Genomic DNA, 71,490 nt, shown 5'->3' on the forward strand with positions numbered 1-71,490 from the left:
CGCTGGGTGCTGCCTCCTGCCCCTGGGTCTCCGCAGGGTGACTTGGGCCCCCTCCCAGCATGGCAGCCAGCTTCCAAGAGGGGGTGGAAACGGCCTCGCTTTCCGTGGCCTGGCCTCGAGAGTCACAGAGCATCCCTTCCCCGGTTGTCACCAATCCGCCCAGATTCAGAGGGAGGAAACACAGACCCTCCTACTCGCTGGAAAGAGCCTCCAAGTCACCTTATGAGAGGAGCATGTGGAGATATCATCGCAGCCAGTTTTGGAAAGTACCATCTGCCGCACTCCTCCACGAAGCCTCACCCTCCTCCACAGCCAGATGACTGCGCCTTCTCGGGGCTCCCGGGAGACCCGGCGCTCGTCTCTGTAGGACACCCACCACACACCGACAAGATCCTCCTCATAGGTCAGCTTCTCCCCCCTGGCCGGCTCCTGCCCCCACCTGCAAGCTGCTGCCTGGCAGGACAGACAGGTAAGCAACACAGTCCTCATCAGGGAGTGACTACATGAAAAAAATGACATCTTCTTGGTCTTTTTTTCTAATTGCCCGATTTCGAGCAGGTTGTTCAACAGCTTTGATTGGCAGTTTCCTCGTTTGTCAAGGGCGATGACAATGTCCAAATCACAGGTTTGGTGAAGCATCAGTGCCACGACCTATGGAAAGGCAGGTGGAACAGAGCATGGATTCATTGGGTGTGGTCTGAACTGCAGGAGATGGGACGGGGGGCAGTGGAGGAAGAGGTTCAAAGTGCTAGATGAACATGAAAGAGGCACCCTCCCCACCCCGTGGGACCTCCTGGGAAAGATAACTGGCCATGTAGCTTGGCCAGAAGGAAGAACGAATGGAAGCTCTTCAGACAAGAATCACTTAGAGCAGAAGCTACTTTATTTGAGATCTGAATATGCTTCCCATAATTAGTTCTCCATGTAGCTCAATAAACTCTCCTATAAGCCTATAATTCATTATAAATAAATATTACCATGGAGATGCAATGATTATAATAATTTTAGACTGTTTACTCTATATGGACGCTTTGTAACCATATGCACTCACCATTGTGTGATAGAGCCCTAAGCCTTCCAGTGAGCCAGGCTTCTAATGTTTGTATTCCGATTATTATGCTCATAAGCAAAATCATGCAGACCGAGTTGTAGAGCAATGTGGGATCTTGGGGACATCTGTGTCAACGGTCTAGATCACAGGTGCTCAGGATCGGTGAGGACAAACTTACCTTCATGATGACACCAAAGGTCATCTGCCTGCTCTCTCTCTTTTTTTTTTTTTTCTTTTATGAGTGTATGGTGAAGTTTTCTGGGGGACTCGTCAGCTCAGATGACATCGTCACCCTGACGGTTAAGGGCATGTGTGCTTGCATTTTCTCATGTTTTACTTTTCTCAGTTTTAACATCTAATATGGTAAATACTGATTGACACACGCAGAAGCTCTTTGGAGTTCTCGCCAATTTTAAGAGTGAAAACAGACTCGGACTATAAGGTTTGCAAATGTGACCTAAAATGTCCAGATATCATGTGCTCTCTCCCTAGAGGTGCAGGAGCAGACCAGGGGCTCGTTGGCTCTAGGATGCTGTGTGAGCTAGAGATACAGGGATAGAGAGAGATATAGATGAGGATGAGAACCGTGGAGACAGAGGCAGTGATAGAGAGACAGAGATGAGGCAGAGAGATCTGGGGGCTGTTACGGGGTCTGCCCTAGTTAACCCTTCCCATGCAATAAACCATTCTGACACTTACTTAATGGTTTAAAACAACTGCCTCAGATGATTGAAAATTGGGGCTGAAATCCCGAACAGCCATTTCCCCAAAGAAATGCCAAGAGACACATGAACACATGGTTAACATTGCTCATCATCAGGGAGATGCAAATCAAAACCACAACAATACCACTGCACACCTGTAAGAATGGCTAAAACCAACAAAATAAGAAACAAGTGCTGGCAGAGAAAAAGGAGCCCTCATGCACTGCTCGTGAGAATACACCCTGGAGCAGCTGCTCAGGAAAACGGTGTGGAGGGGCCTCAAAAAATTAAAAATAGAATTACTGGGTGATGGGCAACGAGGAGGGCACTGGATGGGAGGAGCCCTGGTTGTTATACTATATGTTGGCAAATTGAATTTAAGTTAAAAAATGTAAAATAAATAAAATAAATAAAAAATACTCTGACTATAAAAATAAATAGAATTACCATGTGATCCAGTAGTTCCACTACTAGGTATTTACTCAAAGAAAATGAAAACACTAATTCAAAAAGATAAATGCACCTTGATATTTATGGCATAATTATCAACAATAACCAAATTATGGAAAGACCCCAGGTATCCGTCAAGTGATTTATGGATAAAGAGGATGTGATATATATATATATCCCTGTATCTCTAGCTCTCATATATATATATGAGAATTTAATATATGAATATTATATATTTATTAGAATGTAATATATGAATATTATATATATACACATATATACTTGGTATATATATGAGAATTTAATATATAAATATTATATATTTATTAGAATTTAATATATGAATATTCTATATATACATATATGTGGTATATATATATGAGAATTTAAGATATGAATATTATATATTTATTAGAATTTAATATATGAATATTATATATACATACATATTTGAATACTATATTATATTAGAATATTACTCAGTAATAAAAAGAATGGAGTCTTGCCATTTACAACACGGATGGATCTAGAGGGTATAATGCTAACTGAAATAAATCAAAGACCAATACCATATGATTTCACACACGTGTAGTTATAAGAAAGAAAACAAATGAACAAATAGAAAAGACAAACAACACAAAACAAAAATCCCAGACTCTTCTATACAGAGAACAAATTGGTGGTTGCCAGAGGGGGAGGAGGGTAGGGGTTGGGTGAAAAAAATTTTTTTTTCTTAAAGAAAAATCCTCGATTGGCTCAGAGGCTTAGAACCATTTAGCCGGTTCTGGATTCTGAGGCTCAGTGGTTGGGCTGCTCAGCTGGGCGGCTTGGGTGGTGTCAGCTGGGCTGTCCTCCCGCAGGGGTCCAGGGGGACACACCTCGGCTCCCCTCCTCCAGCAGGCCAGCAAGTTTGCTCCCGCGGCCAGGGCAGGGTTCCAGGAGAGCAGAGGCCCTAGGGCTTGCAAGCCTTCGGAGCAGACCTTCGGTTGGCCCCCGCCAGCCACCAGTCCCGTCCACTGTCGCGGGCCGAGGATGTAGGTCCCACCTGGCACGGCGGGGCTGCAAAGTCACCAGGCAAAGAGCATCCCTGCCGAGCCGAGTGGGCCCATCTTTTCGAACTGTCCGCCACTAGGCTTCACTGCGAGCCACTGTCACACAGGCCCCTCTGCTGTTCACGCCGACCTCAACCCCGACCTCCCAAGAGGCGCCGACCGGCGATCCCCCTCACCGTGGGCGTTTTCTGCGCGGGCACTTGCTTGAGGCAAACATCAGATTTCATCCTCAGAACGTGAACTCTGTACTTCTCGTTACAGTGGTGCTACTTGTTAAGAAGCAGCTGTTTGGAATTATTTCCTATTTTTCTCGGAATCAAGGACAATTCAGGTTCCTTGGATTGCTCTCTGAAACGCGCATTGTGTTGAGAGAATATGAGCGTTCCCCAGCCTTGCGCTCTCGGACGCTCCCCATTCACACACTTGGCGGCACGGCCCGCAGAGCCACAGCGGCGTCAGGTTTGACTGGCTTTCGCCACTTTCAGATAATTGTCAATACACGAGTGCACCTGTAAAAATGGTTAGGGAAACGTAAAACCTGGGAGAAGGGGATGGTTCTTTTCTCCGTTCAAAAGTATGTCCAGGGCAGCCCCGGTGGTGCAGCGGTTTAGCGCTGCCTGCAGCCCGGGGAGTGATCCTGGAGACCCTGGATCGAGTCCCACGTCAGGCTCGCTGCCTGGAGCCTACTTCTCCCTCTGCCTGTGTCTCTGCCTCTCTCTCTCTCTCTGCATCTCTATGAATAAATAAAAAATCTTTTAAAAAAAAGTTTAAAAAAAACCCAAAAGTAACGTCCATCGAGCAGATGGCATTTGTCCTAAAGAGATGATGTAGACCCAAAGTGCCCTGGTGATTCTGTAAAAGGAGAATATAGAATCTTGAGGAAAGAAAAGAAAAGAATTTAATTGTCATTATTTCTGTGTATTCTTTTTCGAAATCGGAATGTTTGAGATGAAAATAAATGTTAGCGTCTGTAAAGGCAGCATATTGTTAGCTCTCATCAGACCACTTTCTCCAATTCCCGGATTTCTGAGCATCTGAACCTCAGAGCCATTCTGTGCCTTCATTCACCTCTGATAAGCACCCAAAGTGCCAGTGGCAGCAACCTGGATGCTAATTGCTGGAGTATTGTTACGAGAGTCCATAAAAATATCCTGGAAATGAACCACTTTTCAAACTCCCCACAGGATGTTAGTGCACAGAGATTATGAGCCCGTTCAAAAGGAGCATCATACCTGTGCCTTCCAGAAGGCTCTCCTGGACTCGTGAGTTATGCCGAGGTTAAGACTGATTAGCTGCATCAAGCTGTAAGTGAAATGAAATATGCCTTTGCATCTTCAGGAACCATCCGTTTGACTTACCACTTGTCCGATCCATGGCAGTGGGTGAATTTATCACACCAGCATGAAACCCAGCACTAGCTTGTTTCCCACGGCCTGACTTGTAATCAACAACCCACTCTTGGAGATTTTGGGCTGCCTCACCTGGTTATGCCAATAAATCTGAGTGAATGGCTGCTTGATTTGTTATTGATTTCCCCACGGACGAATCTGAGGCTGCATTTTCAGCGATAGGTCCTCAGGCCGGGGATGCGGTGCAAAGGAACCACTTTGCCAATATTGGGAGACCCGCGGGGTCGCTCTCTGTGACAGCGGCTCACTATCAGGGCTGACCGAATGTTGTTGGTGCGACTGACTGCCACGGAGGGAAGGACGGCGGGGACAGGGTGGGCAAGGGCAAGGTCATGCTTGACCATGACGTTAGGGCTCTCTGGAAAGACGGCATCCATAAAGCATTTTCTGTATTATGATTGTTCATTGATTTCGCTCAAAATTATCCCATTGCATACCAAAGACCCGTGAGTGAAAAATTCTAACATGTGAGCATTCCGTACCACGTGGACTGAGGGCTGGGAAAAACTGGAAGAGCCTCAGGGTGTTGAAAGGGTCGATTCAGTTTTTCTGGGATTCTGACCCTGAGAAATGCTCTGGTTGGACTTCTTAGACTGTTGTCAGGGAATATTAGTCTTTGGGTCCTGTCTGGAAATGGGTTGTGTTGTAAAATTGGAGGAGAACGAAACAGGTTTACCCGCTGTAACAGAGACTCACCCTCCCGCTAGCAGGTGCATGGGTGCAGCATCACCAGGCAAAGTGCATCTCTTCCTTTACAGGGGAAAACCAACCTGCAGATTCTCGCGGGCTTTGGTCTCCAAGCCCTTCCACGCCAAGTCATTGGTGTTTATTAGACTTGCACCGGCTTCCAACACATTTTTTTTCTGTCTCCTATATTTTTATTAAACAGATTCTCATGCCATTTCCTAGTGTCTACTTATAAAAGCAAATGTTCGTTGGGAGAACTTTGAAAATGTGAACTAAAGATTGAAGGATTGCTTTTTACACAATCCTTTGAGCAGGGAGATTTTGGAATTTTGTGCCTCGTTTCTGAGGTAGCCTTTGACTCCGTGTTCACAGGATCCACACAATGTGCTTCAGATTTCTGAGGTTCCTGAGCACGTGTGTGCTCCTCGTTGGTACCCACGTCTTGGGTCCGGGTCCTGCTTCTTCTGTCCAGACGTCCTTGTGGAAGACCCCCTTTATGGGTGATCTCCCCCAGTGCACTGTCAGAGCCCGCTAGGTCTTAAAAGGAAACATTCAGACATCTGGAGTTTGCCTATCTGCTATTTAATACCCAGGAGATATTCTGGGAACATGTATTTTAAAAATGCATTCATCAGGCATCAGGGTTTCAGACGTGAACTCCTGAGTTCTGGCAATGTGGAAGAAATACAATTTGGAAGCTCAGTTGCCCCCTTGGCACATGCTTACAAAGGGGGCCTGTAAACCTCAGAGCTACTGAGCTTTTATCAGCCAGCACGGGCTTCTAGAGCAACTGCTCTACAAATCTCTCTCTGCAAAGCAGCCTTGCCTGAAAGAAATTGCAGGAAGGAAGAGCCCTTGTAAACCTTAATTCACCTGGTGGCAATTTCCCTGATTTCCCTGTGTTATTAAAGAGTTCTCCAGCACATGCCCTTTGGAAGGAGCAAAGAGGTAGAGAAGCAGAAACATGCCTTTGCATATTAAAGGAACCCGAGGGAGCGAGGTCATTTTTGCAAATCACTTATTAGATGTTCCGTTTGTAAATAGTGAAGCCGGTCCAGTCTTTGGTTGTTCGAGGAGGCTGAAAACCCCCACACTTTTGAGATAAAACCTTGGAGTTTTATTTACTTATCTACTAGATGGTTTCTGCCAGCCGCAGAAAATATCACTCCCTATCCCTTGGGGTAGGATCCTCACGGTTCCCTTTGCCAGTCTTCTTTCTTTCACAGAAATAACCAAGCTCTGTCAAAAATGTGTTGAAAGTCAATATTAAAGGTGCTTTTAACATTTAAAGGAAAACTTTTAGTATCTGCTCCTCCTTTCACACGGACATAGTGGCAGAAAGAGCACGGTTTTGGGATGAAAACATATCTCGTGTTTAAAGCCAATGACTCTGTATCATCAGCAGGTGCTTCGAGAGCCCTGTGAGCAACTGGAGACTTGATTTTCTCCTTGGTTGGTTCTCTCATTGGAGAGGGCTGTAATTACGGTAGGTTACAGATGACAATGAGACCTGTCCTCCCAGCCAGTGACACAGATAGAAAGGGACGGGCTTTTCTGGAGCAGAAGATGCCCAAGCGACATAGCAGCCAAGTATATCTGTGGTGCATGTTGTCTGAGTTCGATTTGAACAGGCCAATGGTAGGAAGATATTTTTTTGGCGGCGGGGGGTGGGGGAGGTTTGGGGACATATGAACAAGATCGGTTGCGATTTGGACGAGATGAGGGAAGGATGCTTACTTTGTTAAGGCTAATAATGGCGTTGTGATAAGCAAATGCCTGTGTCTTTAAGGGATGTGCACAGAAGGATTGAAGTACAGACAAAATGTCATGCTGCCTGTAATTCATTTTTAAGATGCTTGAACAGAAAGCAGTTGAGCAAATATGGCTAAATAGTAATAATCGTTAAATCGAAGTGGTCTGCGGAGATTTATCATGCTATCCTCTCTTCTGTGGTGTTTGCTAAAATTTTCACCGTGAATGTTTACCAGGGCTCTGTCCCAAAGCCCCTAGTGCGGGCCTGGAACGTTGCAGGTGCTCTGGGCACGGCGGCCACCCACTCTCCCGCCAGTCGGTAGTTGTTTTTTCTCTCTCTTCTCCTTTCTTCAGGAAGGAGCGTGAACAGGGTAGGCACTGTTTGCATCCTCCAGGACTTAGCTTGTGAGCAGAAGGCAGGTGTTTGAGTCATAGTTCACAAAAAGGAATGAGGAACGATGTCCCAGGACTAAATTCCCTGTGGTTTTCCAAAAAGCAAAGTGTATGTGGGTCTTATCACCCAAGATTTAGATTCGAAGTCAGTCCAGGTTTTACTGAGTGCTCAGTGCACGCCAGGATGGAGGACAGAGTGACCCCCAAACCCCTGCTGTGGCCTGACTGCCCACCGTGGACTTGGACGGGTCACTTTGCAGGTCCCAGCCCAGGCTCAGATCCTGGGACTCACCGGCCAAAGGGTGAGCCCAAAGCCACCGAAGCCGGGAAGCACCTGGAGGGTGGGGTGAGTTTGCTGAGACCCCCCTGCTCCTGTGAGGGACCTGCCAGGCAGGCTGCAGAGATGGAGACGTGTGGTCCAGGCTGAAACAAGCCACTGCCGGCAGATACCGAGCTCCGATCCATGTTTGGGTTTCTAGGCAGGGCATTAACGCCAGGTAGTGGGTCCCGGAGGCTGTGAGCTCCGCTTCTTCCTATGAGTAACCCAAACATCTTCATAACACACATGGATTAAGGTTCTAAAGATAAAGAAACTCAGAATCAGAAAGATGAGACTATTACAGGTAAATAGGGCCTCTGGGAACCCTCCTTATTTGCCAAGGGATGACAAGTCCCAGGCCCAGACAGGTGAGCCACCTTTCTCATGGCTCCTGAGAAGCTCAGAGCCTTGGGGCAAGGGAGCAGGAAATCAGTGTGGGCATGACAACAGAGGGGCAGGTGCAGTGGGGTGGGGTTAGAATGTGGGGCTGGAAGAGCCTACAGAGGAGGTCACATGAGGTGTGGGGGGTCCTCCGGTGTGTGGTCCTCCCGGCTGGGGGGCAGGGCAGCCGGGCTGGGGCAGCAGCATTGTGGCAGAGGCTCAGGCCCTCACTGGGTGTGGGGGGATCCAGGACCCAGGGTGGCTGGAAGGTCATGAGCAGGTGGGATTGAAGTCTACCTGAGGGCAGGAGGCGGGCGGGGCCAGACCCAGCAAGGTGCCACGGGAAGCCTCTGGAAACTGGTAAGGAATGAAATGTGGGTGTGCACGTGTGTGAGAGTGCGCATATGTGTTCATGTGCGAGTGTGCATGTGTGTGAGTATATGCATTTGTGTACATGTGCATGTGTGCATGTGTGAACATGTGTGTGCATGTGTGAGAGTGTGTGCATATGTGTGAGTATGTGCATTTGTGTGCATGTGCGTGTGTGTGCACATGTGAGAACACGTGTGTGTGCATGTGAGAAAGTGTGTGCCCATGTGCCAGTGTGTGTGTGCCAACACCTAGTGCCCCTGGGGCCCCTCTCAGCTTAAAATTCTATGGTCTCTGTTTCTGTGAGTGCATTTGTCTGGTCCCTGGGCTCGGGGTCCCCAGGAGGCGCCTCAGTGTTGATGCATCTGCGTGTGCGTGTGCGTGTGCATGAATATGCAGAAATAATTATTACGTTTACCGAATGCTAGTTACGTGCCAGGTCAATGCTTCACGTGGCTTTTCTCATTTGAACCCCCAAAAGTATCCCTAAAATTATCACACACACCCCAGTTTACAAATGGGGAAACTGAGATTCACACACAGAGGGAAGCCCCTTCCAGGCTGTGCACAGTGAGTGGTGCAGCCGGGGGCCAGGCCGTTGGCAGTCCCCCCATCTCCTTACCGTGACTCCCGATTCGGGCCTTAAATCTTCAGGCATTAAAATATTTAAGTCCGCTGGACTCGGATCTGTGCTTCTTTTCCCTCCTGGAAGACTTTTTGAAGGGGCTTTGTCGTCACGTGGAGGGCAGCTCTCGGGTCAGCGGGGACACGAGGAGACCTGTCGCCTGTACCTGCTGCTCGACTCTGGGGGGAGGTGCCATCTGCGCCCCACGGGCGGGGAGGCCTCAGGTCAAGGGGGTCGCCCGGCCACCGGTGTAGGTGGGACGAAGGCCCCGACTGTGCTGTGTGAAGTTGCAGTTTCATTGCACATGTCCCTTGGGAAAGGCCAGTTTCCTCCTTCAGATCCTCCCCGAGGGGCCGGAAACCACAGCTTAGAGAGAGAAGGGGGGAGAGACCCTCAGAATCCCCAGGTGCTAAATCGCAGGTGACCTTGGTCCGCACCTGCCACGTCTCTTGACCAGGCCTCACCCCGGGGGGGGGGGGGCATCGCCCCAGTGGGTCTGCGGGAAGGAGAAGGAAGAACAAGACAGAACAAGACCCCCCATGACTGCTCAGGATTGAGGAACTGAGACTTCCTAGAAACAGAATTTTCTTCACGTATAAAAGAAGGTGAACACTGATATTTTAACACTTGGAGTCTCTGGCTGGAGCTGAAGACGGGAAGAGCCGGAGGGATTTCCAAGTCTCTCAGATCTCGAGCTTATAATAGCATTTTTATGATGAAAAATTTCAAACACACAGAAGAGTAAATAGTATCACGAACTGCCACCCAGAGGTCCCCAAACGATCCTCCCCCGTCCCACCCTCGCTTCGCCTCCCCCTGCGGTAGAGGAGGTGTGCCACGGACGCCACCACACGTCCTCCTTAAGGGCTTCCAAATCCAGGACACTTTTTATTTTTTTTTAAGATTTTATTTATTTATTCATGAGAGACACACAGAGAGGGGCAGAGACACAAGCAGAGGGAGAAGCAGGCTCCCTGCAGGGAGCTCGATGTGGGACTCCAGGGTCCCAGGACCCCGGGGTCACGCCCTGGGCCAAAGGCAGGCGCTAAACTGCCGAGCCCCCCAGGGATCCCTCCAGGACACTTTCTAAAGTAAGCGTAATTCCCTAGGGCAGCGTGGCTCTCCAGGGGACGGTGGGGGACAGTGGGGGACAGTGGGGCGATGGACAGAAGCACTGCCCCTGGGGCCCCACGGTGACCCCGCCATGTGGGAATTTGTGGCCTGAGTCCTGGGATTGCATTTAACACGCTTCCCTGGGAATCTGGTGCACCCTGTGGGTCAAGAACCGGGGAGCCCTTGCTCTGGGTCCCCGTGGGAGGGGCCCACAGCTCCAGGCCCCGTCCCTACAGCCGCAGAGGCCTGCGGCTCTAAGCTGCTTGTGAGCCTGAGGGATGGAGTTATGAGGTCCCAGGGGACCGTGTCCCGAGCATTTCCGGGACCTGGGGCTGCTCTCCCGGGAGGCAGGACCTCAGCTGGGCGGTGCCGTTGAAGCCGCGGGGCTGGCTCCGGGAGGAGCCGCGGGGGGCTGGGGATTCCGGGGGGCCGGGGGTTCCGGGGGGCCGGGGGAGGTGGTCTTGCCCTGGCGTCTCTCCCAGGAGCAGCCGAGCCCCCGCGTGGACGCTCACAGCGAAGGGGACAGGCTGTGGGTGCAAGAGCACCTGGCAGCAGCCACGGGGAGCACCCTGGGGCTCACTCGTCACCACGGATGAGGGAAGAGGCTGGAGTGAGGCGAGCGCTAGTCAGTGCCAGACGCGGAGCTCGGGTCCTACATGCTTTGTGTCATTTAATGCTCCCAACAGCCCTGTGGGGTAGCACGTTACAGTCCCGATTTCCAGAGGAAGAAGCCGGTGGTGAGGAAGCTCCGGTGACCTGCTCAGGGTGCCTGGCCCGGGGCGGGGAGGGGGCGCCCGTGTCCCATCTGTAACCATTAATGTGGGACGTCCGCCAGCGGGGCGCGGGGGGTAGGGGGGATTTTGAGCCTAAGATTATTTTTCTTTTCTAAAAATTGTACATCATGTGCGTGTCAGAGCCGCCGACTTCAGAAAGCGTGGCGTTAGCTTCTGCAGCACAAGGTAAAAAATTTAAATCAGATTAGGAAGCACGGTTGCTATGGTACCGGGAAAGTACACTTTCATGCAAAGCAATTTAATAGATGTGAAAATGTGTACCTTCTCACAGGAACACTATATTTTAGAGATAAAATCCTCCAGCAGGCAGTGGGCTGATAGACAGGCCTCTCCCGTCGGAGGCCCGGGCGTCGCCTGCCCTCCCTGCCTGCCTCCTGCCAGGGCGGCCCGGGGTCAATGGGATCGCCTTCCCGACGGGAGCCAAGCCACCCTGCCAGGCTGCATTATGTGCTTAGACTGGTGTCGCTCCAGCTCTCTGGGGCCCAAGGAACAGGCCGTGCAATCACGGAGGCTGGGCCCACCTGGGTTCTGGCACCCAGGCTGTGATGGGGACTTCCCCGCGTGCCCAGGGTCGGCTAGGCTCCCGCCGTCTGTGAAAACCCGACCGGGACACATAACCCGAGTCTCAGTTTCCTCATCCGTAAAGTGAGTCCAATGATTCATCTCCCTTCCCCCTACTTTTGTGCTGTGACTGACATATAACAGGGTGAGCGTTTCAGGTGTACGCGTGGTGGTGGGGACGCGCATGGATTTCAGGATGGTGCCGTGATGCGTTTAGTGAGGGCGTGTATCCATATGGCAGGGACCCCACAAGGTGTGGAAAGGGAGTAGCTACAGGTGGATGTATACACACGTGAGACTCCTTCATTTTGTAAAATACTGAACTAAAGAAAAGGTTAGACTATAATAGCTCAAGAACGTACACCTTAATCTTAGGCACTAGGAGCACTTAGGCGGTTCAGTGGTCGAGCATCTGCCTTCAGCTCAGGTCAGGACCCCGGGGTCCTGGGATCGAGTCCCACATCGGGCTCCCTGCATGGAGCCTCCTTCTCCCTCTGCCTGGGTCTCTCCCTCTCTATGTGTCTCTTGTGAATAAATAAAATCTTTAAAAAAAATCCTATATTAATAAAAGAATAATAGAAAAAAAATCTATCACCTCATACATAGTTATATCTTTTATTTTTAAAGATTTATTTATTTTAGAGAGAGACATACAGAGACAGAGAGAGAGAGAGAGAATTGTAAGCAGACTCCCTGCTGAGCGCCGAGCCAGACGGGGGCTCGATCTCACGACCCTGAGATCACGACCTGAGCCTGAGCCGAAACCAAGATGCTTAACTGACTGCACCACCCGGGCGGCCCACAGGTAACATCTTTTCTCCTTGAGATGAGAAGTTTTAGGATCTAATCTCTAAGCAACTTTCAAAAATACACAAGCCTGCCCTGTAAACTTCAGTCACCGTCTGGTGCATTAATCTACTTGTAAGAGGGTTGAAAGACAGTCCACTCCAGCCTGGGATCCTGGTGGGAAGGGCTCACTGAAGCTCAGAGGTCACCATTTCAGTGCCCTGAGCTTGGTGTCCGAGGATTGCAGGTGGCCACGCCTCCTGTCTACCGCCAGGACCTTCCTGCTTTGCCCCGTCTCTCCAGCTCTGTGGTTAATCCACAACACGCGGGACACCAGCCGCCCATCCACCAGCTGTGTCCTGTGCCTCGAACCTCCCTCCCCGGATGCCCACGTGCCTATCTCCCTCTCCTCCAGAATTTTGCTCAACTACCATCTTGGAAAGAGGCCTCCTTGCCTAGCCCCCGCCCACCCTGGACCCTCCGTGTACCTGTCCCTGCTCTTCATCTACCCCGTGCATCACCTTGCTTCCCAGGGATGCTGCTGACTGTGTCTATGGCTTCCTGTCTGTCCGTCTGAACAGAAGATGTGGGACTCAGAGGTCTTTGCTTTGACCACTGATGGATCTTAAGTACCTAGAACAAAGAGGTGCTTCAGAAGTGTTAGAACGGATGAAGTTAGCATTTTTCATGCACTGTCCTCTCCCATTGCCCGCATGTGATTCTTGCTGGAAATTGTGGTATGTGGGGAAACAATCCCGTTGGACACACGCTCATCCTCGCAGTGAGGCCCTCCGTGCCTGCCCCAGCCCGCCTGCCCGAGCTCCTGCCTGGGGCTTCCTACTGTCCTGTGCATCATGTATTCAACTTACTTGCTGGGTTTCTTGTGGGCGCCTCCTCTGAAACCATGAGTCCCAAGAGGACAGGACTTTCTATTAGGTTTGTTGACTTCTGTAATTCTGGTGCCTTGAACAGGGCCTAACACATGGTAGGGGCACAGGAAAGGTTTTGCTGAAGGCATGAGTGTCTGTGTGACGGGATGGGTCAGCCCTGGACCTGGTTCTCCAGGCAGCCTGACCACTGTGATCCAGGAAGCCTGAAGCTGGAGCTGGCTCCCCTACCTTAGACAAGGTATTACTTCTCCCTTAAAGCTCCAGAAGCCACATGAAGCTGCAAGATCACGTTTAAGGCTCTCACTGTGACCCCCGCTTCACACTCACTCATCCCCATGTACATTGGTGGGGGATACCTAATGCTTCTTGCGTTTGGAATATATATATTCTGCACGTGCCATTGCAAGATCACAGACAAGGATGATTTGGGGAATTTGCAGGGATGATCTAGGCCAAAGGGAGAGAATTAAAGGAGCAAAAAGTGTGTGTAGTGCCTAGGTCGCTAGACCATGGCTCCAGAGGGAGGCCCCCCTCTAGCCACGGATTTGGTCAGCCCCTCCTTGACTCCTGCTGCAGGGTCTTTGAATAAGTGTTCCCTCAGGGACTGTTCCTTCTTCTTTTGACCTTCCCAGGCCTTCTGATTCTTCAAATCTCAAATCAAATGCCATTTCCTCCAAGAAGTCTTCCCTAACCTCCTTGACTAGGTCAAGTCCCCATATCATGTCCTTAGGGCTCCATGTCCCTCTCCCTGGTATCTCTAGTCATAGTCATTGTGTCTTTTGCTTGTTACACTCATGTTTTTCTTCCCTGTCTAAGTTGTCTGCTGTGTGAGGGCAGAATTTGAGTCTGATGTTTCTTCACATTTTATCTCCATCTTTTTGCAGAATTGAACACATAGCAGGCACCTCTGACTATTTTTGGATGCATGAGTGGATGGACGGATGGTTGAAAGGATGGTTGGATGGTTGGATGGATGGATGGATGGATGGATGGGAAGGTTGGATGGATAGATGGTGGATTGATGGTTGGATGGATGGTTGGATGGAAGATTGGATGGATAGATGGATGGTTGGTTGAATGGATGGATGGATAGATGGCTAGTTGGCTGGCTGGTTGGAAGGATGATTGGATGGTTGGATGGATGGATGGATGGATGGATGGATGGATGGATGGTTGGATGGATGGATGGTTGGACGAATGGGTGGATAGATGGATGGAATTATAGAGGAAAAGCTGAATGTAAGGTGAGGACTGTATTAGTCATGGTTCTCTAGAGAAACAGAGCCAATAAGATCAATTGATCTACTATCTATCTATCTATCTATCTATCTATCTATCTATCTATCATCTATCTATCTATCTATCATCTATCTATCTATCTATCTATCTATCTATCTATCATCTAAGAGATTTATGGCAAGGAATTGGTTCACATGATTGTGGAAGCTGGGGAGTCCTGCAGGCCGCAAGCGGGAGCTCCCCTCTTCACCTCCTGCCCTGCCCGGGCCCTCTGTGGAAGGGATGGGGCCCACTCACACTGGGGAGGGCCATCTCCTCTCCTGAGTCCCCCAGTTCCAATTCTAATCTCTCTGGGAGCCATCCTCACCGACACCCAGTGCAATGTTCAATCTGGGCACCACGTAGCCAGTCAGATACCGAATGAGATCAACTGTCCAAGTGATGGATTGCAAAGTGCTCTGCCTGTCCGTGAGGTCCTGAGCGTGAATGATATCAGATGTGTTTATGCTGACCTGAGCGCTGACTGCCAGCATGGAGCATGCGTTAACTGTGGGCGCACGCACCCCGGGAGGTGGTGGATGGTGGCCTCTGTGGGGGACTCTGTCGTTTCTGCTCAGTCCTTGCCCCCCATGTGCCTTGCCCTCTAATCAGGCCACCGACGCCCCTCTGACCACAAGCTCCGGGGGCTCATGAGGGAGTCCAGCTTCGTCGGGTTCCCCCAGGGAGGGAGGCAACACCTGTTCTGGCTGGCGGACAGATTCGGAAGGGAACTGCAATGCGCTTTCCCCCGGGCTCCCTGTCCCTGCGGGAAGCGTCACGATCTGCCGAAAAAGACCTAACTAATGTGGGGCCGCTTTCCCTCTGCAAGTCGGGGGTAGCTAATTCTACATCCATTAGTGGGAGCCTGTGTGAGGGCGAGACTCGGTGAACTGGGTCACACCGGGTCAGCCGGCACCCGAGGTCCAGATGGCCCACCTCCCACGGGAAAGCGGCCCGTCCACAGCTTCCACAGCCCAGGACCCCGGCTCTGGGCCCAACGGCTTCCCTTACAGGTTGGATTCCATCAGGGCACCTGCCCCCGAGGCTCCCCCTCTCACAAAATAAACACACCTCTGAACGGGTCAGCCCTGAGTATGCTCTGCACAAGGGACGGGAGGATAATAAACAATAAGAGGGAACGTCCTTTGAGCGCCCGCTCTGTGCCAAACAACTGATATGTGTTACCCTTTTAATTTTTATCACAGCAATTCAGAGGGATGGTTTCTACTGCTTTTTCCATTTTATAGATAAGGAAATGGAGTTTCAGAGGGATGCTGCTCCTAGCCCAAGGTCACCCATCTCAGACATGTGATTGTGACATCCCTAGGGCTCCCAGATGGATACTATCAATCATGATGGGTTTTCAGGAGAATAAAGAGCTACCACCTAATGGGAGCTGCGGGCAGCCCTGAGCAGGCCTGTGATCGCGGGCGGAACATGGAGGAGAAAAGCAGAGGCGTGTGGGGGATGCAGCCCCGCTTCTCTGGGGCAGGGTGTGAGGTGGGAGGCGATGGTGTTTGGCCGGGTCAGTCCTCCCTCTGCTGTGCCCCTGCCAGGGCGCTGGCACCTTCTCTCTCAGCTCCCGTCTCTGTGACATCAGGCATCAGTTTGTGTGGTGACGGGCAGGGGCCGTCTGCTTGCACTGGTCACCATGCCCAGCACTCACAAAATGTGGGAAATACAGAGTATACATTTAGGGGATGGGGGACAGCTGGGTGGGGAGCAAGGGGGCGGGGGACTGGGTGCTGCATGAGCAGTGAGGACTCTGAGGGTCAGTGCGGCGTCGTCCCAGGACTCTGGGCCGGGGCTGCGACGTTTGGAAGAACAGCCTCGAATCCAGGATTCAAGATCAGGGTAGCTGGAGGTGGAGTGGAGGCGTTGGTGGTGGTTTCTGGCAAGGCTCCAAATCTTTCCAGCCCGTTTCACCCCACCCCACCCTCCTTACTCACCCAAACCCCAGTTCCCCTCATCTGCTTCCCAGCTCACCCTCCCTTCCTCCCTCAGGCCTGCCAGCCACCAACACTCTCATCCATCCAGCCTCGGCCCACACAGGCACCAGTGGGACGCGCGCGTTCCCCCGGCACCGTGCAGAGCCCGCGGGGGCCCGGGGAGTGTCGGCCGTCCACGATGCGCCCCCAGCAACACGCCAGCTCCTGTGGGAAGTGGGGAAAGCTGTGCCGAGGGAGCAGATGTTGGCAGAGGAGGTGCCCGCCCCCGTGCAGGGGCTCGGCTGTGTGACAGGGTGACCTTGAGCCTATAGCCCCTGATCCCAAGTTCCCGGCGCAAACCCGAGCTCCCCACTGGGTTTCGACATCTTCTTTCTGAAAGGGATCCTGAGAGCTGACCCAGGAATAACACAGCTCTGGCACAAAGAATGTTCCCGGAAGCATCCGTCAGCAGAAGGACAGACGGGACAAGTGGTGGTTCCCTCGGAGCCGAGTTCCTGGTTCCGCTTTAAGTGTCCTGCAATTAATCTCAGCGTGAAATTACAGTTTCTGATTGAATACGCATGTATTGTGCAGTGACGTTTGGTCTGTCCAATGTGGCACTTATTTTATACGGGTGCTTTCAATCAAGACGAGAAAATAGTCTAAGTGAAAAACTTATAAAATAAATGACTCTCTGGTAAAGCTAACATCTCCTGTTTGGCAGGAGTGAGACTACCAGCCTGTGGGCGTTGGAGTGTTTGCAGGATTCCGGTTGATAGAAAGGTCCATAGGCTTCTGTGTTTGCAGACCTCGGGGGTAGGAGCCCGAGGGGTGAGGCCTGCGGGCCGCGGGTCAGGACGCTGGGCCGTGAGCTGTGTGACTTTGGGCAGACTCTTCACCCTCCATGGCCTTGGGGTCTCCATCTGTACCACAGACATGGTAATGTGCTGGAGGATGACTGTGCAGATGAAGGCAGGGCTTGGAACCACGCGTGGCACACCAGCTTTTTTTCTTGTTGTTGCTGAAACATAAGAAGAGGCTTCTGGTTTACCTGGGACTGAAAACACATTGTTGTGAGTCTAAGAATTCAGAGTTTAGACTCAAGGAAAGCTTCTCGACTCAATGTCCCCGTTTGTCGGCTCTTCCCTTCTACTGTCCGGAGGTCAGCTCCATCAAGTGGATTTGGAATGTTAAATCTTAAGATCTAAGTATATTGGCTTTTTAAGAAGTGTTAATTTTGACACCAGATAGAGGTTGAGATTCAGTTACTTAGAATTAAAAAAAAAACAAAAACAAAACAAAAACAAAACAAAACAAAACAAAAACCAGAGAAAGCCAGGCGTTCTTTGGCAGAAGACAAAACAGCAGGGGAAACGGCTGCAAACAGAAACAGGGCTCTTTTCCACGAGTCATTCGGAACACAAGCTGGGTGTTAGCAGAGGGAGGAAATCATGCAAAGAGACAAGTGACAGCAGACAAAGGAGCTCCTGCTGGAGAAACCGAGGATGAACCTGGAGGCCAAGGAGCCACAGGCAGAGCCAGGTGAAGAGGGTGGCGAGGGATGAGTGCGGCGAGGGTTCCCTGAGACACACGTCACAGAGAGAGGCAGGAACCCGTCCATGACGAGCACACCAGGACCGTGAGCTCTCACTCAGAGGGTAAAGCCAAGCCCAGGGTGGACGCCCGCCTCCCCTGACCCGCTGGGCAGCTCGCTTCCATTACGGCTGTGGGTTTAGTGGAACTCCATGGAAGGCTCCAAAGGCTGAAGATGGAGGTGTGGACACAGTCCCCTGCTGTCCATACCTCCCCTCCCTGGAGTCGCTGGTCATCGTGATGGGCTCTGGCTCTGGGTGCTTGCCGTGGGGGCAGGTGCTGGGCGCTGAGGTGTGCTCATCCCCTGTTCTGTGCACAAGGAACCCCAACTGACAGATGAGGCTGCTGGGGTGCAGAGGGTGTAGAGGACTTGCTTGAGCTGAGACCTGCTTGAAAGCAGCTGAGCCAGGCCTCAGACCGAGAATGTCGGCTCAGAACTGTGCACACCGCGGGGACTGCTAGCAGGGAGACCCTGGCCCCATGCACACCACAGGGACTCTTAGTAGGAAGACCCGGCCCCGTGCACACCATGGGGACATCTAGCAGGGAGACCCCAGCCCCATGCACACCATGGGGACATCTAGCAGGGAGACCCGGCCCCGTGCACACCACAGGGACTCTTAGTAGGAAGACCCGGCCCCGTGCACACCATGGGGACATCTAGCAGGGAGACCCCAGCCCCATGCACACCATGGGGACATCTAGCAGAGAGACCCGGCCCCGTGCACACCACAGGGACTCTTAGTAGGAAGACCCGGCCCCGTGCACACCATGGGGACATCTAGCAGGGAGACCCCAGCCCCATGCACACCATGGGGACATCTAGCAGAGAGACCCGGCCCCGTGCACACCATGGAGACATCTAGCAGGGAGACCTGGCCCTGTGCACACTGCGGGGACTGCTAGCAGGGAGACCCTGGCCCCATGCATGCTACGGGGACATCTAGCAGGGAGACCCCAGCCGGTGTTTTTGTGACCCATTTGGCGACCCCAGTCTTTGGTTTCTGTTCCAGAGCAGCAGGAACCTGTCTACATGTGGCCGTGCTTACAGACTTACAACAAGCCCCACGGGAAACAACCCAAACAGCCGTCAGGGCTGAATGTGTGGACAAAATGTCTCGCATCCCTGCAAGGGAAGATGATTCTTTCATAAACAGGAATGAAGTTCCGATGCCCGGATGAGCTCAATCCAGTTACGGAAGGTGAGGGAGGCCACGCCAGGACCACGTGTGGTACGAGTCCGTAGTTTGGGATGTGCAGCGACGGCCCGTCTACAGAGACACGAGGCACAGTGGCGGCGGCCTGGAGGGGGCCCGGGGATCTTCTGGGGGCCGGGGACGCCAGACACTGATGTATGGTGACGCCCCACCCCCCCCGGTGGGGTCACTGGGGATCATGGAGACGCAGGCCTGAACCGGGTGTGATGGCAGGTGACGTGACGCTCCATCCCCCTGGGTGAGGCCCTGTTAGCGGCCCTGCAGGATCTCACTCCTCATTCCAAGCTGAGGTGTGGCGGCTACTGGCAGTTCACTGACGTTCCCGAGAAGGTTCCAGAAAATGAATAAAACATAGCATTCCTCTCATGTGGTGTTGTCTCTTGACATTTCCTGGGAGGCAGTGCGCCAGGCCCCACGCGACAAGGCAGGCTGACAGGCCGCCCCCGCCCGCCCCGCGCCCGCCCGTCCTCACCCCGACCGGCTCCGCGTCTCCAGCTGCAGGGAGTCGGCCCCACGGGCTGCCAGGTGAGGGGGAAGCGCGGGCGTCTGAGGTCGTGTTTTCTAGGTTGAACCTCAGCCTGTTTCGGAAGTGATGGAGGCGCGTCCCTGGTTTTCTGGCAGAGGCGGCTAAAGCCCACCTGATTGTCGCCAGCTGGGCAGGCGGCCACCTGGAAAGGCCGGGGGCACCGTCCAGTCACGCTTGGCCGGTGTGAGTCAGCAGCTGCCCCTGACCCCTGCCCCTGCCCCCCGGCCTGGGGGGGACGGGCCCCTCGGCCTCGGAGTGGGGGCGGAGGCTGATGCTCTGTGGGCTTGGCCCTGTCCCTCGTCGTGAGTGTCCAGACCGTGGGCAGCCACATCCCCTCTTCTCCGAGGCAGACGGCTGGCAGGTCCCTACGGGGACACCATGTGACTCAAAGCTGTGGGACAGCTGAGCTGGAGACCAGACAGGGCCCTTCCAGTGCTGCCTGGGTCGGAACCGCAGGCGTGTGTAGGCACCTACGACTGGCACGTCCACGCGGGGAAAGCAGCTCGGGCCACAGGATGCCCCACCGCACGCAGCTGTGTCCCACGGGTGGGCTCCATCCTCAGTCACACTCTCCCTGGGGTCACAGGCCTCAGTAACCGTGACGTCGGGCTGTGCAGAAACGTAGGGCGTCTCCTCTCTGAGCCGACGTCTGGTGGAAGTCTGGGGGCCCCTCTCTGAACCCGGGGGCTGCAGTGCTCCCGAGGGCCAGGCCCAGCAGAGGGGACTGCTCAGCCCCGGCCTGAATCACCAGAGGCCACGGGAGCGAGAAGCGCGGCTCCGGCTGGGACCTTCTGGAGAGAAAGTAGGAGGGACACCGGGTGGCGGTGAAATGCCACTAAGGCCACGTGCGGCCAATGTCCCCAGACGGGAGCTTCACATGGGGCGTGTGCATGGAGCACCCTATGGAGAAAGGTGGCCTTGGCTCCCCGGCACCGCGCACAGGGTCTTGGCAGGGCTCCCTTCGGCCCAGCGCGGGTCCCCGGCTGTCCTGGGCATTCGCTGTGGCCTGAGGGCCAGGACCTGTTGGTCGGGGAGAGGAGCTTCTGGAGGGGGGGGAAGCGTTTGTCCTCTGAAAGCAAAGCACCTGGGGTGAGCCGGGCATGTGTGGACCCGCCCGTGACGTGGGCATCAAGCCAGCAGTGGGCTCTCGTGACCCTGAAGGCATGTGACTGCACAACAGAGGCCGCGGCTGTATCCCTGGCCCTGGCCCCACACCGTCGCGCCCAGTCCTGGCTCTGCATCCCTCGTAGGGGCCGGACACCCCCCCCCTACCCTTCTCCCCGGGTCCTGCCACCTGAGCCACAACGCTTACGCCCAATTCGAGGCTGTTCTGAGTCCCAGCAGGTGTTCAGTGTGACCCGGAGTCCAACCAGTCCTGGGTGTGAGCACACGGAGGGGGGGTGCCCCACGGTCCGGGGACCCGGTGCCCGGCTTCAGCTGTCGGCTGGTGTCCCGCTGATGCTCTCTCCAGACGAAGGACGCCCCCGCCCCGAACAGACGGACCCACATTTCAATCACGACGCAGAAGGCAAATGGAAACTCAGGCTGAGGTGACACAAAGAACGGCAGGTGGGCCCAGGCTGGGAGCCTGAGCGCCCTGGTGAGGCTGAGCCCCGAGTCTGACCTGGAGGACGGACAGACTTCAGGGCGTCTCCTTCCACAAGAAACCGATGCGGAGAAGCGTCTTCGACAGCCAGCTCCTTACGTGCACGTGGGGGGGGGGGGGTGTTTCGACTTTGGTTTTGGTTTTTACTTTCAAAGGTCTGGTAACGCCGCGATGTGATTCCAGAGGGGGCCGCGGACTTTCGGAAACGTTTGGGAACCCAAACGCCTGTACTTCCAGCCCAAACAGCTGGTCTAGACTTCAGTTACCTTTTGAAAAGCTGCAAATCGGAGATGCGAACAATGACGCGCTGAAGGGCTTTTGCTCAGACGAGCCACCACGGGCCCTGGGGCCCTACACCCGCTTGGCACCTGCACCCTCGTTACGCATCATCATCGTCGTCGTGTTTTAAGAGCGGGCAGGGTCTGGGGCAGCGTCTGCGGCACGGCCCTGCTCGCTGAGCAAATCCGATTTAAAGCAGGGGGCGGGGGGGGGCGGCATCCCTTGCCGGGGGGCACTGCCATGTGCGAGCCGCAGTGTTCACGGAGGCCACGACCAGCGTTACATCTGGGGTCACAGAGGAGCAAGAAGACATTGTTCCTTGACTATGTATCCGCAAGGATTGGAAACGATGTCACGTCTCACCGAGAAGTCGCGAAATTTCCCGGAGCACCAGGCTACGAGCCAGGGGGAGGGGGCGGGTGGGAGATACAGGGACGAAGTGGGACGGGGCCGTGTGCCCCGGAGCTCTAGGTTTTGAGTGCGGAACAGGTCCGGGTGCAAGGGCCAGAAAAGCAAAGTCGACGGCAGCTTAGGCAGCATTTTGCTCCCTCATTTTGGGGGCCCATTCCATTCATCAAGGACCAGGTCCCCCAGCCCCCGAGGCCTGGGTCCGTCTGCAGGCAGTGGCCTTGCGTGCTGTGCTGCGGGATCACGGGATGGGCTCCCACGGCCCCGCTCCAGCCTAACTGGGAGCCAGCCACGCCCCCCCCCACGTTGTCTGTGGCTGCTTTCAGAGTGAGCGGTGGTGACAGAGGCCCGGTGGCGCCCAAAGATGGGAATATTCCCTTCCTGGCTCTTTACAGAACAAAGGTTGCCGACTTCCATTCTAGATGAGCCCGCGCTCACCCCTCCCTCCGACCTCACACCACGTTACCCTCAAGCTTAGCTGAGAGCTCAGTAACCCGCACAGAGACGCCAGCGTCTTGGAACGAGGTGTGCAGTTTTGGGCCGAGGGTGTTCGACCTGGGAGGAGCACTTTGCCTACTGGGGTAAAGGTGATCGCGCCGCGCTTTTGGCTCGGGAGGCAAGGCCACGGCTGTGCCATACGTATTTCAGGGAGCCTCCGTTTATGGCCTGTCTGCCAATTTGGATTTAGCTTAATAGCCGTGCATTGTGATGACCACTCGTGGGAAAAGTCGGGCCCCGAGTTGCGATTCCCGTAGTTTTTCCCCGGTGGAAATACTGAGCAATCGCAGGCAACACCTTGATGGAGAGGACACGGTGCCCTGAACAGGAATCCATGCAGACTATCTTTCTTGCTCCCTCTATGTCTCCCTAGCGTCTCCCATGGAGACCCCATCCTCATCACCACCCAGAGGCTGGACGTCCTGACCCACAGCTGCCTCGTGGGGCTGCGTGGGTGGCTGTTCCTTCCCAGCACAGCCAGGCTGTGGGGCCGGGAGCTCAAGCAGGGGAGGGTCCATGCACCACTCAGCCTGCCTGTATCAATGTGCATACAGCCGGAGGCACCCAGAAGGATTTTAAGGAGCCCCGAAACAGATATTTGTGTGTTCCCACCCCCCAGGGATCAAATAATGGCTTCTTAAAAAAACGACTTCTTTAAACACCTTAGAAAAAAAATGTCAGTTAACAAATCAGACCCCTAATTTGATTCATATTATAACTTAGGACGAGGCTAGATATACTCAAGTTTGAGAGCAAGTTGGCTTAAAGGAAAATAGTCTGCGAATAATAAAATAACGTGTTCCACGGGCAAAGGCAAAGGTGGAGAAAGTGATGCGTGAAGGTTGCCGCTCGACCTCACTCGGCAGGTGCAGAAAAGAGCCAGGGCACGGGCGCAGCGTTCCTGAGGCTGCCTGAAGGGCCGTAGTCACCTCGCCCCGACTTCACCGTCATCACCTTGAATCCTGCTGATGTGCTGTTAGGACCACAGCCTCGGCAAGGCCAACATCGAGTGGCCCCTGGGCACAGGACGCGCGTGGTCGCTGCTGGACGTGCTTTACGTGTAGCACCCGACTCCTACAAGCCTCCCACCGCCAGGTAGCACCCACGTCCGTCTCACCCACGTCCCAGAGGAGCCACCGGCAGAGAGACGTGCCGCTGCGTAGGGCCAGGCTGAGGAATGGGAAGCCAAGGCAAGAAGCCGGGCCCCAGAGGCAGCATCTTTACCCACTAGGCAATCCCGCGTCTTGGTTGCCACTAATGCTCCCCCTCGAATGCTCATACTTTCATCACCGTGGTTGAGGTATAGTTTACACTCCACGGAAGGCACAGGTTTCAAGGGCGCAGTCGCACGCGCTTCGGCAAAACACGGACACTCTCGGCCAGAACCAGAAGGTCTCCATCTCTGCAGAATTTGCCTCACGCGCCTCGGCAACCGTCTGCGGCCCCCACCGCGTGAGGACCCAGGCCTGCTTCCTATTGTCACGGGGGAGCGCTCCGCGGTTCGGGATCTCACGCACGTGGGACAGTAGGTGCACCATCGCCGGCCGGGCAGCTTGCACGCGCTGGGTCCTGATTGCTTCCGTTCGCCGCGGGTGCCAGACGACGGCCCGTTGTGTGGGCGCAGCGGCTTCCCTGTGTGGTCCCTTCACCTGCCGACACCTGGGTCACCTCTAGAGCTTAGCGATGGAGAGAGCAAGTCCTGTGGACATATGTCTGCAGTTCTCTGCGGTGAGATCGAAGAGTTGGGTGACGGGATCCTCTTTCTTAACTCGCAAAAGCTGCCAGAGTGTGTTTCAAGGGGTGTTGTTGCCCTTGTGTGTTTCCACCCACAGCGGGGCACTTGGGGCCGCATCACATGTGCCCAACACCGAAGGGCCCCGGTCCTGGGGTGGGAACCGGCCTTCGGTGTGGACCTAACGTGTTTCTCCCCGACCACTCACTACTCGGAGCCCCCTTTCCTGTGCAGCAGGACATTTGTGTGTCCCCTTTCGTGAAACACTTATTCAAGGGACGCCGGGGTGGCTCAGCGGTTGAGCATCTGCCATCACGCCCACGGCGTGACCCTGGAGTCCCGGGATCGAATCCTGCATCGGGCTCCCCGCATGGAGCCTGCTTCTCCCTCTGCCTGTGTCTCTGCCTCTCTCTCTCTGTGTCTTTCATGAATAAATAACATCTTAAAAAAGAAGATTAAAAAAAAGAAATGCTTATTCAAGTCTTTACCTGTTTATAAGACTTGAGCTGTTTGTCTATTTATTATTGATTTAGAGGTTTTTTTTCGTTTTGTTTTGTTTTTATCTGTACAGGCTTTTTCTCAGAGCTTCGTGCTGTGAATATTTCTGAACCAGTCCTTAGCTCATCTTTTTCACTTTTGCTATGATTTCTTTTAAATAGCAGAAGTGCTTCTTTATTCATTATCGTGATGCTCCCTGGTTGTTGAGGAAATCGGCCCTTTTTCCTGGGTTCACACAGTTCATCTCTGCTGTTTTCTTCTAGAAATTTCATGGATTTAGCATCTGTGATTAGTGTGTGGTCTATCTCCTGGGGATTTTTGTGTATGGTGTGAGGCGGGGGTTGAGATGAGGGTGGCGTGATGATGAGGATGAGGATGAGCCTTTATATCCAGTTATTCTGGTACTGGCAGCAGAAAGGAATTTTTTCCCAAAGGAATTATCTTGACACTTTTGTAAAAAAAAAAGGAATCCATTCTGTCCACATGGGCAGGCCTATTTCTGGTCTCTATTCTCTCCATTAATCCATTCTCCCCTCCTTTTAAAAAAACTTTTATTCTTTTTTTTATTGGAGTGCAATTTGCCAACATATAGCATAACACCCAGTGCTCATCCCATCAAGTGCCCCCCTCAGTGCCCGTCACCCAGTCACCCCCACCCCCCACTCTCCTCCCCTTCCACCACCCCTAGTTTGTTTCCCAGAGTTAGGAGTCTTCCATGTTCTCTCTCCCTTTCTGATATTTCCTGCCCATTTCTTCTCCCTTCCCCTCTATTCCCTTTCACTATTATTTATATTCCCCAAATGAATGAGACCATATAATGTTTGTCCTTCTCCGATTGACTTACTGCACTCAGCATAATACCCTCCAGTTCCATCCACGTTGAAGCAAATGGTGGGTATTTGTCGTTTCTAATGGCTGAGGAATATTCCACTGTATACATAAACCACATCTTCTTTATCCATCATCTTTCGATGGACACCGAGGCTCCTTCCACAGTTTGGCTATTGTGGACATTGCTGCTAGAAACATCGGGGTGCAGGTGTCCCAGCGTTTCATTGCATCTGAATCTTTGGGGTAAATCCCCAGCAGTGCAATTGCTGGGTCGTAGGGCAGGTCTATTTTTAACTCTTTGAGGAACCTCCACACAGTTTTCCAGAGTGGCTGCACCAGGTCACATTCCCACCAACAGCGCAGAGGGTTCCCCTTGCTCCGCATCCTCTCCAACATTTGTGGTTTCCTGCCTTGTTAATTTTCCCCATTCTCACTGGTGTGAGGTGGGATCTCACTGTGGTTTTGATTTGTATTTCCCTGATGGCAAGTGATGCAGAGCATTTTCTCATGTGCATGTTGGCCATGTCCATGTCTTCCTCGGTGAGATTTCTCTTCATGTCTTTTGCCCATTTCATGATTGGATTGTTTGTTTCTTTGGTGTTGAGTTTCATAAGTTCTTTATAGATCTTGGAAACTAGCCCTTTATCTGATACGTCATTTGCAAAAACCTTCTCCCATTCTGTAGGTTGTCTCTTAGTTTTGTTGACTGTATCCTTTGCTGTGCAAAACCTTCTTATCTTGATGAAGTTCCAATAGTTCATTTTTGCTTTTGTTTCTCTTGCCTTCGTGGATGTATCTTGCAAGAAGTTGTTGTGGCCGAGTTCAAAAAGGGTGTTGCCTGTGTTCTCCTCTAGGATTTTGATGGACTCTTGTCTCACATTTAGATCTTTCATCCACTTTGAGTTTATCTTTGTGTCTGGTGCAAGAGAGTGGTCCAGTTTCATTCTTCTGCATGTGGATGTCCAATTTTCCCAGCACCATTTATTGAAGACAGTGTCCTTTTCCCAGTGGCTAGTCTTTCCTCCTTTGTCAAATATTAGTTGACCATAAAGTTGAGGGTCCACTTCTGGGTTCTCTATTCTGTTCCATTGATCTATGTGTCTGTTTTTGTGCCGGTACCACACTGTCTTGATGACCACAGCTTTGTAGTACAACCTGAAATCTGGCATTGTGAGGCCCCCAGCTATGGTTTTCCCCTTTTCGCACATTCCACGCTGTCATGGTTACTCCAGGATAGTAAACGTGAAGGGGACACACTGAGACTTCCAGCGTTGTTCCTTCTTAGCCGTCTTTGGCTCTTCCGGGTTCTTGCACCTCCATGTGCATTTCCAGATCAGCCTCAGTTTCTCCAAAATGGCAGGTGAGGGTTTCTGCAAGGATCGCATGGGCTGCAGTCAACCCGGAGGGACCCACACTACTGAGTCCTCCCCGTGCCCTTGGCGCATCCTCCCGGTTACGTAAGTCTGCTGTCGCCTCTCTGTGATGTTTTCCAGTTGGGGGGTAGAGTTCTTGCACCTTAATCAAATCTGTGCCTTCGCTTTTTACGTTTTCTGAAGCTATGATATAAACGGTATTTTAAAAATATTTTGTCCCCCACGGTTTGCCTCTCAGGCATGAACACGGTGTGGATTCGTGCATATGGGCAGCCGCGGACGGCGAGACACACCTCCCGATCTTCCCCTGAGGGAAGGGAGCGCTCGCTCCCGGGGTACTGGGAGCCCTCGTGGCGGCGGCCCTCGGCCGGGCAGCTGGCCTTCCCCTCCGCCTCGGGCACTCGGGGGCCCAGCGCTGGGATCTCGGCCTGCGCACAGGAGGGCTTTGCAGAGCCTGGCTGCGGCCCCGGGGGGTGGCTGCTCCGCAGCTCGCCTCTGCCCCCGTCTACTCCCACCTCCTGGCTCTCCCACAGCTGCGATTTCTCCCTCCCATCTAGGGAGATGCCCGTCTCCCATCGAGGGACACTTACCTGTGACAACTGATACCAAGAATGACCCCCCCCTCCCCAGCAAACAGACTAAAGGATTGTAAGCCTGGTCACGGGCTGGCTGGTGGCCAGGAGAGGGACGTCGCGGATGACAGGTGGAGCCTCCGTGGCCCTGGGATGCGTTATGCTAATGGGCACACATCACCGCTGAGCAGAGGGGAGACCATAGCGGGTGGCAGGGGACTGGGACGTGACACCCCAGCCTGGACTTTCCCTCGTGGGAACCTTTCTGAATAACAGATTCAGCTTCTTCAAAAGACACAAGACTTTGGGATTTATATATTTCTGCTGAAGCCAGTTTTCGTGTGTTCTTGGATTAAGTCCTGATGAGTCACTTGCTTCAAGAATTTGTCGTTTTGTCTATGCTCACAATTGGCCTTCATTCGTTCATAACGTCTCCTTCTCATTTCACGACCGCAGAGTCCTACTGATGATCTTACAGGTAATTTTAAATTTCTTTATTGTCTTCCTCATAGCCAGAAGAATATTCATTTCATGAACAGTTTTAAAAAATTGTTTTGTCTTCCTGGGTTTTGCTCTCATCTCTGTTATTTCCTTTCTCTGATTGCTTTGGGTTCCTTTTTTTTTTTTTTTTCCGTTTTGCAGCTTCTCAGGGTGGAAGCTAACTAAGATCGTGGGTTCCATCCCAGGTCGGTGTTTTACTTTTAGTCCCCAGAGGGTTCTGAGCAGCGGCACTGTGCAAACTGGTTTATATTTTGGAAAACGAGGAGGGAAAGAAAGCCTGGTGCTCAGGATGTGTCTGTGAAGATGTCAGAGTTCCCTGCTGTAGGACCCTCAGTCGAGGCTTTGGGGGGCAGTCCTGTCTAGTATAGATTTGGGAAGGAAAAGTGAGCCTCCTTGTCTTGGGGACACCTCCGGACAGCAAGTGTCAGGGGTGAGCAACGGACAGGGCCCCTCAGGTAAGCAGGTGAAGGTGTGATCTCCTGAGCCAGGCGTCCGGTGGCTCTGGTCTCTGTGCATCTCTGCTCCTCCCCGGGTCATGTCACCTGGGCACAGTGCACGTCCCCTTGCTGTGTCCTCACCTGCAGAAGGGGAAAAGGACCCAACCCTTGGGCGGGTCTTCTGAGTTTTAAATGCAACCACCTAAAGAAGGCAGTGAGCCGAGTCCCTGGCCAACAGGGTCCCCGTGAGCAGCGTCGCTAACACGAAGGGCTTCCCACGTAAGACAGCTCCACGCTTGAGCATGACGAGTGGGGGGAAGCAGAGGAAGAGCTGGACCCCCGAGCCCTCGGTTCCCCGGGCCTCACAGAGAAAGGCCTTTCATGAGGAGCTCCCAGCCACACCTTGGGAAAGATGCTTTGTCCTGTTTTGTCCTTTGACATCTTCTCTTTACTCTCCATGCACAGCTCAGAGGAAGCATCATTTTTTTTTTGTTTATTACATTTTTAAATTTAACTTCCATTTGCCAACATATAGTATAACACCCAGTGCTCATCCCATCAGGAGTCCCCCTCAGTGCCCGTCACCCAGTCACCCCAACCCCCCACTTCCCCTTCTGCAACCCTTTGTTCGTTTCCCAGAGTCAGGAGTCTCTCATGGTTTGTCTCCCTCTCTAATTTTCCCCATTCAGTTCCCCTCCGTTCCCCTATAATCCCTTTCACTATTTCTTATATTCCCCGTATGAGTGAGACCATGTGATGATTGTCCTTCTCCGATTGACTTACTTCACTCAGCATAATACCCTCCAGTTCCAACCACGTTGGTGTAAATGGTGGGTGTTCGTCCTTCCTGATGGCTCAGGGATATTCCGCTGTATATATGGGCCACGTCTTCTCTGTCCATCCTCCGTCAGTGGACACCGAGGCTCCTCCCACAGTGTGGCTGTTGTGGACATTGCTGCTGTGAACATCGGGGTGCAGGTGTCCCGTCGTTTCACTACGTCGGTATCTTTGGGGTAGATACCCAGCAGTGCAGTTGCTGGGCCGGATTTTTAACTTCTTGAGGAAGTTAAACCCTCCGCACTGTTTGCCAGGGTGGCTGCAGCAGTTGGAAGCGCTCATTCTTGATCAGAGGCTCTTGCGGCCGAGCTGGGCACTTCCTGGCCCAGAAGGAACAAAAGGAGTGCTAGCTCCGTGCCTTGGAGCAAAGTCCGCTTTTGAATCCCTGCTTAACTCTTTTCAATGTAAAGGTCCTTTAAAGCTATTTTTGAATCTAATTTTATATTAATCTTTAATGGGATCCAATTTGCTCATGAGTCTTAAATCTCTCACTCTGTCATTCCTGCTCCGCACCATCGTCAGGTGGGCTTAAAGGGATGCGTGTCTCTTTGCCCCGAGAAGCGACCTCGTCAACCAGCTCCGACCCTCACCCTTCAGCTGGTGCCAAGCGGTGTGGGGCCAGGTGCTGCTCTTACCCCCAGCCGGGGTGTGCCCCCCTCTCCCCGCAGGATGATGAACGGGGTGACAGCGTGCACATGGGTCTCTGCACGGAGGAGCTGGAAAGCCTTCCCGTCTCTAGCCGCACAGCTGCCCATCATCCCCGTTCAATTAAACGCAAAGTCAGAAGGCAGCGCTGTGTGGGTTCTTGTGCTCCCTTATTGGCACTTGGCCTCAGCCCGGCAGGGAGCTGCTTGTCTCCCAGAGGACACGTGTCGGTGTCTGCAGACTTTGTTTGTTACAACGGGGGTGACCGGCATATAGGGGGGCGACCAGGGATGCTGCTAAAGCCCCTCCGGACCACAGGACAGCTCCCACGGCCCAGCATCATCTGCTGCAAAGTGTCACTAGGAGTGCTGACCGCTGGGAGCTCACGGATTTACAGGGTGACAGACGTGATTGTGGGAACGTCCCCATCCCGTTAGACAAAATCGATCTCCAGCCACTTTACTGGGCAGAGGTTCTCCTGGCACATTTTATTCCTCAACACTAACCGCCGGGAAAATCTTGTGCAAAGCCGAGTTGGAGAACCACGTTCCCTGATGACGCCGCAGTGGGTCTTGCTGTTCAATTGCACAGACTTTCATAAAGGGAAGTTTTTCTCCCCCATCCTCACACTCCGTGACTTTTACACGTTGGGATGGTTGATCTTACGTGTCCATTTGCCCGGGTCACAGGGCACCCAGATAGTCGTCGAACACGTCCCCGGTATGACTGTGAGGGGATTTCAGATAAGATCAAGCTTTGGAGTGGTGGAAGCAGAGTGATGCAGAGCTGAGTGAAGCAGGTTGCCCTCCCCTTTGTGGGTGGGCCTCGTCCAATCAGTTGAAGGTTGGGAGGAGCAGAACAGCTGAACTTGCATCTAAACAGAGGGAGCTCCCCTTGCCTGACTGCTTTCCAACTAGGACATCATTCTTCTGGCCTTTGGTCTCAAGCAGACGGATCAGTTCTTCTTGGGGGGTCTGGCCAGCCGACTCTCAGGCTAGAACCACACTGTTTGTCCCCCTGGGTCCTGAGCTCATCGACTGCAATCATGAGACTTCCAGCCTCCAAAACCGTGAGAGCCAACTCCTTATAATAAATCTCTTTCTCTATATGGTCACGTCCTGTAGGTTCTGTTTCTCTGGAGAACTCTGGCTAATACACATGTATTAATTTTTTAGACCCACACTGATATCTGGGTATGCTTCTGTCTTTTATCATATTTTATCTGACCGTGTGTAATAGATGTGGTGGCTGGTTTTTTTTTTTTTAATTGTTGTTTTTGCCAGGCAGGATTCCTTCTGTGGGAGACCCAACCACCTTCCACTCACTGTGGTTTGGGGGCGGGGCCTCCATCATGTCCCATCAGCATCATGCCATGGAGATTAGTCAAGGATATGTTACTCCCAACATGAAATGATAGAACCTACCTACACACATAATTTAATAAGCAATCAATTTGACGCCCTAACTGTACTATAAAGGTCAACGGAAGAGAAAGCTATTTATAACAAAGTACGTATGCTAAAATGTAAATGTTTGGGAGCAGTGAATAGTTAAGGTTCTTCCCGGGGTGGACGACAGCCCCTAAAAAAAGGCTGAAACGGGGCAGCCCGGTTGGCTCAGTGGTTTAGCACTGCCTTTAGCCCCAGGCTTGATCCTGGAGACCTGGGATCGAGTCCCACATCAGGCTCCCTGCATGGAGCCTGCTTCTCCCTCTGCCTGTGTCTCTGCCTCTCTCTCTCTCTCTCTGTGTATCTCATGAATAAATAAATAAAATCTTTAAAAACAAAGGCAGAAACAGGTGCAGACTCATTTCTGGCAACTCAAAGCCACAGGCCGTGTGCTGCTACCAAGGATGGGACCCTGCAAGCTAGCGATGGCTCCTGGTGCATCCTTGGCCCCCGTTGCATCTTCCCCGATGTTCAAATGGAGGGGATGTCCCTGGAAGGTTATGCATGTATCACACATGTTGTGTGTTATCTGAAAACACACTAGGACACTAGGCTCAGATGGCTATTAGCAAACTTCTTTCTACATGATTGTCTGGCGGGAGGTTAAATGCGGTGATGGACACAGGTCTCTGTGGTTAAGGGTGCTCCCTGAACACATCGGGCATCCTCTCGTCCCCTACTGCCCCTGCCAACGCCGGAAGCCCCCTCCAACTATTGTGATGCAAGATGCCTCTGAGGGCCTTGCCAACCTGCTGAAGACCACGGACTGGGCACCTTCCTTCAGCTGGGAGTGGAGGCTGCACTTCCTGCCGGGGCCGACCTGGGGAGGTTGCCGACTTGGGCCTCTGTTTTTACTGTGTCCCCTATGTCAGAAGCCTGAGAGCCTGCAGGAAGCAAGACTTGAGCTGAGATATGCAGAGGGGAGAGCATGCCAGTGGTGCAGCCCCTGGATCCAGCCGTACCTGAAGGTGGGTCCATCCCTCCATCTTCAAGGTTTATGAGCCAATGACTCCTTCTGTTTCTGTCTCTGCAACCACAGAGTTAACCAGGAGCATCGTGACAGTGAAACTTCTACCAAAAAAAAGAATATTAAGATGTACAGATTTCCACCTTTGCACAAAAGCTTCCTTCTCTGAGTTCCTCATTGCACACTCACCCCCCTACACACACACACACACACACACACACACTTCCAATACACCTGCCTGGCCACACTGAACACCCCCATTTTGATCTCAGTTAGCGATTCGTTGTCACGCCCTCCTTGGGCCGTATTTTCATCCCAGATATCAGTCAGCCTTGATGGTTATTTTCACAAAAGCTGGACGAATAAATCAAGTGGTCGGTCCGATCTGGGATCGGCCGTCATTTTTGAAGCGGCGAGGAATTCCCATTTCATTCCAGCGTCTATACTTCATCGACCATTCCTTCAGAGAACGTGCATTAATATTTAAGTGCAGAGCAAAGACACGAGGTCTGCGGCCTCTGCCTTGGGGTGGAAGCTGTTCGCAGGCCGAAGAGGCGGCGGCGGGCGCTCCAGGCAGGTCTGCTGGGCGCTGCTGTCACCGCCTCCGTCTGCAGCACCTGTTTGTTTCTTGGGAAGATCATTCTACACCCCAACATCCAGGTGCATCTCTGCATCGGGAAAAGTAAGTGCATGTTGGAGGAAAACCAGCATTATCGCCTTCACCTGCCAGCGTGACGTGTGTGCAGAAGCCACCCCGGTGCCTCCCAGAAGGAGGCCTCGTGGACGGGGTGCGGTGGGGGTGGCGCCGGGGAGCTGCTGGAGGCTGCAGGGCTTGGGGGGACGCTCCATTCACTCCATTCTCTAATCCTTCCACGAGAACCAGGGGCGGAGAGGGGGAGGTTGGCCCCTGCTGATAATGAACCGCGGTGCAGAAAGCTGGAACCAAGTGAGTGTTCTGTAATTTTGGTTTTGAAGTGAAGTGCAGCGTTCAAGACGACTCACAAGAAATTGGAAAGAGAAAAAAGAAAGAAGAAAGAAAGAAAGAAAGAAAGAAAGAAAGAAAGAAAGAAAAGAAAGAAAGAAAAGAAAGAAAGAAGAAATCGGAGGTGTTAGTGTCTACACATCACTTTGCACATGAAATCAAATCGTGAAAGGAGAGCACGACCTCACGGCTCGAGTGTGTGTGCACGCGTGCATCTCGCACCTGGATGGAGAAGGGCGGCTGCTCCTTACGAAGTTTTCTAACATTTGGAAAAATCATAACCGCAAACCTCCTACAGACACGGGCAGACCGCGACGTGCCCGGGAGCACCCGGCCTGCTTCCCGCCGGGTGAACACCACTTAAGAATCTGTGTGCTCCGCTTAGCAATAGAAATACGGTGGGTCTGTCTTGTTTCTGTAATAAACGTCTCCGCAAGAGATGATTTCCCAATAAAGAGTAATTGTCTCTCTCTTCTGAGGGCCAGAATCCAAACATAACAGCAGAACGAGGTGGAGAATTCTCTCTTTTTTTTTTTTTAAGATTTTATTTATTTTTTCATGAGAGACTGAGAGAGAGAAAGAGAGGCAGAGACACAGGCAGAGGGAGAAGCAGGCTCCATGCAGGGAGCCCGATGTGGGACTCGATCCCGGGACCCCAGGATCACGCCCTGGGCCGAAGGCAGCGCTAAACCACTGAGCCACCGGGGCTGCATTTCACCTGCTCCCCAAATTCACCGGGAAGAGCAAACCGATAAAACAGACCCCAGTTTTCCCCCCGAAAAGTTGAAACATAAGCCTTTAAATCAGATGCTTCGTCACTTCCTAATGGACATTTTGGGCGCGCCCCGCACAGATTGGTTTCATTCGGCGTGTTTTCCAGATATTTCCAGACCTCAGCAGAACTCCGGCTTGACTTCTTGTTTGAAGGGGGATGTTTCTTGGGGTTTATCGTGAAACAGTTTCTTCTCTCAACACTCCCACTTCCCGGCATGGCATGGTGTCTAAAAATATTTGAGGCTCCTTATTGTATCTGTCTTGAATATGTCATTTTTTTATACTGAGTCACTGGGTGCATTGCGGGGAGGAGAGCCTAGGAAAAACTTTTTTTTTTTCCTTCTTATTACTTGCTTTTAGAAAATGATCGTATCTGTAGAGAATCTGAGACCAGGAGAGGAAAAAGTCTTCTCCAGCCTTAAATGTAGATCCTTTATCTTAACAAGTTACACGGAATTTGCTGATGCTTCGGTTTGGGGCCGCGTGGTAGCCCCTGAGCTGCCGTGGCATTAATTGGCTTCGGTCCTCACGTTGCAAGTGAGTTACTTTGCCCAAATCTCCTCTCCGCCCTGCCTTTGGAGAGCCCTCCTACACCTGCTCCCCAGAACCTCTTTATTATGAAAATCGCCACCTTCATTACGGATCCTCCCTTCCTCTCCTGAGATGGAGGAAAGCCTGGATATGAGGGATTCGCCTGGAAATGCTGATTTCGGGGCTGCTCCCGAAAAAGGCCCCCGGCCCTGGCCCTGGCCCCGAGGGAGCGCCGTGGGGAGGCTACACCCAGGCCCCCGGTGCTGGTGCAAGGAGCTCCTCTGCTCCCCTGGGGAAGCCAGCAGCCGCACGCAGGCATAGACGTCCAGCGAGGAAATAGGTCGTGGGGCCCCCAAAGCTGCACAGGGTTGGCTGAAGAGGATGGATGCTTGTCCCGAATTCTCCTCATTAGGTGAAGATTGGGAGCCTGGCCGCTGGCCTTGACCTGGGGCCCTCAGTGCAGGTGGCAAGCACAGCCTGTGGAAGCCCCTCCTCCCTGCACTCACCTGTAATTCCAGAGGAACTGACTGAGCTGGCTCGAGCCCCTGCTTGCATGCACCTGCTGTGGAGCAGGAATGACAAATGACCTGCTCACAGGTCCTGGTGAGCATCTGTCCTTACCCTGGCCAGTCTGTCAGTGAGTGAACGGCACTGAGCACCTGGATCTCCTTGAGCCTGAAGCCAGCATCTCTCTGCATTTTTCTATTAGTCAAACTGATGAACCCCCTATCGGGTGCCTAAGTGGGTCTGGCCTTGGTTCTCATCGCCTGCGGCTTTCTTTGTTTCTTTTTTTTAAGGTTTTATTTATTTATTCATGAGAGGCACAGAGAGAGACAGAGGCAGAGACACAGGCAGAGGGAGAAGCGGGCTCCATGCAGGGAGCCCGATGTGGGACTCGATCCCAGGACCCCAGGATCACGCCCTGGGCCAAAGGCAGGTGCCAAACCGCTGACCCCCACAGGGATCCCCGCCTGCGACTTTGAAGAGTGGTTCTCACACGTAAGCCTGCCTCAGGGTCACCTGGAGGGTTTGCTTAAATACAGATTGCAGGCCCCGCACCCAGGGGCCCCGGTTCAGCAGGCCCGGGGGCGGGGGCGGCTGCTGCTGCTGGTCTGAGCACCACGCTCTGAGAACCACTGCATCGACCCGGCCGATCCCGTGTGGCTGCGGGGGACCCGGTGACGGTGTCGGTTATCCACCACACTGGAGGGAAGGGCCTGACGCCCTGCGGTCACCTTCGAATCCTGCTGCAGGGAGCCGATGCCCTTGCTGTGCTCTGGGTCCGCTGACAACACCAGCAGGTGACAGGTGCCACTCGCAGTGATGAGGTTGGTGATACGGTCATTCTAAGGCTTTGCTGTCCAGGAAGGGGGCCATCCCAGAGGGCGGGGGAAGCCTGCAGGGCGGCCCCTCCTTCTCGCAGGTGCGCCCGTGGAGCCCAGCAGGGACGTTCCCCAGACACAGAGCCCTACCACATGCGGGTGTCTGTTATTCGCAAATATATTTCTACCTATGGGATTTATGGACAAGATATACACATATGAGGTTTATATATAAAGAGATTTGTCATAAGGCCCCGGCTCACGCAATTAGGGAAGCCAAGAAGTTGCACGCCCTCCGTTCTACGACCCGGAGACCCGGGGGCGGGGGAGCTCAGTCTGAGCCTGGAGCCCTGAGCACCGCAGGGGCTTCGGTCCAGCAGGAGGTGAGCGGCATCCCTGCTCAGGTCAGGCAGCAGAGGCAAATTCCTCCTTCCTCCAGCCTTTGGTTCTTCTGGAGCCTCCGGTGGGTTGGATGAGGCCCCAACGCAAATGCTAATCGCTTTCTAAGCCTCCCCCCAGACACCCCCGGGAATAAGGGAATAACGTTTAGCCGAACATCCTTCGAGGAGCCTGGTGTCCCCGGACGCGGAGCAGGGGCGCCGCCGGGGGGTCAGGGCAGAGGCGGGGCGCCCGGGCTCCGAGTGGGGCGAGGACCGTGCTCCAAGGGAAGCAAAACAAAAGGTCAATATTTCCAAGAATTCCTCACTTGGGGCGAAGTGTGAGTGCTGGAGAATAAAAATACATGAGGTGGGAATATAAGATTCCTGTGGGGTCCTCCGCCTCTCTCGCTACCCTTCCATTTCTACGCAAGCAATACCCCAGAAATCATTAATCGTGCCGCCAGCCAGGAACGTTTGCCGTCTCCTGAGTGGCTTCTGAAGCCACAGGAGCTAACACATCTGATTTCACTGTCTTTTTTCCTGCCCTTCCCAAGCAGCGATTTGCTAAAGAGCTTGGAGTTGGTTCCTCCCGCGCCAGCAGAGCCTGGACGAGAGGGCCGTGTCCTGGCGGCGGCCCCTCTGGGGGCAGCTCCATCTGCGAACGTGTGGGTGTCTGGCCCCAGGCTGGTGGGGCTCCCGCAGCCAGGGCTCCTCCAGCGGGGTTTTGCCCATCACAACCTTCGCTCACATGCGGCTCCGTATTCTTGGCTTTTCAAACCACGTTGGCAGCTGTTGGAAGTGACCTAGAACCTTCCTAATGAGCTGACCTGAGGAACCCCCTCCTGGGGAGCTGGCGCCGGGCCTTCCCTCTGAAGGCTACTCTTGCCGTTCAGGCTCGTGAGCTGGTGCCCAGCTGGTGCCATCTGCGTCCACAGACCCAGCTGAATAACCCAACAAGACCAGTGAATTTTTGTATTTTTTAAGTTTTTTTTAAAAATTTTTATTTATCTATGATAGTCACAGAGAGAGAGAGAGAGAGAGAGAGAGAGGGAGAGACATAGGCAGAGGGAGAAGCAGGCTCCATGCACCGGGAGCCCGACGTGGGATTCGATCCCGGGTCTCCAGGATCACACCCTGGGCCAAAGGCAGGTGCTAAACTGCTGCACCACCCAGGGATCCCAATTTTTGTATTTTGTAATTTTGTGTCACGGAGCTTGGGTAGTCACCAAATTTCAGGGCCGGGACCAACCCGTTTAAGGGACGGGCAGCCTACATCCCCCATTCTGTCGTCTCCATGACATCGTCAGAGGAAGAGGAAGGGCTACGAGCGTGGGTGTTGGTTCCAGGAGGACCAGGCTTTGAACCTTGGCTTGTGATGGAGGAAAGTCTCTTTGCTGCTCTGGAACCTCTTCACCTGCGGGGGGGGGAGCGGCAAGCAGCCCCCTCACGAGGACTGTGGACCCCAGGGCGTAGCTCCCGACAGCAGCACCCGGGGAGCCTGTTGCTGCCACACAAGCCTCCGCCTGGTGCGACGGAGCCGTGCACCGCCGCCTGCCTTCCCGTGGTCACTGTAATGCCCCTTCCCAGTTCAGAGACCCCCACTCTTGTTCCAGCAACGATGCATCCAGGAAGATGGGCCCTCGGTGAGCCAAGCGTTCCCATCCTGGCATCATCATTCCCCTTTGCTACAGCTGGGCCTGGTGGAGGCTACAAACTGACTTGCAGCCCGCAGTGTACAACGAGGAGCGAGACCCCAGCGCCCCCAACAAGGATGCTGACCCTGTGTAAACATGGTTGTGGGGGGATGGGTCACTCGAAGCTGTGAAAACACAGAGCAGCAAACCCAGGCAGGACCAGCTGCCAACCTGCCGAAGATGGCAGAGACAGAGCAGAGGAAGAGGCTGGGTCCTTGGTGGACCTCTGCACGGCTCCTGGGACTCGCCTTCCAGACTCCTCGTTGCAGGGGATGATCGCGTGTAGAATCACACAAGCCAACCTTACTTCTCTAGCCAGGCGGCCGCTCTCCCAGAATCACTTCTGTGCTCACAGCTGGAGAGAAGCACGATGGAGATTCCTTCGGAGCAGGCCCCTCTGCATCCACAGCGATGGCGTTTGGCGGCGTCTGGGAGCACGAAAGAGTGAGTCAAGGCTGGGAGCGTGAGCTCAGGGGAGCTCGGCTACTCCACCCTCCCCAGGCAAGTCCTCCTCCCCATTGAGCTCCCTGCATTCTTTTGATTTTTGCCTTGGTTCTTAATGAAGCACTTACTTGGGCCAACTCCCTGGAAGCTTCAGTTGGAAACTTGACCCTGGAAAACTATTTCCTTAATTAGAAATAACGTGATTAATGACTAGGCTTATGTTGGCTAATAAATAAACTCTGGCTTCAAATAAAAATTTTGAGACTCACAGCAAAGGGTTAATTTAAAAAAAAAAAAGGTTTTTTTTTGTTTGCCCCGGATGGCTGGATGCATCGTCTCCGTGCTAAAGAAGAGGGCACCCACCGCAGCTAAGTAGCCCAGGGCCTGGCTCATCCGGGCGCTTAATACATGTTTCAGGGATTAATAAATAATGAGGCAGACACATTTTCGGAATATGGGAGCAATTTATACAAAAGGAACGGGAGGAGGACAGTGGGACTTCCTGAGTTGGGAACGCGGAGGTGGACCGGGCCCGGCCCATGTGGACCCGCAGCCTGGGACGGGAAGGCTCCTCCGGGGGTAGCAGCCGGGCCCGAGCCGGGCGGGGAGCCTCAGTAGGGATGTGGGGAACGGCAGGCCGCTGTCGGGGGGCAGCTCCCCGGTCATCTTGCACCCGCGGCCCTCTTGGGGACCCCCTGTCTCCTTCAAGGGCTGCGTGGCGCTGGCGGCTACCGTAGTCTTCACATCCACGTACTTCGCCGCAGTGGAAGCGCGCCGAGTGCACTTACGAGCCTTGCTGCGGTGGTCAAATGAGTTAATTTTTATTAAATCCTGGCCTTTGAGTGCTCTTTAGCAAATACCTTGTGTGATGACACGGGAAACAGGCGTGGAGCACTCCTACCTACCAAAGTAGGAGGGTCGTCTCAGGGAGAAGCTCAGTGGGGTTTGGATGGGCTGGGATGACTTTTCCTCTGTTTCCAAACGACAGGCTTACGTGAAAGGAGGGGTGTCGGCCGGGTAAACTAGGGTTACTCAGACCTGGGTGTTTTGCAGAGATCTTCCCCCGAGTGAACTGAGTCTGATCTCCTGTGCAGAAAACCTCGAAACATTGAAGGCAGATGCCTCAGCCTCAGGGAGGTAGAGTGATCCCCGTATGACGCGCAGGTTGTGGGGAGGCCGCTCCTTCCCAAGGGCACAGTGTGGCCGGGGACAGAAGGTGGCAGCTATCCGGTGAGGAAGCTCCTTCAATCAGGGGATCCAAGTCAGCATCCTCAGGTCTAGTAGGTGGGTGCAATGTGATGGAGTCGCTGATTAACCTCTCTGGTCTTCCTTCCGAAAACCCATAATCCCAGTCTAATCATGAGAAAAAAAAAAGTGTCAGACAAGTCCCAGTTGAAGGACATCCTACAGAACACCTGACCCGTGCTCGTCAAAACTGTCAAGGTCATCCAAACTGTCAAGGTCACCCAAAACGAGGAAAGTCTGAGAAACACGCAGATAGTATGCAATGCGGGCAAGAAGGCGGCACCCGGGGACTCTCGCTCATTCCCAATGAGACAGAGGGTGGCCCGGCCACTCTGGACGACAAGTTGGGAGCTTCTTGCAAGTTTCTGATAACCCTAAGGAGACAGGACAACTAAATGCAGTGTGCTGTCCTGGGACAGAAAAAGGGCATTCGGTAAAAATTAAGAATATTCAAAAAAAGTATGGGGACTTCCGTTAATAATAATGTATCAATACTCGCCCGTCAGTTGTACCAAACGGACCATGGAGAAGTCAGGTGTTACTGGGGAGACTGGGCGCGGAGTACAGGGGGACTCGGCACTCTCTTGACAATTTTTTCTGTAAATCTAAAACTTTCATAAAATAGAAAAGTTTATTTAAGTGTATGAACCAGTGAGCCTGTCACTTCAAGGAGAATAACTGATGGTATTTGTTGCCAGTGACAAGATTTGAGCTTCCAGGTTCAAATTAGAATTTTGGAAAACTCGTCTTGACACTCCTGAGCCTGGAAGCCTCCCAGAAGCTTAACTTCTGATGAAAGCCGATGATATTCACAAATGCGATTTTTCGAAATGTTTTATCGCGAAAATTATGCATGACATTTGGAATCATTGTTTCCCAATTCACACCAGTGGGATGTAACCAAATCACGCACGGGTGAGAGATTCACCTAAAGGTCGAGGTAGACGGGTGGCTTTTCCCGGAGTATGGGAGGCCCGTGGATGGACCTTCGGAGGGGAACTGCGTCTACGCTGCCTGAAACTACCTGTTGTTTTCAGTATCAAAAGAAGGCCCGCGATTTTCTGAAAAGACCATTAAAATACAGCTCCCTTTTCCAAACGAATGTCTACGTGAAGCTACAGTTTTTTCATACATTTCCCAGGAAGTAACACCTCACAACACACTGAATGCGGACGTAAAGGGAGAACTCGGGTTTCCTGCCTCATAAAGCTCTCGTCCCCTCGCCCTGGCCTTCGAGTCAGGCTGACGTGGCTACAGCTTCCTCCTTCCAGGAAGAGCTCTTTAAAATCCAGGAACATCTCCTTTATCCATTCATCTTTCGATGGACACCAAGGCTCCTTCCACAGTTTGGCTATTGTGGACATTGCTGCTATTGAACACCAATAAAAAATAAATTTATTACAAAAAAAAAATAAAAAAATAAAAATAAAATCCAGGAACAGCAGTGGAGGCTTCGCAGCACCTGATCCTTTGTACAAAGTCACCTCCGGCTTCATTGTTTACAAGTGATACCATCAGATTTCCCAAGTGCAAAATGGACTGAGCACGCATGACATATCCTGTCCAGTTCACACCTGAGATTGCAAAACTCGCACCGTTCCGACTGCGATGCCTCAGACAAGCCCACATTCGGGAGCCACTGGGTTTCAAAGCAAACCTTTCGGGATGGACTTAGGGTCTGTATGCATCTTCACAGCAATTTTCCTTCTCCCGGAACCGGTAATTTAGGTGCCTGCCTTCCGTGCAGGATGCTGATTGGTACTTCTGGGTCTGGAATAAGGCAGCTACAGCTCGATTCCGAGGCGTTCGGTTGTGGGCTCCATTTGCCGCTCGAGTCACTCCGCTTGGCGTCTCTATGCCTCAGTCTCCTCGCTTGTAAAAGGGGGCTGGCGGGGCTGCCCGCAGCTTCTGCGCCATCAGGCCTGGAAATATCACATGCATTTCTATGTAAATCACACATGTGTAAATATACGTGTGTGACGTGTATGAACATATACAACCGTTTGCACGACTGTTACCCATATCTGTGTGTTTATGTGTGCATACCCGTGTGTGTCTATTGTGTGTGCACGTACACATATTACGCATTTTCATTTATGCCGTTGCTGTTGTGATTTCTGCGAGGTTCTGGGAGGTGGAGCTACGTCTCTGATGTCTGGCACAGGGTCTGGCCCAAAGTGAGTCTTCAGTCACTGTTTAGTAACTTGAGTTGCAGGAGGAGAAGAGTTGCATTAGGAACACTAAAATGTCCTCGGAAAAAGCCCCTTTGTCCCTTCCTAAAGGGACAGCTGGTGCTTCCGCCGCCCTCTCGGTGGCCACTGCCATTACCGTCCTTGCTGGCGGAACAGAGCAGGACCAGGGCTGGCCAGGGGCGGCCGTGGCCATGCGGAAGGAGCAGGACTCTCCAGGAACGAGGGGCACAAGACCGGGAACGCTCTGCAGGGCCTGGTGATTTTGTGCATGGCTGGGCACGTTCGTGGCTTCAGGCTCCTGATTAATTTTCATTTTGATCTGTCAACCGAGCTATAGGAGGGTGTCAAGAAAGCAAAACTTACTCTTTCTCAGATTGACCGGGAGAGGGGGATGCGTGTATGTGCACTTTCTCATTCATGTGTATGCACATGTGCGGTGCTGTGTGTTTGTGGGGTGTGTCTGCATCAGCAGGTGAGCACAGGACTCACCTGAGACCGCCCTCAGAGGTGGGGATGCTCTGCGAAGGTCAGAGAAGTGGGGGTCAGATCGGGCCTGGAACCCACCTCTATGACTACGTGGCCTTGGGAAAAATCACTTCGTCTCCTCTGGACTGCGTTTACTCGCAACCGATGAAGGAGGGTGGACCTCTAACTTCTGATAACTTCTGATCACGCTTCCAGCTCAGAGGTGTCAAGAGCCAGGCTTCCTCGCTGTGTGTTTGTTTCTTCTGCTAAAGAAAAACAAATCTTGGACTCAGGAGCTTTTATTTGAAAAGACCACTGTAATGTGGGGAGGAGGCCTGCTTAGACCAGTCTGGCTAATCTTTTATAGGACCAAGAATGGGACTTTGGAAGGTCCGTGTCTGATCCATCATAGGCATATGGGGGGCACTCAGGAGCCTTGACTGAGTCGTGAGTTGTTTCCTGGAACACAGAAGCTGGGGGTTTCTTTTACTGCTGTTGTTTTCCCAAAGCTCAGGGCTCGGGTAAAATGGAACATTTTCTCCTCAAAGCCAAATCTGTCCTGACCTCTGTCATGTGCGTGATGCCCCAACTGCCCTGAGCATGGAAGATTCCTGGAAGAGTGGGTGGCTGGTGATGGTTTATAGGATAAAGATGACCGCTCGTTGCCATATCGTCTGTTCGGGAGGCCAAATCAGAAGCTTGTATTTACAACCGCATTCGATTCTCAGTAATGGAAAACTCTACTCTCATGCCTTAATCAAGTAACCGTTCGCTTTTCTCATGTTGTAGAAGGTCAAGGCTGGAAGGTCTTGGGCTGGTGGTGTGAGGCCGATGACATATGGGACCCAGGGCCCTTCGGTCTTCCTGCTTCTCTCTCCTCATATGTGATTTCCATCTTCATGGGGGGACAGACGGCTGTTGTTCTTGTGGGCACATTCCGCCTTCCGGGGGCGATACGGCTTTGGTGTTTCATTCAAGAAGTGACATCCTTTTTATGGACCTCCGGGCAAAGCTCCCTGGCAAGAGTTATGTCATATGGTCGTGCTGAGCTCCATGGATTTGTGGAAGGTTAAATAGAGCATGAAAGTGACCCGCCTCGTTGTGGAATTCCTTGAAAATGGAAGTTTTAGCTTCAAATATCTAGTGAATTTACTCTACGGGTTTGTATTTGTCTTAATACAAAAATAATATTTTAAGTACTTACCCACTAAATGAGCTCTTTCTTCCTCTCCTTCCAACACTGGAGTAAAATTGAGGACAGGCCTTGTCCACTTGGTGGCCTCGAGCGCAGCAGGGCACAAGCCAGACCCGTGGGAGAAGTGCTTACTTGGGCCCACCCAAGATGGCCAGATGCTTATCACTTTATCAACTCATGGTTAATTAGACTTTGTAGGGTTGTAAGCATGGAACCCGAGAGGTCTGAATTTAGAAACACTATGGATTTTCAGTCCAGAGAAAATGCATGTTTAGAGAAAATAGGTTAAGATACAGTCATGTCTAAAACTGCCCTAAAGAGAGATATTGACTATTGTTTGATGCATCAAATAATAACAAAATCGCCAGAAATCTCAGGATTTTCAAAAACAAAGGAATGATTGAAATGAACAGCATTGGGCTTCTGTGGCCCTCCAGGCTGGAGGACCGGCTCAAGCTTGGAAGTGTGCCGGAGAACCCCCGTCTCCTTTGTGGGAGAGATGCGCTCCTTGTGCATGAAGGCCCTTCGATTTCTAGATTGTGGGAGAGAACTGCTCTGACCCCACAGAGAGCCTCATCCCTTTGCACGTTCACGCATTCACTTAAAATGTGCTGGCTGGGCGCCTTCTGTGAGCCAGGCGCTCTGCCGTGGCCTGTATGAGAGATACAGCCCTGCCCTCAGACAAATGCACAAGTTACTTTTAGAGAATGACAAGCACCCAAACTAAATAAAACCTGGTGATTATTACGTCAGAGAGTGATTCTGGGAGTCGTCCTCAGCCAGGTTGGTCAGGGAAGTCTCCCCCAAGTCAACAATATTTATACTGGATCCAACATAGTAAGGGAAAGGGCATGTCTACACAGGCTGTGATAACTTCGGATTTTAGCTTGGACCTTGCACCTGTCCCTCAATGACATTTTTATCAATTAGTCTGAGTTCTGGGCTCTGACGTCACACAGAGCCAGTCTCCCTCACCTTACTGCTCTTCAGGTAAATAAACACCCGTTCCTGTCAAATGAGCCTTTTTACTCATCCTTTCAATATCTCCTGCTTGTGTTTTGAGCTTCTTCTTCCCTAACGGCTCCCTTCCAGCTGGGGACCCTGCCCACAGCCGACACCACAGCGGCGGTCACAGGGCGACAGGAGCTGTGTGGACATGCTCAGCCTCCCCGTGCCCAGCCCTGGGCTCCGTCCGCTCCGGAGATGTTCATGTGTTGCCCGCACCTATGAGTAGAGGCTCCGAGAATGCCTCAGGCTTTGTTCATGCTGAACATTAAGATTTTCACAGTTATTTTCATCCTTTGTAATTCGACTCAATTCAAAAAAAGAACAAAACTCATAAAATCATTGTAATAATAATAATTTAAAAAAAAAAGAGTGAAGGAAAACAATATGCCTATGCTGAGCCACAGAGAACTCAGGTTTAGTGAGACTTCCGTCTGGGAAAGGTTCAGGTAAGATCCCATTTTATCCAAACTAGGTCAATCTTTGCTTTTCTCTTTCTTGCTTAACCAGCCGCTTGCTCGCTCATGGTTTCTCCTGGTGCCTGTAATGAGAAATGTGTCCCAGTGTAATTACAAAGATAAAAGCTCAGTGAGCACAGGCAGGGAGAGCGGGCATTAGAAATAACCACATTGCTCAGGGGCTGCTCCCACTGCTCGGCTCCAAGGGCCTGATTGAACTGAAGGTGTGGAACAGCTGCTGGGCAGCCTGTCTTGAGGATCTTTGTGAGTGAAGCCAAGGATGGCCTCTTTTCCCCATAAAGATGAAGTCCTGTACAGGCAATAAAATGAATCTGCATTTGTTGTGATGACTGGCAGCACAACAACTTTGAGGCATTTTAGCAGGAAGATAAAAGCTTTAGGTGAGCAGCGTCTCCTGCTTCTGACTAAGCCATCGGCATAACCATTAGCCTCTCCTCAGCCTACCCACCCATTCATCTATTAATCCATTCACCCTCCAACTCCATCTAGGCCCACCTTTCTATCCAATCCACCCATCCATCCACCCACTGATCCATCATCCACCCATCCAGTTATCCATCCATCCACCCATCCATCCATCCATCCATCCATCTACCTATTCATTGTCTATCCATTCATCATCCATCCATGCAACTGTCCATCCATCCATCCATCCATCCATTAGCCATTCATCTACCCATCCACCTATCCATCATCCATCCATCCATCATCCATCCATCCATCTGTCCATCCATCCACACATGCCTACCTACCAGGTTTCCTTCATTCACTTTGTCTCCTTGCCACCTTCCTAAAGTGCCTTTTCCAGGGTCCCTTCCCCCACTCATCCAGGTATCCAAGGTGCTCTGTATGTGGGGAAGGCAGGAGAAGTGTGCAGCCCACCTCAGCCAGTGGCGGCAGCCATTCAGATGACCCCGGTGGGCATCGATGTGTTATTACAGAATGACCCTCGATTGAGTCCTCATCATGGGGCTGGCAGGGCATTGAGCGCTATACTCACATCATGTGGAATCATTTTGACACAGTTAAGGGCAAGTGCTACAATCCACACTTTACTGAGATGAGCCTAAAGGAGTTAAGTGTCTGCCCAGCGTCCTACAACTGGGAATGAGGGCGTCTGGAGTCAGACCAATGCAGTCTGCCTCTGAGGCCTGGCGTTGCTGGATCACCTCCACTCCATCCTCTTCCCTCCAGGAATGGATACGGTCCTAGCTCACAGTGTTTCAGGGACCCTACCCCCACCCCCCCAGAGTCTGTTGCAAGCTCTCCAATTAGCCAGCTCTGAAGAACAAGCCACAGACATAGCTCCTCATCTGGCGGGCAGAGTATGAGGTGCTGGGGCCTTTGCACACTGTTGCCATAGATACTGCCCTCCTTCCAGGTAGGAATATTTCTGTGTGTTGCCTGGAAAATAGAAACTCAGCTATACCAGCTGATGACTTTAAAGACAATGCTGCCCTTTGCTAGAGAGAAGGGGAAAAAAAAGGGAAAAAACAAATTCTGAGGGACCATAATCATTGGCTTTGTGTTTTGTGCTCAGGATTCATTTTTATTTTAAGGCAGTACTATTGTGGAGGAAGATGTCTGAGCTCTGACTTCCACGAATGTGCACTATCGGGGTGACATTTTGGGAAATTCCGCCCCTACCTCCAATAGGGAGCCGTGCTCTCCTGGACAAGAAGCAGGACAAGCTCATGCATGTCCTTCCCTTCAGACTGGCACTGACAGTGGTCCCACAGGGCAGTGGAGCTGGGACTCATCCTGCCAAGTACCTGGCCCCGGCTGGGGAGTTGGCTGTTGGACATAGATGTAGTTAGAAAATGGTTTTGCTGCTGAAAGTCACGGCACTTGCAGGCAGGTTTTCAGAGAGTCTGCGCCATGCACCTGCTGTGAGTGTCCCAGAGATGACCGACAAGGGGGAGCACGGAGGAGCCCAGCGAGGGTCCAGCTTGCAGACTCCAAGCTGTGCTGAGGGATCTGAGCTTCCCCAGGGTGACTTGAACCTGCCTGGAGCAGCTCAGGGACACCAGGGAGGGATAGATTCCAAACCCAACTGAAATCAGAACTGCTGGCTTAATTTTTTTTTAAAGATATAATTTAGATACAGTAAAGTTCTACCTTTTTAGTCCGCAGTTCTGTGAGTTTGGGCAAACGCATACCATCACGTAACGACAACCAACATCAAATGATAGAACATTCCTTCCCCAACCCCCAGCTGTTGGCAACCACTGATCTATTCCCTGTCTTTGTAGTTTTGCTTTTTAGAATGTCCTATAGATTGAATCATATAGTATCCAGTGTTTTGAAACTGGCTTCTTTCAAGGAGCATTTGCGATTCATCCATATTGTTGAGTGTGTCAACAGTTCCTTCCTTTTATTGCTGATTGGTTTTCCATCAATTTGCCTACCCATTCCCCAGCTAAGGGACATTTGGTTTTTGTGGGATTTTTTTTTAAGATTTTGTTTATTCATTTGAAGGAAAGGGGGAGAAGGAGAGCATGACTAGGGGCTGGAGGGAGAGGGAGAAGCAGTCACCTCACTGAGCAGGGAGCCCAACGCAGAGACTCGATCCCAGGTCCCTGAGATCATGACCCCAGCCCAAGGCAGATGCTGCATGGGCTGAGCCACCCAGGCACCTGGTTTTTGTGGGAGAAGAGTTCTGGTCATTTTTAAAACAAAGCAGCCACCGATTCTTGAATACAGTTGCTCTGCGACAGAGAGTTTCATTTTACTCTGCTAAGTTCCTAGGGCTGGTACTGTGGGTTGTTAGGCAAGTTTAACTTTATTGGAAACTCCCAAGTGTTGTCCAGAGTGGCTGGGCCACTCTCCATCTCCCTGGTAGCGAGTGAGAGTCCCCGTGTGCCACGCTCTTGTCAGCACTTGGTACTGTCTGCTTGCTAGTGTTTCGCTTGACCATTCTCATGGGAGGTAGTCGCATCTCCGTGCGGTTTTCCTTTGCGTTTCCCTAGAGACTATGATGTCGGGCACCTTTCATGTCCTTGCTTCCCATTTGCACATCTTTTGGGGTGAAGTGTCCACTTACATTTTTATTTTGCTGCTCTTATTTGTCTCATGTATTGACGTGGAGAGAAAGAGAGGGTACAAGAGGAATTGCACGGCCTGATAAAAACAGTTGGGAGTATTGGTAGAAATGGGGACTTCCGATGCTGCAGCTAGCACTTTCCCCAAATTCCAGATGAAGAGCCACATCCAGTTTAGTTTAGGATAATAGCAATGGTGTGGCAGGCACCTCCCCAGACGAAGACCCTGGTGGTGGCCACTTTCAACTCTGTCCTCCACGTTATGTTTAGGGTAAATAATTCCTGTCTGATCATTGCTATTGGTGCACAGGCGCAATGATGGAGATTTAATTACACCAATAGATCTCATACTATTTACACTACCAGATAATGAACGACTCCTGTTGGTTACTTAGTAAGTACTTGTGGAAGACATATAGAATCCCGTCCCTGCCCAGGGGTCCTGTGTTTGTTTTGAAAAGCCAACACCGATGTATTCAGAGAGAGAATTAAAGACATAATTTGTTGAAAATGGGCACCAATAAAAAGGAGATGGAGTTTTATGTGGTTAGGAGGGTCCACTTGGGAGAGGTGGGGCTTGTACTGGGTATGGAAGGGAGACTGGGAGAGATGCTGAAAGTGGGTCCACCTGAGAAGGGCAGGTGTGAGCAGGGCATGATGGATGATGGGGGTAATGGGGGCTAGGAGCCGGGCAATGGAGTGATAGGGCCATGGGGTGATGGGGCAATGGGGGATAGAGATGGGGCATTGGGGTGATGGGGGATGAGTGATGGGGGTGATGGGGGTGATGGGGGTAGGAGCTGGGCAATGTGGTGATGGGACAATGGGGGATGGAGATGGGGCATTGGGGTGATGTGATGATGGGGTGATGGAGGCTAGGGTTGGGTGCTGGGGGTGCTGGGGGCTAGGAGCCAAGTGATAGAGATGGAGTGATGGGGCAATGGGGTGAGGAGGCAATGGGGGGTGGGGGAAGGGAGTGTTGAAGCACTGGGGTGTTGGGATGGGGAAACCAGGCCAGTCAGAGCAGAAGGCTCACTCACACCAAAAGTAGCCTGTGATTGTGGAGTGGGGGTGGAGTTGGGGGGGAAACTGAAGCTACAGGTCAAACGATGGTGATCCCCACCTTGTGAAGCAGGAAACTGGTCTGGGTTTGACCAGGACCTGCACTGTCCAAGCCCCCCCCCCCCCCGCCCCATTTCAGCCACAGACCGGCTGTGGTCACTGAAGTCAGCTGGGAAACACACCTGCTGAACGAAACAATCCGTCGGATTTCTACCAGTAAGGAGACATCAGTCCAACAAGAAATGTCTGACACTTCATCATATAAATCAGCTCCAACCAAGAATTGTGTGATGTTGGGCAAGAACAGTAGAAAAATCCTTAGGCTTCGCCAGTGAAGCGGCTCAACATGGAACTCCCATCCATCGACATAATTACTGTAGAATTTTCCCTTAACTGCCTGCCTCAAGAACTATATGCCAGTGGGTTGCAGTGAAATCATTTTTGCTTTATAGTTCTGGCCACTTCTTAGCTCTTTAAATATCTCCTACTTGGTTTCTTTTATTGAACAAGCGATCCATATGTGCATTGATTAGACGGCAACAGAAACAGTGCTTCTTTCAGCTGGTCGTGGAAGCAAAATCTATTTGCCAAGACTAAGTCCATGGTCTAGACGATGACCAGGGCTCCCAGGAGTGAATGCCCCTGCGTGGGATGGAGTGGACGCGTCCGCGGCTGGGCGTTTGTCCCTCCAGGGCAAATGAAGCTGAGTGCTGGGTCTTGCTCTAAGCGCCCCGGTAATGGCTGAACCTCATTTCCTGGCCCTGCAGGTCGTGCAGTCCCTCGGGGCTCTCACTCCGCGCTCACAGCAATATTTGCCTTCTGACTCAATTGCTCTTGCGAGCTCATGAAAGCTCTGCTTGCTGAAGGAAGGAAGACACAGACCTTGTGGCTTTGGTGACACTGGCTCACAGCCATGGTCTTGCGGTGGAATAATCACTTTATGTTCTGGAAAAACAAAAACAAAAAAGCCCCCCAGACATACGGGAGGCTCAGAGCACAGCCGAACCGCACAGCGCCATTGCCAGGGATCCCCTGAAGCTCACCGTCCAGGGGAGCACCTGACATTCATGCTTCCATGAGTCTCTCCCACTAACTGATGCATCCCCCCCTACCCGTCGCGGGCCCCTGGATGTGGGCGGCGGTTGCGCCATGAGCAGTCCTCACAAGATGGCCTTTTGTCCCAGACCCCTTAACTACCCCACTGATCCATTGATGTCGCCATTGGGATGTTGTGTTTTTTGCAATTTGACTCTGCATCCCCCCAGTCAATGTGGTCAAGTGTTTCTTTCTTTCTTTCTTTCTTTTTTTTTAAGATTTTTTTTTATTGGAGTTCAGTTTGCTGTCATATAGCATAACACCCAGTGCTCATCCCACCAAGTGCCCCCCTCAGTTCCAATCACCCAGTCACCCCAACCCCCCACTCACTTCCCCTTCCACTACCCCTTGTTCATTTCCCAGAGTCAGGGGTCTCTCATGTTTTGTCACCCTCACCGATATTTTCACTCATTTCTCTCCTTTCCCTTTATTCCCTTTCACTAATTTTTATATTCCCCAAATGAATGAGACCATATAATGTTTGTCCTCCTCCCATTGACTTATTTCACTCAGCATAATACCCTCTAGGTCCCTCCACGTCGAAGCAAATAGTGGGTATTTGTCATTTCTATTGGCTGAGTAATACTCATTACATAGGTAGACCACATCTTCTTCTTTTTTTTTTAATTTTTTAAATTTTTATTTATTTATTTATGATAGTCACAGAGAGAGAGAGAGAGAGAGGCAGAGACACAGGCAGAGGGAGAAGCAGGCTCCATGCACCGGGAGCCTGACGTGGGATTCGATCCCGTGTCTCCAGGATCGCGCCCTGGGCCAAAGGCAGGCGCTAAACCGCTGCGCCACCCAGGGATCCCAGACCACATCTTCTTTATCCATCATCTGTCGATGGGCACCGAGGCTCCTTCCACAGTTTGGCTATTGTGGACGTTGCCGCTATAATCACCGGGGTGCAGGTGACCCAGTGTTTCACTGCATCCGTATCTTTGGGGTAAATCCCCAGCAGTGGAATTGCTGGGTCGTAGGGCAGATCTATTTTGAACTCTTTGAGGAAGCTCCACACAGTTTTCCAGAGTGGCTGCTCCAGCTCACATCCCCACCAACCGTGCAGGAGGGCTCCCCTTTCTCCACATCGTCTCCAACATTTGATGTTCCCTGACTTCCTAATGTTCCCCATTCTCACTGGTGTGAGGTGGGATCTCATTGTGGGAAACACAACTCAAAAGCACAATGGTCCAGTGTTTCTAAAACACTCTCCCAATGCCTCCCTAGGCCAGGGCTTGGCAAATGATGCTCCTTAGACCCGTTTTGGTAAACAGGGTTTTACTGAAAGAGCCGCGCCCACTTGGACACGCATTATCTATGGCGGCGACAGCAGAAGTGAGTGCTCCCGGTGGGGACACCTGGCCAGCAGCGCCTAAAGTCCCGACTGTCTGGCCCTTTGCAGAAATAGCCTGCGCCCCTGTTCCAAGGGCAGGGAGCGCGTCACAGCGAGAGGCTTCAGCAGCTCTGCCTTCAGGACCACCTTTGGTGCTCAGTAAATGCCGCGGGGCGGGGAAAGGGCGGTGGGGGGCACGTTGCAGGGGCTCCGAGAATCAGGCAGGGTCCCGCTGTCACCTCCAGATGCCTCTTGACGCCGGGTCACTTGCTTCTGAACGCACCTCAGGGATTTCTCCCGTTGCACAGGCTCGCTCGTGGAGGGGACGCTGGGGGGCCGTTGGCACGTTTCCTGTGGTTTCAAGGAGCTTAGGCAGAGCCAGAGACCCCCCGGCCCTCTGAGGCCCTCCCCCCAACTCACCCCCTAGGCTCCTGGCTTTCTCTTTATTTGCATCCTTGTGAGATTCATAATTGTGTGAAATTGCATGAAATGTGCAGCGCATTTGATTAGCTCTGCCCGCGGCTATCGGCAGGTACCGAGTAGGTATATACGGCGGTTTTGAATTTAATGATTTTTGCAGTTAAGCCAGCTAGAGCTGGAGGGAACGCACGGTCAGCGAGGTGAAGGCAGCGACTGGCCGGGAGCGGGCGTCTGCCCCCTCTCATTCCGGCGCGGGCCATCCGGCAGCCTCCACGTCCACGTCCGGCTGCTTACCTGGGAAATAAAGAGAAGGTTTCGAGCAACCCATTTCTACTCCAAAAGCAGTTCTCATTTTCCTTCCCTCTGACGACTTCCCTTCCTCTGTCCCGTCGAGGTGAATGGAGGGGACGCCCGTTGGGCAGGGGTGCAGTTTTTTCTTTTGCATTTCTGGGAACCCTTGGCAGGTTTGGGGAACGTCCAGTTTGTTCACAAGCAGAGGGTAACACCGGCTGACATCCTTCCTGCGCTTCTCTCGTTTGTCTGCCCCCCTTCTCCTGGCTGCTGGCAGCACCGCCATGTCAGAGAGGAACGAACAGGGCCCTCAGACAGGATGGCTTGTGCAAAGGTGGAGCTGATGTGTCACCCGAGCCTCCCTGGGGCTCACGGGGGTACGGATCTGCGGGTCCTGCAGGGACGCCCCGTGGAAGGGACACTGGACGTGGTGGATGTGGTGTCAGTGAGCCTTCTCTAACTCAGGGACGTGCCTTCCTTTGCTCCTCTCTGGATGCTTCTTTTCCATCAAAGGTTTTTTTTTTTTTTTTTTTTTTTTTTTTTTTATTTCACTTTTGCAGAGGCCTCCATTCTGCAATTGGCACAGAGTGTTTGAAAAAGTGATCTTGACCATCAAGGCAAGTATAAAACTGCGTTTATATTGAACTGCTGGACATGGTTGAAAAGCGAATCGTCTGGAGATGAGAGCTTTGCAAAGGGACAAGGGGAGCGTCTTGGCTTTAAAGCCCAGGGGCTCACTCTGACGTCCCCATAGCGGGCGTGCTGTGGGTCAGGATGGGGAGCACAGGAAATGTCAGGTGACCCTTCTAGACGGTCAGGCATAGAATTTAACATCAAAGTGGGGGGGAGGTGATCCGATGTTTCCTCCTGAGCTCCCCCTCCTGCTCTGAGCAGGTGCCCTCGCCCGGGCAGGGGACATGGCTGCTGACCAGGTATCTAGGGCCTGACACAAGCCAGCAGGGAAGAGCATCCCAGGGCGGGATCCGAGGAAGAGATTGGAGCATGGGAGCAGCAGGAGCGAGAGCGGCAGGTGTGGGATGGAGCCCGCTGGCCCGGCACCCCCAGGCCGATGCAGGCTGCCCACATGTGAGGATGCACGTGGGGCACAAGTCAAAATGATGAGAGTCGCCTCATTGGGCTACTGTACCGTTGTTTCATGACGACAGAGGAAGACACGCGATGAACAGGTCACTGCCCCACGTGTCACAGCGGCAGATGCTTCCAGGAAGCACACGTGTGCAGAAAGAGCGAGTCCCTGGGGCTGCCCCGCCCCGCCCCACCAGGACCAAATCCTCTTCCCTTTATCCTCTTCCTCTTGGCCTTTATTTAAAGCCCACCAACAGCTTTCCTTTGTTTTTCCAATTCCTTCTAGAAATGCATGGTAGTCTCTGCCTCTCTTTAGACCACCTCCTATACCTATCAGTCATCCACATGTCAGACCCTGCCCAGAGAGCCACCCGTGTCAACACCTCGCTTCGTGGCCACCCCGGCACGCCATGCCCTCGCCAGCCCTTATCTTGCAATCGGCCCCGTTTCTCAGTTTCTCAGTGTCCTGCTGCCATGATGATGCTGGGGGACCCCCCTCCCCGGTGGACGGGAGCCAGGATGAAGTCCTCGCAAGGGGCAGCCTGGACCAAGGACCTTGCGAGGATCAGCACCGTGGACGGCCCGGAACAAGGTGCGAGCCGGGTCTCTGGATCTGGAAGCCCAGGCTGGGATGTTCACGGCAGGACGGGACACTCGGCGCCCTTGGCCAGGCCTTTGCCGAGGCGCTGGGAGCCGACCGTTCGCTGGCCTGCCCACGGGTGTCGCCAGCCTTTCTGCAGCCCGGCCACGTCGTGCGGAGCGTCCCCTCCCTCGGGCCAGGCCAGGGCCACACTCTCTCCGTCATGGTGGGTGGATTCCAGCAGTTGCAAAATCACGCCTCTGGGTAGGTTTGGAAACCAGGTTAGAATTTGGGCTCGTCGGCTGTGTAGGCATGTGCCCTAAGAGCCCCTCCCCTGTACCTGTGGCTGAATCCACGATGCAGGTGATCGGCACAACGAGCAGGGCCTTTAGCGAAATCATGGTAGTGGTGTAGGATGGCGGCGCTGGGGTCGCTGTCGGGGGGCGGAAGGGGACGTGGGGAGGGAGGGGCCACCTCCTGGCCGGTTTTGCTCACTCAAGCTACAAGGGACCAAGGGACGGAGGAGTCCTGACTGTCTCCGCCACGGCCTCTTTTACAAGTCAGAGCTGGATGTGCCAGAGGACACCCTTTGGCTTCTTGGATAATTACCCAAATTTGGATCTCTTTGCTGTAAGGTATTTTTTTCCAGGAAGCTCAGGAGGGAAGCAGGTGCCATAGACATTTCTGTCACTGCAAAGCTGATCCTTTACGATTTTCAGCACTCCCCTGCGAGAGCGTGTGGAGGTGACTGCTCAGGCGGGGAGGCAGGCGCCCCGGGAAGGGGAATGCAGAGCGTGCAGCCTGGCGTCCCGTCCTCTTTACCCCAGAAGGTTTCTTGAAGGCATGGTTGTCACGGTTTGCATTTTTGCCTCTGCTCTTGTTAGCATGTATTCAAAACACAGGACCAACGTCGCTGATGGTCATGGGATTTCATGTGTCCGGCTCCTCGGTGACACTCCCAGCCACCCCGCAGTCAGGGGTTCAATCCCTGGCTCTGCAGACGGCTGGCCGGCGCTCATGTGGCCTCCGTATCTGCAGGCTGGGTCCCCGCTTGCCCACCCCGCAGGGTTGGGGTGACAGTCAGGGAGCGGGGATCCTTGCAGACAGTGTGGGGATCCCGAGCTCTGGAAACGGGTCCGGACCCCAGGCCATTTCCCTGTGTGCTCGTCCCCTCCTTGATCTAAATCCATTGATAAGCTCCGTGGAGAGCCCCCTGCCTCGTTTTCCCCATAACCCCCCTCTCCTTAAGGTCACCAGATGGATTCTAGTGTGCGTCTCACGTCACTTCTGCGCATAGTCTTCAAGGGTCTCCTTAGGAGCCAGTCTACTGGGGGGGGGGGGCGCAGATACTTCTCATTGTCCTGGAGGCAGGAAGTCCAAGGTCAGGGTCCCGGCAGGGCCGGTGGCTCCCGAGGCCTCCCTCCGGGTCTCAGACAGACGTCTTCTCGCTGGTCCTCGCGTGGTTGTCCCTCTGCACACACATCCCTGCGTCTCCTCTTGTTTCATGGTCTCCAGTCCCCTGATGAGGGTCCCACCCCTGTGACCTCATGTGACTCTAATGACCTCCAGCCACGTGGGAGGCTGGGGCTGCAACACAGGACATTTGGGGAAGACAATCCGGTGTAGACACCTCATGCGGGGGAGCTCTGGGGATAAAGTCTGATCCCACCGGCCTCACTGCAACATCTTCAGCGTCCGCTCCCTGCCTGGTCCTCCAAATGCCGCCCTCTTCCTCTCTGAACACCCCCACCTGCACCCTGTGTCCCAGCCACACACATGGAGTCCAGACCCCTACACGTCTCTCATCCTCATCCTGACTGTGCCTTGGCACAAGCCACCTACGGCCCGTGAACCCGCTCCCCATCCCCGGCCTGTCTTACTCCTGCCCCAGGCTCGGGGCTGTCACTCGGCCTCGTCTCGCTCCTCATCCCCAGATGGGAGCCACATCCTTTCCCTTCAGCCCCACAATGTCATCACCGGGTAGAGGCTCCTCTTCAGAGGCCGCAGCAATCCTGAGGCAGGGATCTGCTTTCTTCCTCTGCGTCTCCAGATGCCAACCGTCCAGCCGGTGCCTGAGGTCTCGGGAACCCACAGAAGGTAACTAGAAAATAGTGAGGACTGGGTGCCTGGGTGGCTCCGTGGATGAGAGTCTGCCTTCGGCTCAGGGCGTGACCCCAGGGTCCTGGGATCGAGTCCTGCACTGGGCTCCTGCAGGGAGCCTGCTCATCCCTCTGCCTGGTCTCCGCCTCTCTCTGTGTCTCTCAGGAATAAATGAGTCCTTAAAAAAACAGAAAGGAAGTTGTTGAGGCCGGAGGTTCCCCGACCTCTCACCCCACGCACTCCTCGGCGCGGGGCAATGCGAGCGGCCCCCCTTGCCGCCGGCTCTGCCGTGGCCGCGCACCTGGGGCGGCAGGAGGAGGTGCAGTCCGGGCCAGCAAAGCACCTTCCCACGCGTTTCTCGCTCCAAACTCCACTGGAGAGTCAAGCAGCAGAGCCGCGTGGGTGGTGCTTCGCCAGGTCCCCGCACACCTGCGGGTGGAAGCCTCCGAGGGCGGCCGGGGTTGGGACTACAAACCGCTGGCGGCCAGCCGTGCACGGAAAGCGTGTCCTAGGCCCTTCCGTGGTGAGGACGGGGTTCCAGGATGAGCTAAACTGTTACTCCTGAGTTGCCCGTGGAAGGTCAACGACACTTGAGCCTCGTGGGGGGTGCGTGGAGCACTCGCCGGCCGCGATGACGTCCTCCTGGCACCTACGACTTCCTCCCTCCTTTGACTTCTCTGACTTGGTAGGTGGGTCGCCTTCATTCTCTGTTTTCCTGCTTCACATCAGCCCTGGAGGAGCGTCCTGTTCCATCAGGAAGCTCATGATTCACGGTCCTTTCGGGAATATGGGCGGGAAATACAGTCTGAGGAAAGACAGAAGCCAAAGCAGCACCTTGGCCCAACAGCTGGCCTGCAGGTGGTCCCCAACATGTGCAGGTCACAGAGAAGAGCCCGCCCGGCCCGCTCCCTGCGTCCTCACCTGTCTTACGTCTGCGGCGATATCGATGAGTCCAAAGAGGAAGGAAAAGGGGGCTTGGGGGAGAACCAGCTCTGGGGAGGAGAAAAGTAAGAAGTCTAACCATGATTTGCTTTACGACATGTGCCCCTGACGCATTTCCGGGGTCCTCCGTCGGAAGGGGCGCCGGGTGGCAGGACCTGGACCTCGCCCCGGATGCCCGGGCGTTGTCTCCTCGGCGGGAGTGTGCTTGGGGGCTTGCAGGCCGGTGGGTCCGCTCAGCTCTGCTTCGTCCCCGTGCAGCAGGTGGACCCCGGGTGCCTCATGTGCCCTACTTGGCGTGGAGGATGCGGAGACCTCAGCGCTGGCTTCCTCGCGCGCGTGAAAGCAGGGATTGCGGGCACAGATTGTGCGTCGGGCGGTACTGTAAGGGGTGTTTGGGTTCAGGCTCCTGACTCCCCTACAGTCTTTGTGAAGGGAGGAGTCACCGCGACGCCCAGACTGCATGGGTGCAGACACCGAAGCTTGAGTCCCTCAGCCGACGTCACGGCCGGCGAGTGGCGAGCCGAACCAGGGCCGGACCGTCGGGCCCACAGGCCGTGCCTGCGATCGCGGAGCTACACTCAGCCGGAAAAAGCCAGAGAAGGTTCCTAGAACAGCACTGCTTCCCGAACGGGAAGGAAAACAGGAACCAGACCAAACCAAAACAAAAACAAGAGGCATTTTCAGGCTCCTGGAAGGGAGCCAGTTACTCATCTGCCTCCGATCCTGTATTTAGCGTCCTGAGCCTGGCAAGTCCCTTCTGCTTTTGGAGGAAACAGCAGCGGAGACGCAGTCAAGGTAGGTGGGTAGGACCAGTGGACGGAGGAGGGGTCGGAGTGAAGAGGGCTCAGGAAGCTGACCACCGGCTGCACAGACTGACTTGAGGAGGGGCTGCTGCAGGGATGGGCTGAGGTCGGGTCCTCAGGCTCCAGGAGGGGCTCGGCCTGCACCAGCCGGCTCCCCTCCCCACTTCCTCCCTGCAGCCTCCCGCACTCTCCTTGTGCTCCTTTCCCTGCTGCACCAGGGGCGCCTCACCTGGCCTCTCCCATGGTCCTCAGGTGGGGGGATGTGCCCTCTGGAGGCCGTGGCACCCTCTGGGCAGGGTCCCGGTCACGCTGGCTCCTTTCGTTCCTCCAGGCCACAGCGCGCTCTCACTCAGGGCGGCCCCCGGGTCCTGTCCACCTCTTGAGACCCCTCCTACTGGTCCTGTGCCCTCTCTCCCTTGGGGGTCGGGCTCAGTGTGCCTGGAGCCTCAGTGCCATTGTACTACCCTCTCTGGGAACGCTTATCAAAGGCGCCCTTACCCATTTGACTCTGTTTCCCTGCAGGCTCGTCAACAGCAAGAGCCCAGGGCAGGTGCTGGTCCAAACCTGCAGGGTCCATCTCAATGCTGGCATCGCATGCAGTGGGTGCTCAGGAAATGCTGTGGACTCTGCGTGAGAGGATGAATTTGCAAGGAGAGGGCCCGGGGACAGAGGTCAGCCCAGACCACGCGTCTTCTCCCCGTCCTGGAGAGCTGGGGGTGGAGATTCTCCTGCGGAGGCTCAGTTACAGGACCTGGGAAGGTGGAGGCTCGCTCTACTGCGGGCGGCCTCTTCCAGATGCTGCATGAAGCCCTCCCCGCCTCCTCGTCGTCGCCACAGCCCTTGGCCTTGATGGGCCTGGTTCTACCTTCCACCTTTGTTTCTCTCACCTTCCCAAGGATTCTGACTTAGCTGGTCTGCGGTGGACCCAGAAGGTATCTCCTTAAGTCCCCAGGCAGAGAACACCTGCTGATTTCGCCACCTCCGTCTCTCCTCCCTGCCGCGTGTCCACTCCTTCCGGCACCTGAGGAAGGGATGGGGCTTGCCCCTCTTTGTCCCCTCTGGTTCACATTGCCAGGTCCTCTGAGCACTGAGTGGGTAAGGATGAAGGAGGCAGCCCCTTCCTGGCTGTCCAGAAATGTCCCCTCTCATGCAGCAGGTTACCAAAGACCTGCTCCTTCAGGACTGGCCTAGGGGCCTGTCTCCTCCTCCCAGCAGCTTCTACCAAGTTGTCCAAGTGGATAAGAATGTCTCCTCGGCCAGGGAGACTTTGGGCTTCCAATGTTTTAGTGCCTTCCTGCTACGAGGAAAATTTCAAGTGAACACCGTCAGTACATTCCCCGATGGACGAACCCTTGAGTTGTGCCTCTGTCCTCCACCCACCCAGGAACATGATGGGTGGATCCGCTTCAGGAGAATCTGAAAAAAAAAAAAAAACTGAATTTAGTAGCCCCACTGTTGACTACTGAAGGTGAGAGTCTTGAAGAGGCAAGAGGAAGGGCACTAGCTTCTCCTTTCCCTGATGCTGTTGCCCTGAGTGGTCCTCGGAACGTGCCCTTGACAAGAACTTACCCTTTCGCCACCAAGAAAGTGCTCAAGGTCACGTCAAACCCAGATGCTGACTCTTGAAAATGCCTCCGGCTGCCACGCTTGAACCCATGGAGTCATGATGGAATTGAAGGTAGCCCAGGTGAAGGGAAGATGAAAGAAAGAGAGAGGGACCCAAACTACGGGGAATCCGGTGTTGGCCAGTTCATCTTTGACAGCAGACTGGGCAAGACGGTGGAAGTCTGGGGGCACCATTGTGTTACTTCTGCAGCATGCTAAGAGCTATCTAGAAAGGAAATTGTAGGGCAGCCCGGGTGGCTCAGTGGTTTAACGCTGCCTTCAGCCCAGGGCGTGATCCTGGAGACCCGGGATCGAGTCCCACATCGGGCTCCCTGCATGGAGCCTGCTTCTCCCTCTGCTTGTGTCTCTGCCTCTGTGTGTGTGTGTCTCACGAATAAACAAACAAAATCTTAGAAAAAAAAAAAGAAAGGAAATTGTATGATAGGCAGTAGATTAAGCAAAGCGATCCTATAAGTTTGGATTAAATCATATTATTGGTTTTAATACTTAATACATCATCATAGATCACATTTTCACAAACCACAATACAAGTTTAGTAAAGGCTTTAAGAACATGTTGGATTTTTTTTTCTTCACTGAAATCCTCCTTTAAGTAAAGCATGCAATCAGTTGCATTTTATTCTAATATATATATATATAAAATATTTTATATACATATATAAAATCAAATGTCATTGACCACTGCTGCTGCTGGGTTTAGTCCAGTGTAAAAAGGACAACTTCCATTCATATATTACCAGGACAACTCAGGTCATGTCCCCAAAGAATCAAGTGCACATGCCCATTCCCTCTTGATTTATTTCGTGATTTTAAAGAAAATTGGGTAGAAGGTGGATAATAAAATGTGATATGGCACAAGAGGAAGGTTTATGTAGCAGAATGTGCGAAGACCAGAATGGGAAATGGCTTAACGTCCTGCATATCGGGTCACATGCATCACCATCCACACGCTTCCAGCCGACACAGGCCCATTTTCAGCTGATCAAATGTGTATAATGTGTATAGCAGTGTTGGTCCACGAGCTCCCGAAATACGCATGAATTTGAACCCCATCATTCAGTTTTAGGTTCAGATTAGTGAACCTACATTTAGATTGATGAGTCACATAGACACAAAGGAGGAGGACAAGGTGTAGGGTAGAATGACCGAACTGTCTGGCTCACAAGAGGTCAAGACTGAGGGGCACATGAACAAGTGGACCAGAGAGGCCAGGAATGCCTGCCACGGATCCTATTGCTCACCCTCTAGCCGTCCTCTAACTGATGCCAGGAAGCCCAGGGCAACCTCAGAATTTTCAACATACTTACCTGCACTCGTTCAGCATCACGTTCATGAAGTAGAGGGTCATCGAGCACCAAGGCTTTTGGTGCCCAATCGGTTCTGTAGACCCTTGGAGGACAAGAATTACTGTGGGGAAGAGTGCTGGTTAGAGAAGGCTGCCGCTGAGCCTGGAGAGACAGCAGGTGCACTTGGGTGGCAGGGAGGGCAGGGTTTTCCATAGGGGTGAGCAGCCGCTGAGGGTGGGAGAAAGGGCGCGGGGTGCAGAGGTCCAGATGTGTCACGGACTGTGCAGTTCAGGGGGATAGTGTGTGCAGTTGGAGCTCAGCAGAAGAGTCAAGACACGGTGAGGACGTCAGGAGATGCTTCCAGGCAACTGAGTAAGGGGCTGATGGCACGGTGTTCTGGAGGACTTCTGTCCAGGGGAAGAAATGAGGAATGTGGCTGTGAACCTGCAGCATAACCAAGTGACAGCCAAAGAGCCAACCGCACCGAGGAAACCCTGCTCCCCTCCGGAGGCCCTGCCCCAACCAGAAGCCTGAAGGGCCAGGTTAGAACCAGGATCCAGACCGAGGACTCCAGGTCATCTTCAGGAATGAGAGGTGTCCTAGAAACTATCCCAAGCCCCCAGATACACTGTCTTGCGATGGGCATGGGGTCAGCAATTCTGAGACCGCTGTGCATGTTCTCTGGAATTGTGTCTGTACCCACGTGCATGGCAGGTGGTGACGCCGGGTGGCTCCCTGGTGGGGTGGGAGATTACAGGTAAGCGAGGGGAGGAGGCTAGAACGATCCGTGTGGTGGTGGGTTACAGGACAGATGCCATGTGAGCTCGTGTTGAGTTCCTGTCGCTGTAGACGCACGCCTGGAGAAGTACTTGAGGGGGCGTGAATATACGTCAATGTGGTATTCGCACAAAATGTCCTTGCACTGTCAGCTGAGGGTCCTAGATGCGGTGACACCTCCGGAATGGAGAGCATCTCTGCCACCTGTTGTTGGCCTCTGCCAGCAGTCTCCAGCAACAGGCACCGGGATTCCTCAAGTCTGTTCCAGGACCAGAACGGGGGATATTCAAGAGGGACCTGTAGCATCTTGAGGCACTAGACAGCAAAGATATGCTCAGCTCCACCCCGCACCCCCGCCCCGCCCAGTGATGGGGATAAGTCAAAGGGATGCAGGCAGCGAGTGAAAGAGCTCCGATTGGCCAAGACTGGAGCAATTTGAACCAGAAAACATGACTTTGAGACAAAGTGGGTAGCCTGAGGGAGGGGTCAGGTGAGCAGAGATTTGGGGACCTTGGAGCATGAATTCAGAATGAGTTGGAGAAGACAGGTGAAGTTAGAAAGATTAAAAGTGGGTCAGAAAGAGAGAGTCTGGGATCCCTGGGTGGCGCAGCGGTTTGGCGCCTGCCTTTGGCCCAGGGCGCGATCCTGGAGACCCGGGATTGAGTCCCATGTCGGGTTCACGGTGCATGGAGCCTGCTTCTCCCTCTGCCTGTGCCTCTCTCTCTCTCTCTCTCTCTCTGTGACTATCATAAATAAATAAATAAATAAAAGAAAAAGAAAAAGAAAGAGTGAGTCTGGGGGAGTGGCTTCAGGTGGCCGGAGAGCCAGGCTTGTGGGTGATTTTGCTTCCATACACAGGTGGAGTAGGGTTTCACGGGGAAAGTCTCACCTACACCCTAAAGACTAGGGCACTTCTACCCTGAACCTCTCATTTTCCTGAGAATTAAGATTTGCTTCCATTTTCCTTTCAGAATAGTCACTTGACATTTTCCTGGGAACGAGGCTGTTCTTCCCGCCCCAATTATGTTCCCTAAAGAGTGGAAGGATGCCCTTTTAACCACGTCTGTGCTGCGATTTGCTCCAAAACAAGCCAGTCAGTTGTACTCGTGTAAAACATCAGCAGGACTGACACGGCACCTGCTCTCCACATTGACACGGGCCTACGGGGGAGCCAGGTGCTGATTAGTGTGGGAAGTCCCGGTGCCTCTCCTGCTTGAGCCCATAAACCCGCCAGGTGGCCTGGGGCGGGGAGCCCCGCTCCCTAGGGTGGTGCCCATGTGCTGGAGGGCTCCCCCTCCCCAAGTCCCCAGCTGGGGTGGGAGGGCCACTTGTCTGCTAAGGGGGCATAAGAGTTGTTTCAAATTCCTAGGACAAAGTTGAACAGTGTGGGTTTGAAATTATCACGACAAGAAAGTTTCCACAAACCTATATGTAATTTGGGCCACCTTTGCTCCGGATGTGCTGCTTAAAAAGAAACAAAAACAGTTAGGCTCAGAAAATTCTTCCTGTTGGAGATTTCAGAAACGGCAGCGCCGCTCCGTAAGCGGGGGAGGAGGGAGGAGCCAGGGCCCCTCCAGGTGAGCTCTCGTGCTGAGATGCTGAGCCCCACCCAGGTGCCCATGCCAGCACTGGCTCTCAGCACTGGGGAGCAGCCTTCTCTCTCGGCCCACATGGGGGGGGGCAGGCTGCAGGTGCTGGGCAGCCCCTCGCCACAGACACATGTGCCTGGAGATAAGGGTCCCAGTTTCCTAGCCCCGCAGGTGAGGTCATCCCCAGGTGTGCTCACCGCTGCATCCCGGGGTTTTCTGCTGGAATGAGTCCCAGCTGCTCACACACTGATTTTTAAATAAACTCTCCACTCTGTGACAGCACTCTATTTCCAGAAGAGTGACCAGGACAGTAGGACGCTCCCATATATCCCACATGCAGTTAACATCTTACAGGAGTCGGCTGCTGGTGTCACAACCCGTGGACTGAAATCGATCGGTTCTTATTAACTAAAGTCTGTACTTTATTCAGATTTTAACCAATGTCCTTCCTTCTGCCTCGTAGATCCCACCCAGGGTAATGCCTTACGTTCACTCATCATGTCTCCTTAGACTCCGAGAGACAGATGGTTTCTTGGGCTTCTCTGGATTCTGATTGACGAGGCGGTTTTTAGAAATTCTACTCCAGCATTTCGTAGGACAGCCTTCAACTGAGGTCTGTCTGCTATTTTGTTTTCACAGGTTTACCCGGGGGTTATGGTTTTTGGAAGGAAGACTGCAGAGGTAAATTGCCTCTCTCCTCACAGCACATCAAGGGTACATGCTACTGACAGGACTGATCGCTGTCTGTGTTGACCTTGATCACCTGGCTGAGGTGTTGTTTGTCAGATTCCCTCCAGGTTTTCATAGTCTTTGGAAGAGTTGCTATGCACAGTTCACACCTAAGTAGTGGGGAGTTGCGCTCCACTCACTTGAGGGCGGAATATCAACACATATATTTTAAAAATTCTTCTACACAGAGCATCTGTCTTTCTTTCCTGCCTTCCTTTTTTCTTTTCTTAATCATTGATTTATATTTCTTTATTTTTTAAAAATTGACAAACTGATTTTAAGCTTCATATGAAGAGCGAAACACCTAGAACAGCCAATTCAATACCAGGGAAGAACAAAGCAGGAAGACTGACACTACCCAACTTCAAGACTTACCATAGAGCTACAGTAATCAAGACAGAATAGTATTGATGAAAGAGTAGGTGTGTGGGTTGAAGGAATAGAATAGACAGCCAAGAAATAGACCCACTGAAATATGGTCAACTGACCTTTTGCAAAAAATTAAAGGCAACTTAATGGAAAAAGGATGGTCTTTTTTTCCCCAACAGATGGGGCTGGCACAGTTGGATGCCCACATGTGAGAAATCAACCAATCAAACAATCGATCAATGTAGACACAGACCTTAGAGCTTTCACAAAAATTAACTCAAGATGGATCACAGATCTAAAAAATAAAGTGGATTAAAAACAAAAATGAAATAAAATAGTACGAAACTTAGAAACCAGAAGAAAGCATAGGGGAAAACTCTGGTTTTCATCACCGTGAGGTGTGGTGATGGGTTTCGACATAGCAACAACTTTCTTTAAAACCATGTGCTCTGGGGCACCTGTGTGGTGCCAGTTAAGCCTCTGAGTCTTGATTTCAGCTCAGTGGGGAGTCTGTTTGAGATTCTCCCTCTCCCTCTGCTCCCACCCCCGCTTGCGCTCACTTTCTCTCTTTCTCTCTCTCTCTAAGTAAATAAAATCTTCAAACCCCGCCCCCCACATGCTCTGTGAAACCAACTGTGAAGATAGTGAGAAGACAGGCACATGCTGGGAGAGACATTGCAAACCATATATCTCATCAATGTATGTACCCAAAATGTATAAAAGCCCTTAGAACAATAAGAAAATAACTGAATCAAAAATGAGTAAAAGATCGTAACAGATACCTCATAAGTAAAGATACCTAGGTGGCAAATAAACATGTAAAAATACCGTGCTCAGTGTCATTTTTCGCCAGCTAGTTATAAGTCAAAACAATGAGATACCACCACACACCTGTTAAAATGACCAGACTTGAAAATAACGGACACCAATAAGCACGGTAAGGGGTAAGGATGCCGAGCAATGACCTCTCGCTCACCCCTGGTGGAAATGCAAAATTTTTGCAAAAATGCAAAAATGCAAATGTACCCTGCAAGACGCAGGGGTCGTCAACGCAAGTTCTGCTCCATGACCCGGTGATTGTACCCCTAGGTATTTACCCACCTTTTGGGAAACTGTTCACGAGAAAATCTGCACATAAATGTTTACAGAAGCTTCATGCACAGTCTTTGAAAACTGGAAGTAACCCAGACATGCCTCAGTAGGTGAAGGGACAAATTGTGGCATCTGGTGGAATATTATTCAGTAATAAAAATAAATAAGGTGTCAAGCCAGGAAAAGCCAAAGAGGAGACTTAGATGCAACGCTAAGTGAAAGGAATCAGTCTGAAAAGTCTGCGTACTGTATGATTCCAATTACATGACATTTTGGAAAAAGGCAAAAGGCACCTATTGACAGTATATCCACCTGCAGTTGCCAGGGGCTAAGGAGGAGGGGGCGGGAACAGATGAAGTCAGGGTATTTTGGGGAATATAACTGCTCTGCGTGGTACTGTAATGTTGGATACGTGACATTAAGAATATGTCAAAAGCCATAAAAACTTAACAGAACAAAGAGTCAACCTTAATATGCAAATGTTTAAGAATCATTAAGAGGTTGAAGGATCCCAGGAAGAAATAAAGAGAATCTCACTGTGTGCCAGCGGCGTAGAACGACCTACCTGGAGGGGATGCGACAAGGTGCTGAGCTGAGTAACGGGAGTTTGTAGGACCAAAGGCAAAGGATTTGGACATGAGCACTGTTCCCTAGTGAATAAAGTTCCCCCACTCCATGGGGATGTGGGATTATAATCCTGATATCACTATACATCTACACTGAGAGTTAACCGCCTAAACAAATGGGTGTCAGATGGAGGGATTCAGGTTCCCACTGCGAAGGTGGAGACCCCTGAGAAGCAGGGCTGCATGACCCATGTGGTTATGGATTAGGGTTGGAGGCAGAGTGTGAACCCATGTTTAGCTTCACATAGAAGCAGAGACGTGCATTTAGAGATATCTACAGATCGTGCAGACACACGAATTAGTAATATGAACATCTATTTTTTTCCTCGGTCAGCTGGGAAGACCGGAAACCATGCACTCTATTAGAAGTGAGCATCCCTAGTATGCAGCTTAGTGCCCACTACTATTCTCCTTGGGAGAACGGCTTTTTCTGGGGATGTGCCTGGAGCATCTTGTAATGCAGGAAAGAAAGGAAGTGCTCAGACAAGCAAACAAACAAAACGACTCATTGATGAAGTGTGTGGAAGAGCACAGGAGTCAGCTGAAAAGCTCCCAGTGGCCGAAGCTGGAACAATATGAGCAAGAAAATGCATAAGGGAATATTGGATTAAAACACAAGTTCTAGAATAAAGGTCCATTAGTCTGTAAGGATATAAATTAATGATTAAATAAAGGAATCAATGAATAAAAGAGAAGAGACAAATCTCCCGCGCGCAGAATTCCAAGCAGTTTATGTAGATGCTCTGGGTCTTTGTGAGTAGGAGCATAACTCTCCACTGCCTCGGTGTTAGCTGTGCCCAGCACAGCACAGAAAGGGAGAGAAACAGTAACTTTTCAGCAGAGAACTTTGACGAACACGGCCTCAGCCAGGTGATCAGCTCGGCCCAGATAGGGACGCGTCATGCCAACATTGTAGATGCTTCCTGGGGTCTGATAGGAGCAGTGCTTTACTTCTACACTCTTCCAAAACCCATCACCCCAGTGAGACTGAGAGAAAGACATCACACAAATCCCAAGAGAGGGCATCCTACAACACACCTGACCAGTACTCCTCAAAATTGCTAAAGTCATTGAAAACGAGGGAAGTTGGAGACATTGTCACAGCCAAGCGGAGCCCAAGGAACCATGATGACTAAATTCAATGTCGTTTCCAGATGAAATCTGGGAGCAGAAGACGTGTGTGTGTGGGGATATTATATGGAAACTAAGGAGATCCGAATAAAGCATAGACTGTCGTTAATGGTGCACCAACATTGGCTCACGAATTGGGACAAAGGTGCCATAGTAATCTCAGATGGTTAATCAGAAAGAAAAGTAGATGTAGCGTATATGGGAACTCTGTACTATTCTTCTCAATTTCTCCGTAAATCTGAAACTATTCTAAAATATAAAGTCTGCTATATAAAAAAAAAAATCTCTATTTGAAGTACTCAAGATAGACGTTGCTCAAGGCCAGGTAGATTTTCCTGAAAGATGTAAATTTTGATGATTTTTCCAGCTCTGAGAGCAGAGCAAAGAACAACGAGACAAGGTTCTCAGGATGCTCAAGATTTCTCCCCTGTGATGGCGCTGCTCCTACATTTCTGTGTGACACAAAGCGTGCTCTGCTTGGCGTTTTCTGGCACGTGCGTTTGCCTTACCCGCTCCTAGTGATGCGCTACCCACCTGGAGGCCCTCAGCTGGCCATACTCGGCTCCAAAGTCCCTGGCCCAGGGAAGCATCTGACAGAACACATGTTGTTAGTAAATCCCCTTTTTCATTTCTTGTAGGTTTGTTAAATGTCTATTCTGTGCTGGACGCTGTCCTAGGTCAGAACCTAGGGCCAGAAGGCATTGAAGACACCACCTAACTCCTCCCCGTGGGACACCACACATGCTCGCAAACGACCTGTGGACAGATAACCACCAGGTGCGGCTTTGTGCCAAATGCCTCTGCAAACGATATGCATGCAGATGATTTCCACGCAGGGAGAATTAGGCATTCACTGCATGCCGTGCCCCCAAACGTAGTGAGCTGTTTGGATAATGACTTTGTCATATATAACTTACACTAATAAGAGCAAGATAGCTCTAAATTATTGAAGATGCTCAGGAAGGCAAGAAGAGGAGGAGAAACCCCACAGATTAACTCCCCCCTCGTTCCTCTTGGTCAAGAAAGGGCCATATCTGAATGGGAAGAACTGTGGGATTAGGGAAGCTTGATTCCAGTATGATCTTCCCCACCACGCATTCTCCCCGTAAACCAGCCCACGTGCCTTAATTTTGCAATCGATCCGTTTACCAGCAATCATTTAGGTGTCAAGGTATGTTCAGATAATTCACTCTTTTCACTTCCTCATTTGATAACTAGTGAGGTGGACCATGAGGAAAATATCCTTGCCTTCCTGAAGACTTCAGTCTACTGGGAAAGATAGAAAATGATCCAATAAGCAAGTAATGAATGTTTTTAGTACTAGTATTAGACATCTTCCTATGACCACCAACTTAGCACCTTGGATGAAGCCATCGCTCCTTATCTTTCCCCATGCAGTCCCTTCCCTGGATGGTCATTATATGTCCCTGGATCTTGATCACCCTCATCCCACCCACTCCTCCACCTGCCCACCCTCAAAGGCTTAACCCCACCACGGCTCCTCCTCAACCTGATGCTCCACGCTGCTCCTCCCCCACCGCAGAGTCTTCAGTGTTGGAGTTCACTTGGCCTGGAATCGCCTTCACCACCCCAGCTCCTTCTCACCCTTTGGCTGTTGGATTAGATGTTGTCTCTTTGGCAAAGGCTTCTCCAATAATCTCCGAGTAGGCATTGAATCCTCCTGGCTCTGGAGGTGAGAAATCTGGGTTTCAGCCTTGAGTACACTTGTGGGTGCAGCTCTGAGGCATTTCCAGCTATATTAGAACTGTTCTATGAATTCATTATCTCTACCAACTTCTGTGAGATTTGTATTTTCTTTGGCAAAGAAGCCGGAATGTGGGTCTGAGTTGGGGCCAGAAAAATGGTACGTGGAGAGTGAGTATCAGTTGGGATGTGAGCAGGGGTAGATAGCTGGCTGCAATCAGCCAGGGTCAGGCAGGGCAGAGGGAGGGACAGGTCAGCCACGTGTGTGCAGGTGAAGCCAGGAGGGCAAGGTTCAGGGCAAGTGGAAGTCCCATGGAACTCGTAACAGCAGCATCCACTTAGCACCTTGGGAAGCTCCTGGGAGCCAAGGGCCCGGACAGATGGGAAAGGACCACTCTTTCCACCTCTAAAGGAGTAGCACCCACTCATGGGGTGACATGCAGGCTCAGCGAGTAACACAGTGCCGCCCACGCTGAGCTCTCAGTTTCTGACACAGGTGACAATTAATCATTCACTTTGCTACACGCTGTTTGAGAGCCGGCTAATGGGCTGGGGACCCTCTTGCACGATGCAGGGCTCCACAGGACGCTGATGTCTGGAGTGGGACGTGGGGCATCCTGCAGAGTTGGTGCAGGTGCATTCCTGTGCTTGAGATACCACTTCATTGTGGAAGAAGCTTCTGGAGCCAGGGAGACTTGGCCTCATCTCCCAGCTCCGCCACCCACCAGCTGTTTGGCTTTGAGACAAAAGTAAGATAATAATTAATAAAAGCACAGTTAAAAATGACTCCTCCAGTTCCAAGTTCATCATCCTTCTCAACTGTTGGGTGGTGGAAAGGCCAAGAAATAATGCTCACGGAGGATCTGGTACAGTGCTTGGCACCCGGCTGTCACCCAGCCCGTGAGTCTGCATGAGCCCTCGGGAGGGGCTCCAGCTTCCCAAACCCTCCGGCCCATCTTGCCAAAACCACAACATATGTCACCTTTACCGCGCATGGCACAGAGGGGAATGTTGGTTGGACTTCACTGCATGTGTCACAACCACAGAACGTGCCTGCCTCCAAACACAAAAACAAACCCCGCTGTTTCCTAACCTGCTACACTGCATTCAGTGCAGCCCGGACGCAGGACGGGGCAGGTCAGGCTGGTCCGTCTCGCCAACACCACACAATTAATACGTGAAGCTCATCTCACAACATTGCCTTCCTAGGGCTTTGTCCATCTTCATGAAGGCCTGGCTGGCCGCTTCCTGATGTGAGTCCCTTGGAGGTGTTCACCCTGGTGGTTAGTCCACCTTCTCCCACTGTCCACGGTGACTAAGACGACAGAGCCACCGGCTGTTCCCTGTCATTTTCCTGTCACTGCTGAGCATGCATGAGGGCTGTTGTGAAAAACTCCAACTGTTTCCGGGAACAGGGGAGGTTGCCTTGGAAAGCTAAAAGCCCCACCAGGTCCCCACTGAGAACCCTTGTGGCGCCGTCCCCTTAAAATATGTAAATATGTCGCAACCTCGTGTAGAATGCACAGCCTGGAGCTCTCCAGGCTGATTGCTCAGATCTGAGGATTTTCTGACAGTTTGAGCACTGGAAACAATGTGAGAGCGAGGAAGAGGGAGGGAAGAGGAGCAGGAGAGAGAGAGAGAGAGAGAGAGTGAGAGAGAGAGAGAGAGAGAGAGAGAGAAAGAGGTGGTGGGGGGCAGACAGCACAGAGCATCGCATTTCTCTTCCTTAAAAGAGACACCAACGTTGACAGATCCATCCTTTTATTTTCGTGTTAGGGTCTCCAGAGCATTCTTATTTAGGTAGCGGTCTTTCAGAAAAGATACCGTTTTCAGCAAAACACACAAACACCTAATTCACTGGGGTGATATTTGCCATGGCGATTTTGTAGATGAAGAGCTATTTTGTAGTGTTTTGTGAACAAACTATTTTTAATAGTTGTAGGCTGATTCTTTCTTGGTGGAAACAATCCCATGGCTCCTGGCAGATTCCTGAGCTTCTGTCTCCACTTCCTGTGGAGCAATGGGCCCAGGACTCATCCCTTAAATTCCAAACAGGGATGTCCTGGGGCATGGTGGTCAAAGCCTTTGGATATCCGACTTTCCTGAATGAGGGTCACGGGCATGGGAAGTCACATCTCAGTGGGACCCAGGTGAGGTTTATGTCAACACAGAGGAAGATATAACGGTTATCAACATTTATGCACCCAAGAACAGACCAGCAAGATATATGACACAAAGACTTACAGAATTGAGGGGGGAAGGAGATCTCCACTAATAGTTGGAGACGTGAGTTCCCCACTCTTAGTAACGGAGGGAACCCCCAGGCAGGAGATGTGAAGGAAAAGTGTAAATATAGAGAGTTTGAGCAGCACAGCTCACGGACTGGCCCAAAAGACACGCACAGAACACGCCACTCAACTATAACAACGCACACGCTTCTCCAGGGCACGTGACATTCTGCACCACAAATCATAGGTTAGGACTCAAGTTAAGTAAATACATTTTAAAAGATAAATCTCATACAAAGTCTCTCCTCTGATGAGATGAAGTCAGAAATCAACAGCAGAAGAAAAAGCCAGAAAACTGAC

The 71,490-nt window shown here is 52.2% G+C and overlaps 1 long non-coding RNA gene across 1 annotated transcript; it reads left to right on the top strand.

Annotated features, from left to right (window-relative positions):
- Window positions 1–308: 308 nt before the first annotated feature.
- Window positions 309–60,008, top strand: LOC112932255 (uncharacterized). Its single transcript, XR_003237442.2, has 2 exons — window positions 309–469; window positions 58,497–60,008. It is a non-coding gene; the product is annotated as an uncharacterized lncRNA (long non-coding RNA).
- The last annotated feature ends 11,482 nt before the right edge of the window (window positions 60,009–71,490 follow it).

Source organism: Vulpes vulpes, chromosome 14 (assembly GCF_048418805.1).
Source record: "Vulpes vulpes isolate BD-2025 chromosome 14, VulVul3, whole genome shotgun sequence".
In the NCBI taxonomy this organism is placed as follows: Eukaryota; Metazoa; Chordata; class Mammalia; order Carnivora; family Canidae; genus Vulpes; species Vulpes vulpes.